General features: G+C 53.3%; 2 non-coding genes across 2 annotated transcripts; both read left to right on the forward strand.

Annotated features, from left to right (window-relative positions):
• Window positions 1-27,778: 27,778 nt before the first annotated feature.
• On the forward strand, window positions 27,779-27,968 carry LOC142583843 (U2 spliceosomal RNA). Its single transcript, XR_012828673.1, has one exon. It is a non-coding gene; the product is annotated as a U2 spliceosomal RNA (small nuclear RNA).
• A 24,193-nt stretch (window positions 27,969-52,161) lies between these two features.
• On the forward strand, window positions 52,162-52,351 carry LOC142583834 (U2 spliceosomal RNA). Its single transcript, XR_012828669.1, has one exon. It is a non-coding gene; the product is annotated as a U2 spliceosomal RNA (small nuclear RNA).
• Window positions 52,352-72,089: the final 19,738 nt, after the last annotated feature.

Raw genomic sequence — 72,089 nt, forward strand, 5'->3', positions numbered from 1 at the left:
AATGCACAGAACACGCGACGCACAGCACATGCAACATACGCACGCACACTCAACACACACGCAACACACACGCAATGCACAGCACACGCAACGTAGAGCACACGCAACGCACGTGCGCACAAGCAACACACACACGTAATGCAAAGCACACGCAATGCAGAACACACGTAACACACACGGCATGCAATGCACAGCACATGCAATGTATAGCACATACAATGCACTGCACACGCAACACGCGCGTGCACAGGCAACACACACACGCAATGAACAGCAAACGCAACACACACACGCAGCGCACCACACACGAAACGATGAGCACATGCAACACACAGCTCACGAAACACACAGCAAACATAACGCACAGCACACGCAATGGAGAGCACACACAATACACACACAAAAATGCACAGCACACGCAACACACAGCCGATGCAACTCACAGTACACGCAACACACACATGCAATGCACACACGCAATGCACAGCACAGGCAATGCACAGCACACGCAACGCAGATCACACGTAACGGACAGCACATGCAACGCACAGCAGATGCAATGCACAGCACACGCAATGCACGCGCGCACATGCACCACACTACACACGCGACGCACAGCTGATGTAACGCAGAGTACAGGAAACACATGCAACGCACAGCACACGCAACGCCCAGTACATGTAACACACAGTAGAGGCAACACACGCTCGCAACGAACAGCACATGCGATGCAACACAGACGCAATACACGCACAGCACATGCAACACAGAGCACACGAAACGCACGCGCGCACAGGCAACGCACACATGCAACGCAAAGCACACACACAATGCCCAGCACACGTAACGCAGAACACACACAACACACAGCACATGCAACACACAATACATGCAATGTACAGCACATGCAACGCCCTTGCACACGCAACATACGCGCGTACAAACAACACACACACGCAATGCACAGCACACACAAAACACACACGTAATGCACCGCACACGAAATGCAGAGCACACGCAACACACAGCTCAGGAAACGCAGAGCACACGAAATGCAGAGTACACGGAACGCACAGCACACGCAACACACACACAATGCACAGCACACGCAACACACAGCAGATGCAACGCACATAACATGCAGCACACACACCCAACGCACACACGCAATGCAGAGCACATGCAATGCACAGCACATAAAACGCACCACACACGCAACACACGCGCGCACGCAACAAACACGTATAACACATCACACGCAACGGAGAGCACACACAACGGAAAGCACACGCAACGCAGAGCACACGCAACGCACAGCACAGGCAAAGCACAGCACACGCAACGCATACAAACGCAACACACGCGCGCACATGCAACACACACAAACAATGCATAGCATATGAAACGCGCAGCACACGCAAAGCAAAGAGCACGCAACACACAGCACACGAAACGCAGAGCTCACGAAACGCACAGCACACGCAACGCACAGCACACGCAACACACCCACACACACGCAACGCCCAGCACATGCAATGCACAGCACACGCAACGCACACAAGCAATGCACTGCACATGCTATGCATAGCATACGCAATGCACAGCACATGCAATGCACTGCACACGCAACACGCGCGTGCACAGGCAACACACACACGCAATGAACAGCAAACGCAGCACACACACGCAGCGCACCGCACACGAAACGATGAGCACATGCAAAACACAGCTCACGAAACGCAGAGCAAACATAACGCACAGCACACGCAATGCAGAGCACACACAATACACACATAAAAATGCACAGCACACGCAACACACAGCCGATGGAACTCACAGCACACGCAACACACACATGCAATGCACACACGCAATGCACAGCACAGGCAACGCACAGCGCACGCAACGGACAGCACATGGAACGCACAGCAGATGCAACGCACAGCACACGCAACGCCCAGTACATGTAACGCACAGTAGAGGCAACACACACTAGCAACGAACAGCACATGCGACGCAACACAGACGCAATACGCGCACAGCACATGCAACACAGAGCACACGAAACGCACACGCGCACAGGCAACGCACACATGCAACGCAAAGCACACACGCAATGCCCAGCACACGCAACGCACAGCACACGCAACACACCCACACACACGCAACGCCCAGCACATGCAATGCACAGCACACGCAACGCACACAAGCAATGCACTGCACATGCTATGCATAGCATACGCAATGCACAGCACATGCAATGCACTGCACACGCAACACGCGCGTGCACAGGCAACACACACACGCAATGAACAGCAAACGCAGCACACACACGCAGCGCACCGCACACGAAACGATGAGCACATGCAAAACACAGCTCACGAAACGCAGAGCAAACATAACGCACAGCACACGCAATGCAGAGCACACACAATACACACATAAAAATGCACAGCACACGCAACACACAGCCGATGGAACTCACAGCACACGCAACACACACATGCAATGCACACACGCAATGCAGAGCACAGGCAACGCACAGCGCACGCAACGGACAGCACATGGAACGCACAGCAGATGCAACGCACAGCACACGCAACGCCCAGTACATGTAACGCACAGTAGAGGCAACACACACTAGCAACGAACAGCACATGCGACGCAACACAGACGCAATACGCGCACAGCACATGCAACACAGAGCACACGAAACGCACACGCGCACAGGCAACGCACACATGCAACGCAAAGCACACACGCAATGCCCAGCACACGCAACGCAGAACACACACAACACACAGCACATGCAACACACAACACATGCAATGTACAGCACATGCAACGCTTTTGCAGACGCAACATACGCGCGCACAAACAACACACACACGCAATGCACAGCACACACAAAACACACACGTAATGCACCGCACACGAAACGCAGACCACACGCAACACACAGCACACGAAACGCAGAGCTCACGAAACGCACAGCACACGCAACGCACAGCACACGCAACACACCCACACACACGCAACTCCCAGCACATGCAATGCACAGCACACGCAACGCACACAAGCAATGCACTGCACATGCTATGCACAGCAAATGCAATGTACAGCACACGCAACGCATGTGCGCACACGAAACACACACACGCAATACAGAAGACGCAACGCACAGCTAACGCAACACACGCGAACACACGCAATGCACAGCACGTGCAATGCACACCACACGCAACACACGCGCGCACATGCAACACACACAAGCAATGCATAGCACATGAAACGCGCAGCACAGGCAACGCACAGCAGACGCAACACACACACACGACACGCCAAGCACACGCAAAGCACATCAGATGCAATTCACGGCACACGCAATGCAGAGCATGCGCAACGCACAGCACATTCAATGCACAACGCACGCAACGGAAATCACAGGCAACGCACAGCACACGCAACGCACAGCACATACAATGCACAGCACAGGCAATGCATGCACGCAGACGCAACACACACACGCAACAAATCACACGCAACGCACAGCTAACGCGACACACACGCGAACACGCAACGCGGAGCACATGCAACGCACAGCGCACGCAACGCACAGCACACGGAACGCAGACATGCAACACACACACACACAATGCACAGCACACACAACACACACCCACAACTCACTGCACACGCAATCCAGAGCAAAAGCAACGGACAGCACAAGCAATGCACAGCACATGCAACGCACATCGCACGCAAGGCACAGTACATGTAACACACATTACAGGCAACACACACATGCAATGCACAGAACACGCGATGCGCAGCACATGCAACACGCACGCACACGCAACACACACGCAATGCACAACGCATGCAAGGCAGAGCACACCCAACGCACGTGGGCACAAGCAACACACACGTAATGCAAAGCACATGCAACGCAGAACATACGCAATGCACAGGACATGCAACGCACAGCACACGCAATATACAGCACATGCAATGCACTGCACACGCAACACACGCGTGCACACGCAACACACACACGCAATGAACAGCAAACGCAACATATGCATGCAACGCACCGCACACGAAACGCAAAGCACACGCAACACACCATACACATGCAATGCACAGCACACTCTATGCAGAGCCGATGCAAGCCACAGCACACGCAACGCAGAGCAAACGCAACGCACAGCAGATGCAATGCACAGCACATGCAACACAAGCATGCACATACAACACACACAAGCAACACATAGCAAATGAAACGCGCAGCACACGCAACGCAACGCACATGCAACACAAAGCACAAGAAACGCAGAGGACATGAAACGCACAGGCCATGCAACAGACGCACGTACACGCAGCACACACACACAACGCCCAGCACACGCAATGCACAGCACATGCAACGCATGCACGCACATGCAACACACATACTCAACACAGCACACGCAACTCACACACGCAATCCAGAACACACGTAACACACACACGCAATGCACATCACATGCACAGACAGCACATGCAATGCACAGCACACGCTACACACACGCAACGCACAGCACACGCAATGCAGAGCACACGTAACGCACACACGCAACGCACAGCACATGCAATACACGATACACGTGTGCACACACACGCAACACACACAACGCAGACCACACGCAATGTACCACACACGCAACGCAGAGCACACGCAACACACACAATGCAAAGCACACGTAACACAGAGCACATGCAATGCACAGCGCACGCAACACACAGCAGATGCAACGCACACACGCAAGGCATCGCACATGCAATGCACGTGTAACGCACAGCACACGCAACACAAAACACATGCAACGCACAGCACATGTAACGCACAGCACAGGCAACACATGCAACACACAGCACATGCAACACTGACGCAACACACATCACATACAACACACATGCAACACACAGCACATGCCACACACACGCAACAGACCGCACACGTAACAGATGCGCGCACACGCACATGCAATGCACAGCTAACGCAACACACACAACACGGAATGCATACATGCAACTCACACACGCACAATGTACAGCAAACAAAACACACACTCGCAACGCACCGCGCACGCAATGCAGAGCACACGCAACACACACACGCAATGCACAGTACACGTAACGCACAGCACATACAATGTACAGCACGTGCAACGCATGCGCGCAGACGCAACACACACATGCAACAAAACACACGCAACGCACAGCTAACACGACACCGCGCGCACACGCAATGCACCGCACATGCAATGCACAGTGCACACAGTGCACAGCAAATGGAACGCACATATGCAACACAAAGCACAGCACACACAACACACACCCGCAACACACCGAACACGCAATATAGAGCTCACGCAACACACACACGCAATTCACAGCACACGCAACACAGAGCCCACGCAACGAAAACACACGCAACGCACAGCACATGCAACGCGGAGCACATCCAATGCACGCAACACACAGCACACGCAACGAACAGCACATCCAATGCACGCAACATACAGCACACGCAACACACACGCAACGCACAGCACAGGCAACAGACGTGCGCACACGCAACACGCACACGCAACGCACAGCACATGCAACGCACAGCATATGCAACGCACAGCACACGCGTGCACACACACGCAACAGCACATGCACTACACGCAACGCAAAGCGCACGCAACGCACACACGCAACGCACAGCACACGCAATGCACAGCACATGCAACGCACAGTACAGGCAATGCAGAGCACACGCAATGCACAGCAGACGCAACTCACAGCACATAGAACAGTCAGCACACGTAACACACGCAACACGTGCAACACACACGGAACGCACAGCACACGCAATGCACAGCACACGTAACACACAGCACACGCAATGCACAGCACACGCAACACAAAGCACACGCTACGTATAGCACACGCAATACACAGCACATGCAACACACAACACACGCAATGCACAGCACATGTAACGCACAGTACAGGCAACACACGACACACACCACACGCAACATACAGGCATCACAGCACATGCAACACACACGCAACGGACGGCACAAGCAACAGATGCGCGCACACGCAACACGCACACGCAACGCACAGCACATGCGTGCACACACACGCAACACAAACGCAACACACAGCACATGCAACACACACGCAACGCAGAGCACACGGAACGCACGACACACGCAACGCACAGCACATGCAATGCACAGCACACGCAATACATACATGCAATGCACAGGACACGCAGTCCACAGCATATGCAACACACAGCATACGCGTGCACACACACGCAACGCAAACAACACGCATTGCAAACGACACGCAATGCACCATACACACAATGCACAGCACACCCAACACATACGCAACACAAAGCACACCCAACGCCGAGCACACGCAACGCACGCGAACACACGCAATGCACAGCACATGCAATGCACACCACACGCAACACACGCGCGCACATGCAACACACACAAGCAATGCATAGCACATGAAACGCGCAGCACAGGCAACGCACAGCACACGCAACACACACACACGACACGCAAAGCACACGCAAAGCACATCAGATGCAATTCACGGCACACGCAATGCAGAGCATGCGCAACGCACAGCACATTCAATGCACAACACACGCAACGGAAATCACAGGCAACGCACAGCACACGCAACGCACAGCACATACAATGCACAGCACAGGCAATGCATGCACGCAGACGCAACACACACACGCAACAAATCACACGCAACGCACAGCTAACGCGACACACACGCGAACACGCAACGTGGAGCACATGCAACGCACAGCACACGGAACGCAGACATGCAACACACACACACACAATGCACAGCACACACAACACACACCCACAACTCACTGCACACGCAATCCAGAGCAAAAGCAACGGACAGCACAAGCAATGCACAGCACATGCAATGCACATCGCACGCAAGGCACAGTACATGTAACACACATTACAGGCAACACACACATGCAATGCACAGAACACGCGATGCGCAGCACATGCAACACGCACGCACACGCAACACACACGCAATGCACAACGCATGCAAGGCAGAGCACACCCAACGCACGCGGGCACAAGCAACACACACGTAATGCAAAGCACATGCAATGCAGAACATACGCAACGCACAGGACATGCAACGCACAGCACACGCAATATACAGCACATGCAATGCACTGCACACGCAACACACGCGTGCACACGCAACACACACACGCAATGAACAGCAAACGCAATGAACAGCAAACGCAACATATGCATGCAACGCACCGCACACGAAACGCAAAGCACACGCAACACACCATACACATGCAATGCACAGCACACTCTATGCAGAGCCGATGCAACCCACAGCACACGCAACACAGAGCAAACGCAACGCACAGCAGATGCAATGCACAGCACATGCAACACAAGCATGCACATACAACACACACAAGCAACACATAGCAAATGAAACGCGCAGCACACGCAACGCAACGCACATGCAACACACAGCACAAGAAACGCAGAGGACATGAAACGCACAGGCCATGCAACAGACGCACGTACACGCAGCACACACACACAACGCCCAGCACACGCAATACACAGCGCATGCAACGCATGCACGCACATGCAACACACATACTCAACACAGCACACGCAACTCACACACGCAATGCAGAACACACGTAACACACACACGCAACGCACATCACATGCACAGACAGCACATGCAATGCACAGCACACGCTACACACACGCAACGCACAGCACACGCAATGCAGAGCACACGTAACGCACACACGCAACGCACAGCACATGCAACGCACGATACACGTGTGCACACACACGCAACACACACAACGCAGACCACACGCAATGTACCACACACGCAACGCAGAGCACACGCAACACACGCAATGCAAAGCACACGTAACACAGAGCACATGCAATGCACAGCGCACGCAACACACAGCAGATGCAACGCACACACGCAACGCATCGCACATGCAATGCACGTGTAACGAACAGCACACGCAACACAAAACACATGCAACGCACAGCACATGTAACGCACAGCACAGGCAACACATGCAACACACAGCACATGCAACACTGACGCAACACACATCACATACAACACACATGCAACACACAGCACATGCCACACACACGCAACAGACCGCACACGTAACAGATGCGCGCACACGCACATGCAGTGCACAGCTAACGCAACACACACAACACGGAATGCATACATGCAACACACACACGCACAAGGTACAGCAAACAAAACACACACTCGCAATGCACCGCGCACGGAATGCAGAGCACACGCAACACACACACGCAATGCACAGTACACGCAATGCACAGCAAATGCAATGGACATTACATGTAACACACAGTACAGGCAACACACACACGCAACCCACAGAACACGTGACGCACAGCACATGCAACATATGCACGCACACTCAACACACACTCGCAATGCAACGCGCACGTAACGCAGAATGCACGCAACACACAGGACATGCAATGCACAGCAAATGCAACGCACAGCAGATGCAATGCACAGCACACGCAACAAACACACGCAACGCACAGCACACGCAATGCACAGCACATGCAACGCACAGCACACGCAACGCAGAGCCCAGGCAATGCAGAGCACACGTAATGCACAGCACACGCAACACACACGCAATGCACAGCACACACAGTGCAAAACACACAACACTCAGCACATGCAATACACAGTACATGCAATGCACAGCACACGCAACGCATACGCGCACACGAAACACACACGCAATACAGAACACCCAACGCTCAGATAACGCAACACCCACGCACACAATCGCAACACACCGCACATGCAATGCACACCACATGCAACACGCGCGCGCACATGCAATCCATAGCACATGAAACGCGCAGCAGACGCAACGCACAGCACACGCAACACACACTCACACGCAACGCAAAGCACACGCAAAGCACAGCACACGTAACGCACAGCACATACAATGTACAGCACGTGCAACGCATGCGCGCAGACGCAACACACACATGCAACAAAACACACGCAACGCACAGCTAACACGACACCGCGCGCACACGCAATGCACCGCACATGCAATGCACAGTGCACACAGTGCACAGCAAATGGAACGCACATATGCAACACACACACACAACGCACAGCACACACAACACACACCCGCAACACACCGAACACGCAATATAGAGCTCACACAACACACACACGCAATTCACAGCACACGCAACACAGAGCCCACGCAACGAAAACACACGCAACGCACAGCACATGCAAGGCGGAGCACATCCAATGCACGCAACACACAGCACACGCAACGCACAGCACATCCAATGCACGCAACATACAGCACACGCAACACACACGCAACGCACAGCACAGGCAACAGACGTGCGCACACGCAACACGCACACGCAACGCACAGCACATGCAACGCACAGCATATGCAACGCACAGCACACGCGTGCACACACACGCAACAACAGCACATGCAAAACACGCAACGCAAAGCGCACGCAACGCACACACGCAACGCACAGCACACGCAATGCACAGCACATGCAACGCACAGTACAGGCAATGCAGAGCACACGCAATGCACAGCAGACGCAACTCACAGCACATAGAACAGTCAGCACACGTAACACACGCAACACGTGCAACACACACGGAACGCACAGCACACGCAATGCACAGCACACGTAACACACAGCACACGCAACGCATACCACACGCAATGCACAGCACACGCAACACAAAGCACACGCTACGTATAGCACACGCAATACACAGCACATGCAACACACAACACACGCAATGCACAGCACATGTAACGCACAGTACAGGCAACACACGACACACACCACACGCAACATACAGGCATCACAGCACATGCAACACACACGCAACGGACGGCACAAGCAACAGATGCGCGCACACGCAACACGCACACGCAACGCACAGCACATGCGTGCACACACGCGCAACTCAAACGCAACACACAGCACATGCAACACACACGCAACGCAGAGCACACGGAACGCACGACACACGCAACGCACAGCACATGCAATGCACAGCACATGCAATACATACATGCAATGCACAGGACACGCAGTGCACAGCATATGCAACACACAGCATACGCGTGCACACACACGCAACGCAAACAACACGCATTGCAAACGACGCGCAATGCACCATACACACAACGCACAGCACACCCAACACGTACGCAACACAAAGCACACCCAACGCAGAGCACACGCAACGCACGCACAGACACGCAAGACACAGACACAACGCACAGCGCACGCAATACACAGAACATACAACACACACGCGCAATGTACAGCACACACAACACACATGCAATGCATAGCACACGCAACGCAGAGCACTCGCAACGCACGCGCCCACAAGCACCACACACACGCAACGCACAGCACACACAATGCACAACACATGCAACACACTGCACACACAACACATACACGCAACACACGCGCCGACACGCAACATACACACGCAATGCACAGCACACGCAAAGCACCACATGGAACGCAGAGCACACGCAACACACAGCTAACGAAACGCGGAGCACAAGAAACGCACAGCATACGCAACACACGCACGCACATGCAACGCAGAGCCCAGGCAATGCAGAGCACACATAATGCACAGTACACGCAACGCACAACATATAGAACGGCAAGCACAGGCAACACACACGCAACGCACAGCACACGCTACGCAAAAGCACACGAAACGCACAGCACACGCAACGCACAGCATACGCAACACACAGCACACGCAACAGGCACATGCAACGCGGAGCACACGCAACGCACAGCACACGCTACGCAAAAGCACACGAAACGCACAGCACACGCAACGCACAGCATACGCAACACACAGCACACGCAACAGGCACATGCAACGCGGAGCACATGCAACGCACAGCACAAGCAATGCCCAGGACACGAAATGCAGAGCACAAGCAACGCACAGCACACGCAGCAAAGAGCACACGCAACGCACAACACATGCAATGCACACCACATGCAATGCATAGCACATCAAACGCGCAGCACACGCAACACACAGCTCCCGAAACGCAGGGCACAGGCAATGCACAGCACACGCAACACACGCGCGCACACGCAACACACAGCACCCCTAATGCAGAGACCACGAAATGCACAGCACATGCAATGCACAGCACGCGCAACACCGAGCACATGCAACGCACCTCACATGCAATGCACAGCACATGCAACACACCGACACAATGCAAGCATATGCAGTGCACAGCAGATGGAATGCACAGCACACACAACACACACACGCAACGCACCTCACCCCCAATGTACAGCACATGCAATGCACCCCCCACGCAACACACGCGCGCACGGAACACGCACACGCATAACAGAGCGTATGCAATGCAGAGCACAGGCAATGCACAGCACATATAACGCAGAGCACACGCAAACGCAGAGCACACGCAACGCACAGCATATGCAATGGTCAGCACATGCATCGCACAGCACATCCAACACACGCCCGCACATGCAACAAACACAAGCAAAGCAACACAAAACGCGCAGCACACGCAACGTAAAGAACACGCAACACACAGCACACAAAACGCAGAGCACACGAAACGCACATCACTCGCAAAGCACAGCGCACGCAACACATGCGCGCACACGCAACACACACGCAACGCACAGCATACGCAACACACACACACGCATAACACAGCACACGCAATGCAGAGCACAAGCAACGCACGGTACATGCAACGCACAGCTCACGCAACACGCGCGCGTCATGCAACACACACAAGCAATGCATAGCACATGAAGCGTGCAGCAGACGCAGCGCAAAGCATAGCATCACACAGCACACTAAACGCAGAGCATACGAAACGCACAGCACACGCACGCACACGCAACACACACACGCAATGCACAGCACATGCAATGCACAGCACACGCAACACACAGCACATGCAGCGCACGGTGCACACAACACACACACACGCAACGCACAGCACATGCAACACACAGCACATGCAACACACGCGCGCACATGCAACACACACAAGCAACGCATAGCACATGAAACGCGCAGCACACGCAAAGCAAAGGGCACGCAACACACAGCACACGAAACGCAGAGCTCACGAAATGCACAGCACACGCAACACACCTACACACATGCAACGCCCAGCACATGCAATGCACAGCACACGCAACGCTCACAAGCAATGCACTGCACATGCTATGCATAGCACACGCAATGCACAGCACATGCAATGCACAGCACACGCAACGCATGTGCGCACACGAAACACACACACGCAATACAGAACACGCAACGCACAGCTAACGCAACACACGCGAACACACGCAACGCACAGCACGTGCAATGCACACCACACGCAACACACGCACGCACATGCAACACACACAAGCAATGCATAGCACATGAAACGCGCAGCACATGCAACGCACAGCACACGCAACACACACACACGCAACGCAAAGCACAGCAGATGCAATTCGCAGCACACGCAATGCAGAGCATGCGCAACGCAAAGCACATTCGATGCACAACACACGCAACGGACATCACAGGCAACGCACAGCACATAAAATGCACAGCACAGGCAATGCATGCACGCAGACGCAACACACACATGCAACAAAACACACGCAACGCACAGCTAATGCGACACACACGCCCACACGCAACGCGGAGCACATGCAACGCACAGTGCATGCAACACACAGCACACGGAACGCAGACATGCAACATACACACACACACAATGCACAGCACACACAACACACACCCGCAACGCATTGCACACGCAATCCAGAGCAAAATCTGCAAACTCGCAACGCACGCGCGTACAAGCAACACACACACGCAACGCACAGCACACACAACGCAGAACACACGCAACACGCAGCACATGCAACGCACAGCACACGCAATGTACAGCACATGCAACGCACTGCACACGCAATGCGCAGCACATGGAACGCAGAGCCCAGGCAATGCAGAGTGGACATAATGCACAGTACACGCAACGCACAACATATAGAATGGCAAGCACAGGCAACACACACGCAACGCAGAGCACATGCACGCACATGCAACACACACGCAACGCACAGCATACGCAACACAAAGCACACGCAGCAGGCACATGCAACGCGGAGCAAATGCAACGCACAGCACACACAATGCCCAGGACACGAAATGCAGAGCACAAGCAACGCACAGCACACGCAGCAAAGAGCACACGCAACGCACAACACATGCAACACACACAACATGCAATGCATAGCACATCAAACGCACAGCACATGCAACGCAAAGCACACGCAATACACAGCTCCCGAAACGCAGGGCACAGGCAATGCACAGCACATGCAACACACGCGCGCACACGCAACACACAGCACCCGCAATGCAGAGAGCACGAAACGCACAGCACATGCAATGCACAGCACGCGCAACACAGAGCACATGCAACGCACCTCACATGCAATGCACAGCACATGCAACACACAGACGCAACGCACAGAATATGCAATGCACAGCACAAGCAACGCACAGCAGATGCAACGCACAGCACACACACAATGCACATCACCCCCAATGTACAGCACATGCAACGCACCCCCCACGCAACACACGCGCGCACGCAACACACACATGCATAACAGAGCTTATGCAATGCAGAGCACACACAATGCACAGCACATGTAACGCAGAGCACACGCAAACGCAGAGCACACGCAACGCACAGCATATGCAATGCTCAGCACATGCATCGCACAGCACATGCAACACACGCGCGCACATGCAACACACACAAGCAAAGCAACATAAAACGCGCAGCACACGCAACATAAAGAACACGCAACACACAGCACACGAAACGCAGAGCACACGAAACGCACAGCACTCGCAAAGCACAGCGCACGCAACACATGCACACACACGCAACACACACAAGCAAAGCAACATAAAACGCGCAGCACACGCAACGTAAAGAACACGCAACCCACAGCACACGAAACGCACAGCACTCGCAAAGTACAGCGCACGCAACACATGCACGCACATGCAACACACACGCAACGTACAGCATACGCAACACACAGCACATGCAATGCACGGCACATGCCACGCAGAGCACACGCAACGCACAGCACATGCAACGCACCACTCACGCAACACACGCGCGCTGCAACACACACACGCATAACACAGCACATGCAATGCAGAGCGCAAGCAACACACAGTACATGCAATGCACAGCACACGCAACACGCGCGCGGCATGCAACACACACAAGCAACGTATAGCACATGAAGCGTGCAGCAGACGCAGTGCAAAGCATAGCATCACACAGCACACTAAACGCAGAGCATACGAAACGCACAGCACATGCACGCACACGCAACACACACACGCAACGCACAGAACATGCAATGCACAGCACACGCAACGCACAGCACATGCAACGCACGGCGCACACAACACACACACACGCAACGCACAGCACATGCAACGCACGGCACACACAACACGCACACACGCAACGCACAGCACATGCAACACACAGCACATGCAACACACGCAGGCACACGCAACACACACGCAACACAGTGTACGTGTAACGCACAGCACAGGCAAAGCAAAGCACATGCAACGCATTGAAACGCAACACACGCGCGCACATGCAACACACACAAGCAACGCATAGCACATGAAACGCTCAGCACACGCAAAGCAAAGTGCACGCAACACACAGCACACGAAACGCAGAGCACACGAAACGCACAGCACACGCAACACACCCACGCACGCAACGCCCAGCACATGCAATGCACAGCGCACGCAATGCACACAAGCAATGCACTTCACATGCTATGCATAGCACACGCAATGCACAGCACATGCAATGCACAGCACACGCAACGCATGTGCGCACACGAAACACACACACTCAATACAGAACACGCAACACACAACTAACGCAACACACGCGAACACACGCAACGCACAGCACGTGCAATGCACACCTCACGCAACACACGCGCGCACATGCAGCACACACAAGCAATGCATAGCACATGAAACGCGCAGCACACGCAACGCACAGCACACGCAACACACACACATGCAACGCAAAGCACACGCAAAGCACAGCAGATGCAATTCACAGCACACGCAATGCACAGCACATTCAAAGCACAATACGCGCAACGGACATCACAGGCAATGCACAGCACACGCAATGCACAGCACATACAATGCACAGCACTGGCAATGCATGCACGCAGACGGAACACACACATGCAACAAAAGACACGCAACGCACAGCTAACGCGACACACACGCGCATACGCTACGCGGAGCACATGCAATGCACAGTGCACGCAACACACAGCACACGGAACACAGACATGCAACATACACACACACACACAATGCACAGCACACACAACACACACCCGCAACGCACAGCACATGCAGCGCACATCGCACGCAAGGCACAGTACATGTAACACACAGTACACGCAACACACACATGCAATGCACAGAATACGCGATGCGCAGCACATGCAACACGCACGCACACGCAACACACACGCAATGCACAGCACATGCAAGGCAGAGCACACGCAACGCACGCAGGCACAAGCAACACACACGTAATGCAAAGCACATGCAATGCAGAACATACGCAACACACAGGGCATGCAACGCACAACACAGGCAATGTACAGCACATGCAATGCACTGCCCACCCAACACACGTGTGCACACGCAACACACAGACGCAATGAACATCAAACGCAACATACGCATGCAACGCACCGCACACGAAACGCAAAGCACACACAACACACCATACACATGCAACGCACAGAACACGCAACGCAGAGCACAGGCAACGCACAACACACGCAATGCAGAGCAAATGGAACGGACAGCACATGCAACGCAGAGCAGATGCAATGCACAGCAAACGCAACACAAGCACGCACATACAACACACACAAGCAACGCATAACAAATGAAATGCGCAGCACACGCAATGCAACGCACATGCAACACACAGCACACGAAACGCAGAGGACATGAAACGCACAGCCCATGCAACAGACGCACTCACATGCAACACACACATAACGCCCAGCACACGCAATGCACAGCACATGCAACGCATAGCCCACGTAACGCACAGCATATGCAATGCACAGCACACGCAATGCATGCACGCACATGCAACACACATACTCAACACAGCACACGCAACTCACACATGCAATGCAGAGCACACGCAACACACGCACGCAAGGCACATCACATGCACAGACAGCACACGCAACACACACGCAATGCACAGCACATGCAACGCACAGTACACGTGTGCACACACACGCAACACAAACAACGCAGACCACACGCAATGTACCACACACGCAACGCAGAGCACACGCAACACACGCAACGCAGAGCACACGCAACGCACAGCACACTCAACACACGCCAGATGCAACACACACACAATGCGCCGCACATGCAATGCGCGTGTAACGCACAGCACACGCAACACACAACACATACAACGCACAGAACATGCTACGCACAGCAAAGGTAACACACGCAACACACAGCACATGCAACACTGACGCAACACACATCACATGCAACACACATGCAACACATAGCACATGCCACACACACGCAATGGACAGCACACGTAACAGATGCGCGCACACGCACACGCAATGCACAGCTAATGCAACACACACGACACGCAATTCATACATGCCACACACACACAATGCACAGCACACAAAACACACACCCGCAACGCACCGCGCACGCAATGCAGAGCACACGCAACGCACAGCACACGCAATGCACAGCAAACGCAACACAGAGCACCCGCAACGCATAACACACGCAACACACAGCACACGCAATGTACAGCAAACGCCACATGTAACACACAGTACAGGCAACACAGACACGCAACCCACCGAACACGTGACGCACAGCACATGCAACATACGCACGCACGCTCAACACACACACGCAATGCACAGTAACGGCAACGCAGAGCACACAGAACACACGCGTGCACAGTCAACACACACACAATGCAAAGCGCACGTAATGCAGAACGCACCTAACACACAGGACATGCAATGCACAGCAAACACAATGCACAGCAGATTTAATGCACAGCACATGCAACGCACAGCACACGCAACGCAGAGCCCAGGCAATGCAGAGCACACGTAATGCACAGCACACGCAACGCACAACACATAGAACGGCAAGCACACACAACACACACGCAATGTACAGCACACACAGTGCAGAACACACAACACACAGCACATGCAACGCACAGTACATGCAATGCACAGCACACGCAACGCATGCGCGCACACGAAACACACACACACACACAATACAGAACACGCAACGCTCAGATAACGCAACACCTGCGCACACAATCGCAATGCACAGCACATGCAATGCACACCACATGCAATCCATAGCACATGAAACGCGCAGCACACGCAACGCACAGCATACGAAACACACACACACGCAATGCAAAGCACATGCAAAGCTCAGCACATGCAATGCACATCACAGTCAACGCACAGCACACGCAACGCATGCGCGCAGACGCAACACACACATGCAACAAAACACACGCAATGCACACCTAACGCGACACACGCGCGCACACGCAACGAACAGCACATGCAATGCACAGCGCACGTGATGCCCAGCAAACGGAACGCACACATGCAACACACACACACAATGCACAGCACACACAACACACACCCGCAACACACCGAACACGCAATGTAGAGCACACGCAACATACACATGCAGTTCACAGCACACGCAACACAGAGCACACGCAACGAAAACACACGCAACACGCAGCACACGATACGCACAGCACATCCGATGCACGCAACACACAGAACATGCAACGCACAGCACATCCAATGCACGCAACACACAGCATACGCAACACACACGCAACGCACAGCACACGCAACAGACGCGCGCACACGCAACACGCACATGCAACGCACAGCATATGCAACGCACAGCAAACGCGTGCGCACATATGCAACAACAGCACATGCAAAACACGCAACGCAAAGCGCAAGCAACGCACAGCACACGCAACGTATAGCACACGCAACGCACAGCACACGCAACGCACAGTACACGCAACGCATTCCAGACGCTATGCACAGCACACGTAACGCATGCACGCACATGCAACACACATACTCAACACGGCACATGCAACTCACTCATGCAATGCAGAGCACACGCAACACACACACGCAAGGCACATCACATGCACAGACAGCACACATAACACACACGCAACGCACAGCACATGCAATACACAGCACACGCAAGCAGAGCACACGTAACGCAACGCACAGCACATGCAACGCACAGTACACGTGTGCACACACACGCAACACAAACCACGCAGACCACACGCAATATACCACACACGCAACGCAGAGCACATGCAACGCACAGCACACGCAACACACAACACATGCAACACACAGCACATGCAACACACATGCAACACACAGCACATGCCACACACACGCAACGGACAGCACACGTAACAGATGCGCGCACACGCACACGCAATGCACAGCTAATGCAACACACACGACACGGAATTCATACATGCAACACACACACACACCATGCACAGCACACAAAACACACACCCGCAACGCACCGCGCACGCAATGCAGAGCACACGCAACGCACAGCACACGCAATGCACAGCAAACGCAGCATAGAGCACACGCAACGCATAACACACGCAACGCACAGCACACGCAATGCACAGCGCACGCAATGGACATTACATGTAACACACAGTACAGGCAACACAGACACGCAACCCACCGAACACGTGACGCACAGCTCATGCAACATACGCATGCACACTCAACACACACACGCAATGCACAGTAACGGCAACGCAGAGCACATAGAACACAAGCGTGCACAGTCAACACACACACACAATGCAAAGCGTACGTAACGCAGAACGCAGCTAACACACAGGACATGCAATGCACAGCAAACGCAACGCACAGCAGATGCAATGCACAGCAGACACAACAAACACACACAACGCACTGCACATGCAACGCACAGCTTACGCAATGTACAGCACATGCAACGCACAGCACACGCAACATAGAGCCCAGGCAATGCAGTGCACACGTAATGCACAGCACACGCAATGCACAACACATAGAACGGCAAGCACACACAACACACACGCAATGCACAGCACACACAGCGCAGAACACACAACACACAGCACACGCAACGCACAGTACATGCAATCGCAATGCACAGCACATTCAATGCACACCACATGCAACACGCGCATGCACATGCAATCCTAGCACGTGAAACGCGCAGCACACGCAACGCACAGCACACGCAACACACACACGCAACGCAAAGCACAGCACATGCAATGCACATCACAGTCAATGTACAGCACACGCAACGCATGCGCGCAGATGCAACACACACATGCAACAAAACACACGCAATACACAGCTAACGTGACACACGCGCGCACACACAACGAACAGCACATGCAATGCACAGCGCATGCGATGCACAGCAAACGGAACGCACACATGCAACACACACACACAATGCACAGCACACACAACACACACCCGCAACACACCGAAAACGCAATGTAGAGTACACACAACACACACACGCAGTTCACAGCACACAATACGCACAGCACATCCGATGCACGCAACACACACCACACGCGACGCACAGCACATCCAATGCACGCAACACACAGCATACGCAACACACACGCAACGCACAGCACACGCAACAGACGTGCGCACGCGCAACACGCAGACGCAACGCACAACACATGCAACGCACAGCATATGCAAGGCACAGTACACGCGTGCACACACACGCAACAACAGCACATGCAAAACACGCAACGCAAAGCGCACGCAACGCATAGAACACGCAACGCACAGCACACGCAACGCACAGTACACGCAACGCATTCCACACGCAATGCACAGCACATGCAACACACAACACACGCAATGCACAGCAGATGTAATGCACGCAGGCACACGCAACACACACACAACGCAGAGTACGCGCAATGTACAGCACAGGCAAAGCACTGCACACGCAACGCATAGAAACGCAACACATGCGCGCACATGCAACACACACAAGCAATGCATAGCACATGAAACGCGCAGCACACGCAAAGCAAAGTGCAGGCAACACACAGCACACGCAACACACCCACACACACGCAACGCCCAGCACATGCAATGCACAGCACACGGAACGCACACAAGCAATGCACTGCACAAGCTATGCATAGCACACGCAATGCACAGCACATGCAATGCACAGCACACGCAACGCATGTGCGCACACGAAACACACGCACGCAATACAGAACACGCATTGCACAGCTAATGCAACACACGCGAATACACACAACGCACAGCACGTGAAATGCACACCACACGCCACACACGCGCGCACATGCAACACACACAAGCAATGCATAGCACATGAAACGCGCAGCACACGCTACACACACACGCAACGCAAAGCACACGCAAAGCACAGCAGATGCAATTCACAGCACACGCAATGAAGAGCATGCGCAACGCACAGCACATTCAATGCACAACACACGCAACGGACATCACAGGTAACACACAGCACACGCAACGCACAGCACATACAATGTACAGCACAGGCAATGCATGCACGCAGACGCAACACACATGCAACAAAACACACGCAACGCACAGCTAACGCGACACACACTCGCACACGCAACGCGGAGCACATGCAACGCACAGCACACGGAATGCAGACATGCAACATACACACACACACAACGCGCAGCACACACAACACACACCCGCAACGCATTGCACGTGCAACGCACATCGAACGCAAGGCACAGTACATGTAACACACAGTACAGGCAACACACACATGCAATGCACGGAACACGCGACGCGCAGCACTTGCAACACGCACGCACACGCAACACACACGAAACACACCCGCAATGCACAGCGGACGCAACACAGAGCACATGCAATGCACAGCACATGCAATGCACAGCATAGGCAACACACACACGAAACACTCACGCGCACATGGAACTCACATACATACAATGCACAGTCCCCGCACCGCACAGCACACGCAACACACTGCACACGCGACGCAGAGCACATGCAACGCTCAGTACACGTACACACGCACGCACATGCAACACACATACGCAACACACAGCACATGCAACATACACACGCAACGCACAGCACACACAACACAAAGTACACGTAACGCAGAACCCTCGCAATGCACTGCACATGCAACGCACAGCACAGGAAATGCACAGCACATGCAACACAGTGCATGCAAAGCACAGCACACGCAATGCACAGCACATGCAACACACGCGCGTACACGCGATGCAGAGCTCATGAAACGCACAGCACACGCAACACACACACGCACACGCAACATACACACGCAACGCACAGCACATGCAACGCACAGCACACGCAATTCACAGCACACGCAATGTACAGCACACGCCACGCACAGCACATGCAACACACACACGCAACACGCACGCAACACACAGTACACGAGATACATGCGCGTACACGCAACAGGCACACGCAACACACAGCAATCGTAACGCCCAGCACAGGCAATGTACAGCACACACAATGCATGCGTGCACACGCCACACACACACGCAACGTATACATGCAACGCACAGCGAACGCAATGCACAGACAACACACGCGCGCACACACAACACACGCACGCACACACAACACACACACGCAACAGAGGGCACACGCAACGCACAGCACACGCAACGCAGAGCACACACAATGCACAGCACATGCAACGCACAGCACAGTCAACACACACACGCAATGCACCGCAAACGCAACAGAGAGCACACGCAACACACACGCAACACACGCGTGCCCACGCAACACACACGCGCACATGCAACACACACACGCAATGCAGGGCACACGCACCGCACAACACACGCAACCCACTACACATGAAACGCACAGTACACGCAACACACGCGCGCACACGTAACGCACAGCATATGTAAAGCACAGCACAGGCAATGCACAGCACACACAATGCACACGCGCACACGCATCGTACACATGCGACACAAAGCACACGCAACGCACAGCACACACAACACACGCGTGCATATACAACACACACACACACACGCAACGCAGAGCACACGAACCGCACAACACACGCAACCCACAACACATGCAACGCACAGTACACGCAACACGCGCGTGCACACGCAACGCACAGCACACGTAATGCACAGCACAGGCAATGCACAGCACACACAATGCACGCACGCACACGCAACGTACACATGCGACACACAGCACACGCAACGCACAGCACATGAAACGCACAGCACACACAACACACACGCGCATACACTACACACGCACACACAAGCAATGCAGAGCACACTCAATGCAGAGCACTTGCAAGGCACAGCACAGGCAACACACACACGCAACGCACCGCACACGCAACACACAGCATAGGCAGCACACACATGCAATGCACTGCACACGCAACACAGATCACATGCAACACACACACGCAACGCACAGCTCAGGCAATGCGATGCACATGCAACACACACACGCAACACACACGCAACGTACAGCACATGCAACAGACACACGCAACGCACAGCACATGCATCACAGAGCGCATGCAACGCACAGCACACGCAAGGCACGACACACGCAACATACGCGCAATACAGAGCACACGCAACGCACAGCACATGCAATACACAGCACATGTACACACGCGGGCATATGAACACATATACGCTACGCACAGCACACGCAATGCACATCACACGCAATGCAGTGCACACGCTACGCACAGCACACGCAACGTAGAGAACATGCAATGCACAGTACACGCAACGCACAGGACACGCAACACACTGCACAGGGCAATGCACAGCACACACAATGCACGCGCGCACACGCAACACACTGCACACACACAATGCAGAGCAAAGGCAACGCACAGCACACGCAACGCAGAGCACAGCCAAGGCACAGCACACGCAACACACGCGCGCACATGCAACACACACATGCAACGCACAGCACACGCAATGCAGAGCACACACAATGCACAGCACACGCAACACACACACACAATGCACAGCACACGCAACACACGCGCGCACATGCAACACACACATGCAACGCACAGCACTAACAATGCAGAGCACACACAATACACAGCACACGCAACACACACACTCAATGCACCGCACACGCAACGCACGCGTTTACTCGCAACACAAACACGCAACGCACAGCACACGCAACACACACACCCAACGCACGGCTCAGGCAACGCACAGCACACGCAACGCACAGTGAATGCAACACACGCACACACACGAACCACACACACGCAACGAACAGCACACGGAACGCACAGCATACGCAATGCACAGCACACGCAATGCAGAGCACACACAATGCACAGCACATGCAATGCACAGCACAGGCAATAAAGAGCCCGCACAATGCATGCGCGCACACGCAACACTCACACTCAACGTATAGCACATGCAACGCACCGCACACATAATGCACAGCACAGGCAATTTACAGCACACACAATGCACGCGCGCACACAGAACATACACACGCAATGCACAGTGCACCCAACGCACAGGACATGAAACCCACAGCACACACAACACACGCGCGCACACACAACACACGCATGCACACGCAACACACACACGCAACGCAGTGCACACGCAACGCACAGCACACGACACGCAGAGCACTCACAATGCACAGCACATTCAACGCACAGCACAGGCAACACACACGCAACACACACACGCAATTCACAGCTCAGGTAACGCAACACACACGCAACGCACAGTACATGCAACACACACGCGCAATACACACACGCAACGCACAGCACACGCAATGCCGAGCACATGCAATGCACAGCACAGGCAACGCATAGAACACGGAACGCAGAGCACATGCAACGCAAAGCACTCGCAACACACCAGCGCACATGCAACACACACACGCAACGCACAGCCCACCCAACAAACGAGCCCACATGCAGCACACACACGCAATGTACAGCACATGCAATGCACAGTGCACGCAACACACACATGCAACGCACAGCCCACGCAACGCAGAGCACACGCAACACGCACACGCAATGCACAGCACATGCAACGCAGAGCACACATAACACACGTGCGCACACGCAACACACACACAACGCACAGTACACGTAACGCACAGCACAGGCAATGAACAGCACGCAGAATGCATGCGCGCACACGCAACACACACACGGAACGCGCAGCACACGCAATGCACAGCACACCTAATGCACGCGCGCTCAACACACACGCACACACACAACACACGCCCGCATACGCAACGCAGAACATACGCAACGTACAGCACAAGCACAAGCACACACAATGCACAGCACATACAATGCACAGCACAGGCAACACACAGCACATGCAACGCACAGCACTCGCAACACACGCGAGCACACGCAGCACATACATGCAACGCACAGCACATACAACGCACTGCACACAGAACACACGCGTGCACATGCAATACATACACACGCAACCCACAACACAGGCAATGCACAGCACACGCAGCGGACAACACACGCAACAAACCCGCTCACACGCAATGTAAAGCACATGCAATGCACAGCACACGGAACACACGCAACAGACACACGCAACACACACACAGGCAATGCACAGCACAGGCAACGCACAGCACACGCAACATGCCGCACGCACACGCAACGCACAGCACATGCACCGCACAGCACAGGCAACGCACAGCACATGCAATGCACAGTATAGGCAACAGCGCGCACACGCAACACACATGCAACGCACAGTACACGCAACGCAGAGCACACTCAATGCACTGCACAGACAACGCACATCACACACAACGTAGAGCACATGCAATGCCCAGCACAGGCAACACACGCGCGCACTTGGAACACACACGCGCACCGCACAGCACACGCAACGCACAGCCCATTCAACGCACAGCACACGCAACACACGCGCGCACACGCAACACACACGCAACGCATAGTACACGCTACGCACAGCACACGCAACATACAGCCCACGCAACACACGCACGCACACGCAACGCATAGCACATGCAACACACAGCACACGCAACACACGCCGGCGCATGCAACACACACATGCAACACACATGACACGCACAACATAGGCAATGCACAGCACATGCAGCTGTGTGCAGCTGTGCGAAGCAAGTGTACACATTTTCTCTCTCTCTCTGCATTTGAGGCAACTGTAATTTTAATTTAAATGCAATTGGAGGCGGGAGCAATCTGATGAGTGTAGGTGGACTTCGGCACACCTTGTAGTTTACAAATCGTTTTCAAGCTTTGAGGACAAACACCTTCGCGCCATCTGCTTTCCCCGTCTCTTTGGCACTATATTTTGTGTGCTGCATGCTCTGCATTCCAAAGAAACACGCGTTTCTGTCCTTCTCTAACGTTCTTCTTCTTTTTGTTCCTGCTCTTGTAGAAGCTGCTGCGCTCTTTACTCGCTGTAAAATAGCTTGCGAGAGCCAACAACCTTTGCGTGGGTTTTTTCACGCTTCCCAAGGCGTTTCTGCCATTATTCACTGGCTCTCGTTCTCAGTATGCAATGGAGCGTTAGCTCGCACCATCTACCTTTCTTTCTGTATGGCGAAGTCCGTAGCTTTTCCTAGTTCTGTACACAGATGGTGCAAACGTGTTTTCGCGCCAGTTTCGAACGACCTCGCTGTACTCATGTGCCTCATTGAAATGTCTGAAAGGGGTTTACAAAAGGGGGTGGTCCTTTTTTCTTGTGCAAGACTGAGCTTACCAGCTGTGTTTAAGGTGTGCTAGCATGTGTGCGTGTAGATATATATATATATATATATATATATATATTTACACACACACTTGGCAGTGGTACAGATGATGCGGTAGCAATTTTTTTAAAACACCTGTGCTTCACCTGGTGGTCTTCCTCCCCTCTATGTTTCCATAGGAAGGAGTGCGCAGCCTTTTCTATAATTATTTTTTCATTCACTTCTATTTTGCTCGTCTTTGTACTGGGGCACCCTACCAAATTCTACCGGTCGATTCGACACACTGCGATGCGTCCCGGCCTGTATCAAAATTTTCACTAGGCCTAGCGGTAAATAAAAAGAAATGAAGGAAATGCGCACGGGCTTGAAACGAAGGCCTCAGGCAAGGTCACATTGAGCGGTGGCATTCAGACAGAAGTAAGCATTCCCCTTGCACGTGTTTTCCGCTCGCCTGTTCCGTTTTCTAGGATGTTGCCTTCGTTAGTTTTGCCTTACAAACAAGCTGACTCTGGCACTCTGGTCTCGTTTCTGCGCGACAGCGTTTCGTTAACAGTGAAAGACTGAGGCGTCGCGAGTTTATTCGTGAGCTAGAGAGCATAGAGTCTCTAGACAGGCTGAAATTTATAAAATTGCCCACGCTGTTGCTGAGGTTACCAATGTCGGCAGGGCACCCACAAGGCAGTAGTACAATGGAGTGAAGTGAAGGACGTCGCTTCTCAGCCTATTGGCTAAGTTCAAAGTGTCCTCCTCCTCAATGCCACAAGAGTCCAGGCACCCGCAGCCGACAAAAGATGCAGGCTCTGCGGGTACGGGGAGGAGACACTGCCGCATGTACTATGCCATTGCATGCGGCAGGGCAGGGCCATGACGGAGCGTCATGACACCATCGTCGCCAGACTAAAAAAGGTTGCCTTGGGGAGCTTCACAGTCATCACAGAGAACCAGGTCGTGGACACTACATCACTCAAGCCGGACCTGGTACTTGCCCGTGGAGAGGAGGCACTGATCGTGGACGTCTGCTGCCCTTTCGAGAACAGGCTTCAGGCGTTTCAGAACGCCCGGAAGGCTAAGGAGGAGAAGTACGCCCCTGTACACCGTCAACTCCTCCGGAGGTTCCAACGCGTGACGGTAGACGCGGTTGTCGTCGGCTGCCTTGGCACCTGAGATCAGGGGAACGATCGCGTAATGCGCAGGGTATGTAATAGGCAATACCTACAGACTATGGAACGCCTCTGCATCAGCGACACCATCAACGCCTCCACAAAGACTGTTAGAGCCCACATAGGCACGTCTTAAATGATCTTATGTGTTTAGAGAAGCGCTTTTCGCCAAATTTTACACCTTTACAGTTTCTAACTTCTTAAATAACACCACTAACTAGCTTTTTTAGACATTTGTTTGTCTATTTAGATTATACACCTTTTATACGTTTTTGCTTGGTCCTGTAACACATATTTTTGATGTATTGTACATAGCATAATAAACAACTCTGTACTTATCAACTTAATATCTGATGTGGGTTCTATATGGACCCACGATATTAAACATATTTTTGGAAGTCGGTAGATTGCTCGAAGCCTGCTTCACCTCCGCCGCAGGTCGGACCGGTATTTCACTACCGCCGGGATCGGCCCCCGCTCACTTAGGTGAGGCTTCATTCAATCAAAATGAAGAACACAAGCTCGAAGCGAGCACTCACTCGACACGCACCATCCTACACTGTGCGCAACGATGCCGGTTCGCGGACCATGAGAGTAATTAAACTGGCACTCCATCTGAGTGTAGCGTCGCACTTGTTGCGTCGCAAATTTGTCAGCCGCACCAGCAAATTTCTCATTACGGCCCTCGAGAAAAATAAATGAAAGCAAAAGAAAGAACCAGGAGGGAGAATTGGCAATTGATATGTCTAGGAAATGGAATTCTTATTTATCCGATGTTTCTGAACGATTGTCTGCTGTAATGGCACACTCGGGAGGGGGGTGATTAGCCGTGGGGAGCTGTGGGCTTCACTGCCCTGCAGAACACGCCTGCTGGGCAGTGAAGCCGCATTGAAAGGGCAAAGAGTAGCCCAGTGAAGCGCATGCTCGGGCGAAAACGCAAATATTAGCCAAAAATACAACCAAATCGCCAAATACAAATTAGAATTATTGTAATATTCGAGTTCAGTTTGCGCATTGCGTTCGCCTGAGGTAAAGAAGATAAATGCGAGCGCCACAGCAGCCAAGTCTAAGCTTAGGATCGCGTACCATTTTTTTTCTTGCCGTTTACTCCTGGCCTGCGTGGCCCCAGCACACATGCGCACGAATGTAATGGAATAGTGAAAACACGAAATAATGCGGTGCGGCTGTATGATGTCTACTTAGTTTGCTTTGTTATTTGTGGACTACAGCGGTGGTGTGCGTTATGAGAAAGTTTCAGTGGCCTTCTACTGTGACCAGTAAAGCTATATTTAATACCACATTGATGTGTACGGTTATTGCTACAAACTGTGTGTGGGTGTTTTTTTGTTTTTTTCGCTACCAACGATGAATTATCGGAACCGCGATCGGTTGTGCTGCTACGCGTTCTTGCCAAAGTTTGATCTATACGCGACCCGTGATGCGTTGTCGGCACACTCAAGCAGTCAATTGCAAACGGTTCCAAGAAAGATGCACTCCATGTGACGCCGGGAGTGCGCGTTCTACGATATCACTTTTAGTCCCTCGAGGAAGCGCCACCATCCCACGTTTTCTATAATACGCTAAGATTCAGAGCGACCGCGATGTATTACTCAAAACAACTAAAAAATCAGCACGCAATTCGTGCTACAATGAGAATACTAAGAATAGTGAAAAAGATGAAATCTAAACATGCTGCAAGCGGCCAACAAATGCAAAGGAACCAACGAACTGAACTGAAATAATTTCATCAAGACATGCCCCGAAAAACGTGGCCCCTATCAATGCTCATTTCAAATGTTTTCTTTTTTATGCTGATAATAATTATCTTCCCAACGGCGGATGCGAAAATTTGAGAGCACGGCATTTTCGAAATCTCAAGGCCCCGGATGCTTTCTCTCGTTAAGAATTTTGGTGGTGGCAGATGGAGAAAATTTTCGCGCACATATTTTATAAACCTGTAGTTGGTTTTCTTGAAGAACACGACGTGCTGACAAACGACCAACCAGGGCACAATTAAATTGGTATTACGCACGTTGCTTTCGCAGGCGTAGTAACAAAAGGGTAACAAGCAGACGTTCATTTCATGGTGTGTATTTCACGTCTCTCAGAAAAACAAAACTACTGCATAAATTAAGTTTTCGCAGACTGGATGGTTTCGATCAGCTTTTGAACAGCTCTTCCTTAAATTGAGTTGGCGTTGATTGAGTGGGTGAGGGCCTCTGTTTAGTCTTTTTGTAAATGGCATCATTACTGGATAGATGCAGATGTGATGTATGAAACAGTCTGTTCACTTGAGGATCAAGAGAGAACCGAAAAAAAAATTATATCGTGGTGAGAGAAGTGGCAGGTGAGTATTATTATAGGGAGAAAAAAAAGAAAACCGCTCCACACTAAAGAGCCACTCCTCTTACATGTGAAGCTCCAAACAAATTGTTTTTCTTGAGACTCTCTATAAAGCTCCTTAAATGCAGCACCTGTAGACGAAGACAAAAGTCCGAACTGGAAAAAAAGCATGAAATTCGCGGCGCCTGTTTGCTCTGAAACAACGGCCAACATTACGCGGTCCGCAACCACGTCAGCCGCGGCGCGGGAAAAAAAACAGCCCCCTTGTTTTAGTGGGTGCAAAGTGGCAGTCAACGCAGGCCTCACTCTTATAGCCCCAGAGCACACGCAAAGCAGAGCACACACAATGCACAGCACATTCTACGCACAGCACAGGCAACACACACAATATCGCACCGCAAATGCAACAGAGAGCTCACGCAACACACGCGCAACACACACACGCAACGCACAGCTCAGGTAACGCACAGCACACGCAACGCAGAGTACACGCGCGCACACGCAACAGGGACACGGAATACACACGCAACGCACAGTACACGCAGCACACGCAGACACACGCAACACACACACGCAATGCACAGCACACGCAACGCAGAGCACACGTACACATGCAACACACAGCAACGCACAGCCCACGCAACAACACACGCAACGTATAGCACACACAACGCACAGCACACGCAACGCAGAGCACACGCACTGCACAGCACAGGCAACACACACACGCAACGCACAGCTCAGGCAATCCACAGCACACGCAATGCACAGTGCACGCAACACACGCGCACACACAAACCACACACGCGCACACATGCAACACACACGCAAAGCACAGCACACGCAATGCAGAGCACACGCAACGCACAGCACGTGCAACGCACAACACATGCAACGCGCTGTACATGCAACACACGCGCACACACGCAACACACACACGCAACGCACAGAACAAGTAACGCACCACACACGTAATGCACAGCACAGATAATGCACAGCACACACAATGCACGCACGCACACGCAACGTACACACGCAACGCACAGCGCACGCAACGCACAGCCCATGAAACGCGCGGCAGACAACACACGCGTGCACACACAAAACGCGCATCCACACGCAACACACACTCGCAACGCAGAGCACACGAAACGCAAAGCACACGCAACGCAGAGCCCACACAATGCACAGCACAATCAATGCACAGCACAGTCAACACACACACGCAATGCACCGCAAATGCAAAAGAGAGCACACGCAACACGAACGCAACACACACACGCAATGCACAGCTCAGGTAACGGACAGCACACGCAACATACAGTGCGCGCGACACACGTGCCCACACGCAACGCACAGCACACGCAACGCAGAGCACATGCAACGTACAGCACACGTACACACGGGCTCACGCAACACAGAGCACATGCAACATACACATGCAACGTACAGCACACACAACGCACAGCGCACACAACGCAGAGCACACGCAACACACACACGCGACGACCGCACACGCAACGCACAGCACACGTGCACATGCGCGCACACACAACACACATACGAAGCGCACAACACACGCAACATACACATGCAACGCACAGCGCACGCAATGCAGAGCACACTCAAAGCAGAGCACATGCAACGCAGAGCATAGGAAATGCACAGCACATGCAACACAGCACACGCAACGCACAGCACACGCAATGCACACCACGTGCAACGCACAGCACACGCAACACACGCGCGCACTCGCAACACACATGCGCAATGCATGTGTGTTGCGCAACACATATGCACGCAACGTAAAGCTCTGGCAATGCACAGCACAAGCAATGCACAGCACACGTGCACACGCGCGCACACGCAACACACATATGCAACGCACAGCACACGCAACATAAAGACGCAACGCACAGCACACGCAACATACACACGCAACGCACAGCACAGGAAATGCACAGCACATGCAACGCACAGCACGTGCAACGCAAAGCACAGGCAACACACACACGCAACACACGCGCACACTCGCTACACACACACGCAACACACAGCACATGCAACACACACATGCAACGCACAGCTCAGGCAATGCACAGCACACGCAAGGCATAGTGCATGCAACACACGCGCGCACATGAACCACACACACACACACACAACGAATAGCACACGCAATGCACAGCACACGCAACACACCATGCAAAGCAGAGCACGGCCAATGCACAGCACAAGCAATGCACAGCACAGGCAACACACGCGCACACATGCAACACACACACGCAATGCACAGCACATGCAATGAAGAGCACAAGCAATGCACAGCACATGCAACGCACAGTAGTTGCAACACACGTGCGCACACACAACACACACATTCAACGCACAGCACACACAATGCACGAGCGCACGCGCAACGTCCACATACAACACACAGTGCACGCAACGCACAGCACAGACAACACACGCAACACACACATGCAACCCAGAGCACACGCAATGCACAGCACATGCAATGCAGAACACACACAATGCACAGTACATTCAACGCACAGCACAGGCAACACAGACACGCAACGCACCGCAAACGCAACAGAAAGCAGACGCAACAATCGCGCAACACACACGTAACGCACTGCTCAGGTAACGCACAGCACACGCAACGAACAGTACACGCGACACACGCGCGCACACGCGACAGGCACACGCAACCCACATGCAATGCCCAGCACAGGCAACACACGCGCGCAATTGCAACACAGACGCACCACACAGCACACGCAACGCATAGCACACGCAACACACGCGCGCACCCGCAACACACACACAACGCATAGCACACTCAACACAGAGCACACGCTATGCACAGCGCTGCAACGCTCAGCACATGCAACACACACATGCAATGCACAGTATGCGCAATGCAGGGCACACGCAATACACAGCACATGCAACACAAAGCACACGCAACACACGCGCGCACACGCAACACACACACGCAACGCACAGCACACGAAAAATACGCGCGCACACGCTACAAACATGCAAGGCACAGCACACGTCATGCAGAGCACACACAACGGACAGTACATGCAACACACAGTACACGCAACACACACACGCATGCACACCAAACGTAGCACACACACGCAATGCACCGCCTACACAACGCAGAGCACAGGCGAAGCACAGAACACGCAAAATATAAACGCAACACACACACGCAACGCACAGCTCATGCAAGGCACAACACACAACATACACACGCAACGCACAGCTTATGCATCGCACAACACACGCAACACACGCGCGCACACGCAACACACAGACGCAATGCAATGCACATGCAATACAGACCACACGCAATGCTGAGCACATGCAATGCACAGCACACGCTACACACACACGCAACACAGAGCATACGCAACGCACAGCCCACGCAACACACGCGCGCACACGCAACACACACACGCAACGAACAGCACATGCAACGCACAACACACGCAGCACACGCGCGCACACACAACACATATACGCAACGCACAGCACATGCAATGCAAGGCACACGCAACGCACAGCACATGCAACGCAAATCCCATGCAATGCACAGCACATACACCGCACCACACCGGCAACGCACAGCACACGCAATGCACAGCACTCGCAACGCGCACTATATGCCATGCACAGCACACGCAACACATGTACGCACACACAACAAACACGCGCAACACACACGCAATACACAGCACACGCAACATACGCGGGCGCACGCAACATACACATGCAACGCACAGCACACATATCCAACAAACACGGAACGCACACCTGCAACACACTCACACGCAATGTACAGAACATGCAATGCACAGCGCACGCAACACTCGCGTGCACACGCAACACACACATGCAATGCACAGCACACGCAACACACACACCCAATGCACAGCACATGCAATGCAGAGCACATTCTACACACGCTCGCACACACAACACACACACGGAACACACGCAACAGACACACGCAACACACACACAGGGAACGCACAGCACATGCGATGCACAGCCCACGCAACACACAGCACATCCAACGCACAGCACTCGCAACACACGCGCGCACATGCAACACACACCACAAGCAAAATAGAAACGGAACACACGCGCGCGATGCATAACACACGCAGCATATACACGCAACGCACAGCACATGCGTCGCACAACAGAGGCAACACACGGGCGCATACGCAACACACAGACGCAATGCAATACTCACGCAATGCACACCACGCGCAATGCTGAGCACATGCAATGCACAGCACACGCTACAAAGACACGCAACACACAGCATACGCAACACACGCACGCACGCGCCACATATGCAAGCAACGAACAGCACATGCAACGCCCAACACCCGCAACACACGCGCGCACAGGCAACAAATATACGCAACGCACAGCACACGCAATGCAAAGCGCATGCCACGCACAGTACATGCCACACACGCGCGCACACGACAAAAACAAACGCAACGTGCAGTACACGCAACGCAAAGCATATGCAACACACACGCAACACACAAACCCAACGCACAGCTCAGGCAACGCACAGCACACGGAACGCACGGTGCACGCAACACATGAAAAACACACGCAACACACAGAACACGCAACGCACAACACACGCAACTCAGAGCACAGGCACACGCAATGCACATGCAACACACGCGCACACATACAACACACACACTCGCAACGCGCAACACACGCAATGCAGAGCACACGAAACGCACAGTACATATAACGCACAGTGCACTCAACACACGCGCGCACACGAAACACACACACGCAACACACACGCAACGAACAGCACACGCAACACACACGTGCACATGCAACACACACACGCAATGCACAGCACACGTAACGCACAGCACAGGCAGTACACAGCACGGACAATACATGCGCGCACATGCAATACACACACGTAACACACAGCACACGCAATGCGCAGCACACGTAACGCACAGCACACGAAATGCACAGCACACACAATGCACACGCAACAAACACACGCAACGGAGAGCACATGCAACGCACAGCTCACGGAACACACACACAATGCACAGTCCCTGCACCGCACAGCACATGCAATGCAGTGCACACGCAACGCAGAGCACATGCAACGCACAACACACGTACACACGCACGCACACGAGACACACATACGCAACGCACAGCACATGCAACATATACACACAACGCACAGCACATGCAACATACACACGCAACGCACAGCACAAGCAACACACAGTACACGCAACGCAGAACCCACGCAATGCACAGCACATGCAACACACAGCACATGCAACACAGTACATGGAAACACAGCACACGCAATGCACAGCACATGCAACACACGCGCGTACACGCAACGCGCAGCACATCAAACGCATAGCACACGCAACACACGCACGCACACGCAACATACACACGCAACGCACAGCACATGCAATGCACAGCACACGCAATGCACACACACAATGCAGAGCACACGCCACGCACAGCAAATGCAACACACAGCACATGCAATGCACACACGCAACACACACTCAATGCACAGCACACGTAATGCACAGCACACGCAACGCACAGTACACGACACACACGCGCGTACAACGCAACACACACGCAATGCAGAGCACATGCAATGTAGAGCACACATACACACGCACAAACAAGCAACACACATACGCAACGCACAGCACACACAACACACAGCACAGTCAATGCACAGCACATACAATACTCGCGCGCACACGCAACGTACACATGCAACGCACAGCACATGAAACGCACAGTACAGACAACACACGCGTGCACACACAACACGCGCATCCACACGAAACAGACACACGCAACGTAGAGCACACGCAACGCACAGCACATTCAACGTGCAGCACATGCAACACACACAGGCAACGCACCGCAAACGCAACAGAGCGCACACGCAACACACGCTCAACACACACACACAACGCACTGCTCAGGTAACGCACAGTACACGCGACACTCGCGCGCACACGCAAAAGGCACACACAACACACATGCAATGCACAGTACACGCAACGCAGAGCTCATGCAACGCACAACACACGTACACACGCACACCCACGCAACACACATAGCAACGCACAGTACACGCAACATACAGCACATGCAATGCACAGCACATGCAACGCAGAGCCCATGCAATGCACAGCACACACAACGCACAGCACAGGAAATACACAGCACATGCAACACAGCACACGCAACGCACAGCTCATACAATGCATACCACACGCAATGCACACCACGTGCAACGCACAGCACAGGCGACACACACACGCAACACACGCGTGCACATGGAATCCACACACACAATGCACAGCACACACAACACACACACACGCGCACTCGCAACACACACACGCAACGCACATGGAACGCACAACACACGCCACGCAGAGCACACGCAATGCACAGCACAAGCAATGCACTGCACACGCAACACATGTGCGCACATGGAACACACACGCAACGCACAGCACACGCAATGTAGAGCACACGGAACACACAACACATGAAATGCACAGCAAATGCAATGCGCAGTACACACGCAACACACGCGCGCACACGCAACACACACACGCCACGCGCAGCAACCGTGACACACAGCACAGGCAATTTACAGCACGCACAATGCATGCGCGCACACGCCACACACACACGCAACGCACAGCACATGTAATGCACATGCGCACACGCCACGTACACATGCAATGCACAGCGAACGCAATGCACAGCACATGAAACACACAGCACACACAACACACATGCGCACAAACAACACACGCACGCAAACGCAACACACACACGCAACACACACACGCAATGCAGAGCACATGCAACGCAGAGCACACACAATGCACAGCACATGCAATGCACAGCACAGGCAACACACACATGCAATGCACCGCAAACGCAACAGAGAGCACACGCAACACATACACACGCAATGCACAGCTGAGGCAATGCAATGCACACGCAACACAGGCGTGCACACCCAACACTCACTCAATGCACAGTGCACGCAACAAACGCCCACACCCGCAACACACACACAACACACAGCACTCGCAACACATAGCACATGCAACGCACTGCACACGCAACGCACAACACACGCAACACACACGCAATGCACAGTACACGCAGCACATGCAACACACAGCAATGCACAGCCCACGCAGCATACACACACAACGTATAGCACACGCAACGCACAGCACACGCAACGCAGAGCACACGCAATGGAAAGCACATGGAATGTATAACACAGGCAACACACACGCAACACATGCGCGCACACAGAACACACACACACAACGCACAGTCCACGTAACGCACAGTACACGCAACACACACACGCAACGACCGCACACGCAATGCACAGCACAGTACACACACGCGCACACGCAACACACATACGCAATGCACAGCACACGCAACATACACACGCAACGTGCAGCACACACAACGCACAGCATAGGAAATGCACAGCACATGCTACACACCATACGCAACGCACAGCACACGCAATGCACAGCACGTGCAACGCACAGAACAGGCAATACACAAACTCAACACACGAACGCACTCGCAACACACACACGCAACACACACACACGCAAAGCACAGTGCACGCAACACACGCGCGCACACAAACCACACCCATGCAACACAGGCAATGCAGACCACAGCCAATGCACAGCACAAGCAATGCACAGCACACGCAACCCACACACGCAATGCACAGCACACGCAATGCAGAGCACACGCAACGTACAGCACGCGCAACGCACAACACATGCAACGCACTGTACACGCAACACACGCGCGCACACGCAACACACACACGCAACCCACAGCACACGTAACGCAGAGCCCAGGCAATGCACAGCACGCACAATGCATGCACGCACACGCAACACACACGCGCAACGCACAGCACACGCAACGCACCACACACGTAATGCACAACACAGATAATGCACAGCACATACAAGGCACGCACGCACACGCAACGTACACACGCAACGCACAGCGCACGCAACACACAGCACATGAAACGCACAGCACAGACAACACACGCGCGCACGCAGAAAACGCGCATCCACACGCAACGCAGATCACACGAAAGGCACAGCACACACAACGCAGAGCACACACAATGCACGGCACATTCAACGCACAGCACAGGCAAAACACATACGCAACGCACCACAAACGCAAAAGAGAGCACACACAACACACGCGCAACACTCAAACGCAATGCACAGCATAGGAAATGAACAGCACATGCAACACAGCACACGCAACGCACAGCACACGCAATGCACAGCCCGTGCAACGCACAGCACAGACAACACGCACACGCAACGCACGTGCGCACTCGCAACACACATACGCAACGCATGCAACGCACAGCTCAGGCAATGCACAGCACAAGCAGTGCACAGCACACGTGTACAAGCGCGCACACGCAACACACATACGCAACGCACAGCACACGCAACATACACAGGCAATGCACAGCACAGGAAATGCACAGCACATGCAACACAGCACACGCAACGCACAGCACAGGCAACACACACAGGCAACTCGCAACACACATGCAATGCACAGCACATGCAACACACACACGCAACGCACAGCTCAGGCAAAGCACAGCACATGCAACGCACAGGGCACGCAACACACGCGCGCACACGAACCACACACACGCAACGAACAGCACACGCAATGCACAGCACACGCAACACACATGCAAAGCAGAGCACGGCCAACGCACAGCACAAGCAATACACAGCACAGGCAACACACGCGTGCACATGCAACACACACACGCAATGCACAGCACATGCAATGAAGAGCACACACGCGCACACACACAATACACACTCGCAACACACACACGCAACGCAGAGCACATGCAACACACGCACACACACGCAACACACAGCAACGCACAGCACATGCTACATACACACGCAAGCAAAGCACACACAATTCACAGCACACGGAACGCAGAGACCATGCAATGCACAGCACATGCAACGCACAGCACAGGCAACACACACACGCAACACACACGTGCACATGGAACCCACACACACAACGCACAGCACACGCAACACACACACACAACGCTGAGCACATGCAACACACGCGCGCACATGCAACATACACACGCTACGCACAGCACACGCAACGCACAGCAAATGCAACGCGCAGTACACACGCAACACACGTGCACACACCCAACAAAGACACGCAACGCCCAGCACACGTACTGCACAGCACAGGCAATGTACAGCATGCAGAATGCATGCGCGCACATGCAACACACACACGCAATGCACAGCACACGTAATGCACGTGCGCACAACACACGCACGCACACCCAACACACACACGCAACGCGGAGCACACGTAACACACAGTAGAAGCAATGCAAAGCACACACAAAGCACAGTACATGCAACTCACAGCACAGGCAACACACGCACACGCAACACATGCGCGCACACGCAACACACGCTCGCAAACGCAACACGCACACGCAACACACTCGCAACGCACTGCACACGCACGCGCAACACACACCACAGGCAATGCAGAGCACACGCAATGCAGAGCACATGCAATGTACAGCACAGGCAATGCAATGTACACGCAACGCAGAGCACACGCAACGGAAAGCCCACACAACACACCCGCGCACATGCAACACACACACGCAACACACAGCACACGCAACACACGCGCACACAACAAACACAAACACGCAACATATACATGCAATGCACAGCACATGCAATGCAGAGCACACGCAATCGCAACGCACAGCACATGCAAGGCAGAGCACACGGAACACACGCGCGCACACACAACACGCACACACGCAACGCAATACACAGGCAATGCACAGCACACGCAACGCACAGCACACGCAACACACCCGCGCACACGCAACACACTCATGCCATACAAAGCACATGCAATGCACAGCACACAGAACACACGCAACAGACACACGCAACACACACACAGACAATGCATACCACCGGCAACGCACAGCACACGCAACACGCGTGCGCACACGCAACACACAGTACAGGCAACAGCGTGCACACGCACCTCACACGCAACGCACAGAACACGCAATGCAGAGCACACTCAATGCAACGCAAGGGCAACGCACATCACACACAACGTAGAGTACAAGCAATGCCCAGCACAGGCAACACACACACGCAACGCACCGCAAACGCAACAGAAAGCAGACGCAACACTCGCGCAACACACACGTAACGCACAGCTCGGTAACGCACAGCATACGCAACGCACAGTACACGCGACACACGCGCGCACACGCGACAGGCACACGCAACCCACATGAAGTACACACAACACACACGCACACACGCAATACACACTCGCAACACACACTCGCAACGCAGAGCACACGCAACGGTGAGCACATGCAACGAACAGCACACTTACACACGCGCACACACGCAACACACAGCATCGCACAGCACACGCTACATACTCACGCAAGTAAAGCACACACAACGCACAGCACACGCAATGCAGAGACCACGCAGTGCACAGCACGCAATGCACAGCACATGCAACGCACAGCACAGGCAACACACACACGCAACACACACGTGCACATGGAACCCACACACACAACGAACAGCACACGCAACACACACAGACAACGCAGAGCACACGGAACACACGCGCGCACATGCAACATACACACGCTACGCACAGCACACGCAACGCACAACACACAGCAAATGCAACGCGCAGTACACACGGAACACACGTGCACACATGCAACACACACACGCAACGCCCAGCACACGTAATGCACAGGCAATGTACAGCACGCAGAATGCATGCGCGCACACGCAACACACACACGCAACGCACAGCACACGTAATGCACGCGCGCACAACACACGCACGCAACACATACATGCAACGCACAGCACACGCAATGCAGAGCACACGCAATCGCAATGCACAGCACATGCAAGGCAGAGCACACGCAACACACGCGCGTACACACAACACACACACGCAATGCACTACACAGGCAATGCATACCACCGGCGACGCACAGCACATGTAACACGCGCGCGCACACGCAACGCACACCATATGCAACGCACAGTACAGGCAACAGCGTGCACACGCAACTCACACGCAAGGCACAGAACACGCAATGCAGAGCACACTCAATGCAACGCAAGGGCAATGCACATCTCACACAATGTAGAGCACATGCAATACCCAGCACAGGAAACAAACCTATGCAATTGGAACACACACGCACCGCAAAGCACACGCAACGCACAGCCCATTCAACGCATGGACGACCGCACGCCAAGTTTCATCCCAGACGCCAGCACTCGTTTCTCCCCTGGTGGAACGATTTCACCTCCAACGGGTGTAGGTTTCCGCCGCCGCTTCCCTTCACGATCGCGCCCGCGTTCAGTTCGCGCTGCGCGCGAGACGTCTCTTGTTTTCGACGGCGCCTCTTCGGATGACCGGAAATTATTATTGTGTTGTTAACTGTCGCGATAGCAATGTAAACATGAAAGAGTTGATGCCACCAGTGAAATTCTGCCGATTCACAAGAAAATGGTACGGGAAAAGCAGACGACATACATGGATTACTGCGGTGCGCCGAGCGAAGTAAACAACTGGCAAACGAAGCGAGCTCGTTCATTGATCACTCCTGAGTGTATGACGGTTTTTATATGTAACCTACATGAATTTAAGAATTACTCGGTACATAAACCTTTTATTCATATAAAAACTTTAAGTTGTTCGACGAGCGCTTGTCCTGTCTTCTTTCTCGTGTTTCGTTTGTGTGTGTGCTGCTCAAGAATGGAAACCACTTTTGTTGTATGCGCTAGCAGTGGCCGAAGTTCACGTGTGCTGCGGAATTGAAGGTGTGCACGATGCATTGAACATGACCGGAGTTCATTCCCGCTTCACCACTGCACCGGTCGATCGAGTTACTGGGCGATACACGCCCGCGTCTTGGCCGCGCCGGCATTGCTGAAGCAGGAATGATTACTAGTACTTTCAACTTCCGCCTCTTGAGCACTGTTAAAATATGGCCAAGCTGTCTACACTGCTGTCTCTATTCCATATTGTAGGGGACGTACTAGTCCAAGTTGTGTGCGCATGTCGTGCTTGTGCTATGCAGCGATATATTTTGTTTATTTCCGCACAGTGGCGATGGAAGTCCGTTGTCGCTATCAGAGACAACACGGATTTGTAGCAAACATATTGTTAGAAACTGCAAAAATGACTTTAGCTCGTATGTGCCGTATGCATGTGCCGCATCGTATGTGCTGACGATTTTTCCGGCGCACATACGATGTCGTTTCCAATTACCTGCTCAGCGACACTTACATGGTTAAGCAGACGCTGCCCTTTCGCCGCATTGCAGCCATAAAAATAATCGTCAAGCGTACCGATCTTCTTAAAGGCAAATAGAAGAGTCTACAGTCTGTTTCACACTTAGGGGAAAACTCGGAACGTATTGCATCGCGATGCAGCAAGCAATGAAGTCGTCCGGCGGCAGCAGCTCGAGAAGGCGCAGACGCTCGAGGGGCGGAGTCGTGATCTGCGTCTGCTACGGCGGCGCGCGCTGGCCGCATTGTCGGGAAGCGTGAGGGGCAATGTACCGATTTCATCGGTACTGCGGGAACTGAGTTGATATTCTTTACTAAACGTTGTAGGGCGCCGAACTCTGAGCCTTCATTAGCGATAATGGAGTTCCACAAACTTCTTTTGACAGCATGCTTCGTTTTTTTCTTTCGAAAGGGTGGGGTACTGAGCGCATGCACGTTTATTTCTTCACTGTGTGTGCTACCATAATAAGCAGCGACAAGATGCACCAAGATGTGCGCGCAACGTGCTGAGTCTTTGTTTGACTTGAAAGAAAAACAAAGCACTCAAAAATGATAACTATGGGGGTCGAACGCGATGAAACAATTGGATACTATTAAAGGAACGTTTAGGTTAAGACAATGAGCTGGATGTGATTTTTCTCTACAATCATTCACTACACCAGACAGACCCTGCCCGCCGGCGGGGAATCGGACACTTCACGCTCGGAACTTCACTTAGTATCTCGTCATGTCCCCAGCGACAGCGATGACAGCGCTCATCCTGGAAGGCAGTGAAGTGAAGAATGACTTGATCAGAGATGTGTTCTTTCGCAGCACGTCTCAGTCGCTGACGATGGTGGATTGAAGCCTATCCTCGGGCGACTGATAGAGGGGTGGTACTGCAGCGATACTTTCAACGAGCCCCAGGCATTTTAAATGTTGCCGCCCGGGGATTGAGACGACCACTCCAAGAGAGTGACTGCGCGCTCTTCGAGCAGTTCTTGCACAACACGAGCAGTGTGGATCGGCGACCTATCGCGTTAGGATATATAGTCGCCTTCCAGAAACGGGCCGTCAAGAATGTATGGAATGAGTACGTCGTCTATGACTGCCCTGCAGCGATGAACTTACCTTCGAGGCGTATCAGTGGGCGTCGCACAACGCTGAGTAAAAAATACCGGCTCATTTCACGCGGTAACGATGAGATCGGCGCCCTGCAACTGACAGTAGACGGTTTCCCGACAATGCAGCCAGCGCGCGCCGCCATAGCAGACGCCGCCGTTCAAGATCCCGCCCCTCGAGCACCTGCGCGAGCTACTGCCGCTGCCTGACTCAAGCGCTCGCCGCATCGCGATGCAATGTGCTCCGAGTTTCCCCCTAAATGTGAAACAGACTGTACATCGCCCTTCGAATCAAATGTCCACGCGCACACACGCAGGCACACACCGCGCGCGGCACGAAACGTGCCCAAACACGCGCGGTGCAGGAGGCAATCAAGGCCACAGTCAAGGCGACGCGAACGAGAGATGGGAGAGGGGTACCACCCACTAATAGAATTTTGCTTCGCGTGCGGCGCTCTCAACGCCGGCGCAGCCGCGCCGCTCTCGGTGTCATTCTTGTCCATAGCAAACGCAACACACGCGCGCACACGCAACACACACGTAACCCATAGCACACCCAACACAGAGCACACGCTACGCACAGCACTACAACGCACAGCCCACGCAACACACACATGCAACACACACGACACGCACAGCTCAGGCAATGCAGAGCACACGCAACGCTCAGCACACGCAACACACGTGCGCACATGCAACACACACATGCAACGCACAGTACGCGCAACGCAGAGCACACGCAATGTACAGCACATCCAACACACATACACGCAACACACACACGTATGCACACCACATGTAGCACACACACGCAATGCACCGCCTACGCAACGCAGAGCACACGCAACGCACAGCACACGCAAAGCACAGCACACGCAAAATATAAACGCAACACACACACGCAACACACAGCACATGCAAGGCACAACAAACACAACATACACACGCTACGCACAACACACGCAACAGAAGCAATGCAATGCACATGCAATACAGACCACACGCAATGCTGAGCACATGCAATGCGCAGCACACGCTACACACACACGCAACACAAAGCATACGCAATGCAGAGCACACACAATGTACAGCACACGCAATGCAAAGCACACGCCACGCACAGTACATGCCACACACGCGCGCACACGACACAAACAAACGCAACGCGCAGTACACGCAACGCAAAGCATATGCAACACACACACGCAACACACGCACGCACACGAAACGCACGCGCAACAGAGACGCAACGCAGAGCACACGCAATGCAGAACACGCGCATCGCACAACACACGCAACGCAGAGCACACGCACACGCAATGCACATGCAATACACGCGCACACATACAACACACACAGGCAACGCGCAGCACAAGCAATACAGAGCACACGAAACGCACAGCACATGCAACGCACAGTGCACTCAACACACGTGCACGCGTGTGTTGAGTGCACAACATACACACGCAATGCACAGCACACGTAACGCACAGCACGGACAACACATTCGCGCACATGCAACACACAGCACACGTAACGCGCAGCACAGGAAATTCACAGCACACACAATGCATGCACGCACATGCAACACATACACGCAACACACGGCACATGCAACGCACAGCACACGCAACGCACAGCACATGAAACGCACGACACACGCACATGCAACAAACACACGCAACGCAGAGGACACGCAACGTACAGCACACGCAACACACACACGCAATGCACCGCAGAAGCAACGCAGAGCACACGTAATGCACAGCACATGCAATGCACAGCACAGGCAACACACACACGCAACACTCGCGCGCACATGGAACACACACACACAACGCACAGTCCTCGCACTGCACAGCACACCCAATGCACTGCACACGCTACGCACAGCACATGCAACATACACACGCAACGCACAGCACACGCAACGCACAGCACATGCAACATACACACGCAACGCACAGCACACACAACGTACAATACACGTAACGCTGAGCCCACGCAATGCACAGCGCATGCAACGCACAGCACAGGAAATGCACAGCACATGCAACACAGTTTATGCAAAGCACAGCACACGCAATGCACAGAACATGCAACACACGTGCATACACGCAATGGAGAGCACATGAAACGCACAACACACGCAACACGCGCACGCACGCGCAACGCAAAGCACATGCAACGCACATCGCACGCAAAGCACAGCACACGCAACGCACACACACAACGAAGAGCACACGCAACGCACAGCAAATGCAATGCACAGCACATGCAACGCACACACGAAACACACACTCAACGCAATGCACACGTAACACACAGCACACGCAACGCACAGTACACGAGACACACGCGCGCACATGCAACAGGCACACGCAATGCAGAGCACATGCAATGTACAGCACACATACAATGCAGAGCACATGAACGTACAGCACACATACACACGAGCACACAAGCAAAACACACGCAACGCACAGCACACGCAACACACAGCACATGAAACGCACAGTACAGACAACACACGCGCGCACACACAACACGCGCATCCACGCGGAACAGACACACGCAATGCAGAGCACACGCAACACACAGCACACGCAACGCAGAGCGCACACAATGCATAGCACATTCAATGCACAGCACAGGCAATGCACCGCAAACGCAACAGAGAGCACACGCAACACACGCTCAACACACACACGCAACGCACTGCTCAGGTAACACACAGTACACGCAACGCACAGCACACGCGACACTCGCGCGCACACGCAACAGGCACACACAACACACATGCAATGCACAGTACACGCAACAAACGCACACACACGCAACACACACGCAGCACATGCAACACACATAGCAACGCACAGTACACGGAACATACAGCACACACAATGCACAGCACATGCAACGCACAGCACAGGAAATGCACAACACATGCAACACAGCACACGCAACACACAGCACATGCAATGCATAGCACAGGCAATGCACACCACGTGCAACGCACACCACAGGCAGCACACACACGCAACACACGCAACGCATACGGAACGCACAACACACGCAACGCAGAGCATGCGCAATGCATATCACAAGCAATGCACAGCACACGCAACACGCGCGCACATGGAACACACACACGCAATGCAGAGCACACGCAACACACGCAATGCACAGCAAATGCAACACGCAGTACACACGCAACACACGCGACGCACAGCAACCGTAACGCACAGCACAGGCAATTTACAGCACGCACAATGCATGCGTGCACACGCCACACACACACGCAACGCACAGCACACGTCATGCACACGCGCACACGCCACGTACACATGCAACGCACAGCGAACACAATGCACAGTGCATGAAACGCACAGCACACACAACACACGCGCGCACATGCAACACACACACGCAATGCACAGCACACGCAACGCAGAGCACACACAATGCATAGCACATACAACGCACTGCACAGACAACACACACACGCTATGCACCGCAAACACTACAGAGAGCACACGCAACGCACAGCTGAAGCAATGCAATGCACACGCAACACATGCGTGCACACGCAACACACACTCAACGCACAGCACACGCAACAAACGCGCACACCCGCAAAACACACACAACGCACAGCACACACAACATAGTGCATATGCAACGCACTTTGTTGCATATGCACTGTCACACATATACACACACACACCCAACGCACGGCTCAGGCAATGCACAGCACACGCAACGCACAGTGAATGCAACACACGCACGCACACGAACCACACACATGCAACGAACAGCACACGGAACGCACAGCATATGCAACGCACAACACACGCAACGCAGAGCATAGCCAATGCCCAGCACACGCAATGCAGAGCACACACAATGCACAGCACATGCAATGCACAGCACAGGCAATACAGAGCCCGCACAATTCATGCGCGCACATGCAACATTCACACTCAATGCATAGCACGTGTAACGCACCACACACATAATGCACAGCACAGGCAATTTACAGCACACACAATGCACGCGCGCACACGCAACGTACACACGCAACGCACTGCGCACGCAATGCACAGCACATGAAACCCACAGCACATACAACACATGCATGCACACGCAACGCAGTGCACACGCAACGCATAGCACACGACACGCAGAGCACTCACAATGCACAGCACATTCAATGCACAGCACAGGCAACACACACGCAACACACACGAGCAATTCACAGCTCAGGTAACGCAACGCAAGCGCACATATGCAACACACACGCGCAATACACAGACGCAAGGCACAGCACACGCAACGCCAAGCACATGCAACGCACAGCGCAGACAACGCATAGCACACGGAACGCAGAGCACATGCAACGCAAAGCACACGCAACACACGCGCGCACACGCAACAAATATACGCAATGCACAGCACACGGCACGGACAGTACACGCCACACACGCGCACACACGACACAAACAAATGCAACGCGCAGTACACGCAACGCAAAGCATATGCAACACACACATGCAACACACAAATGCAACGTACAGCTCAGGCAATGCACAACACACGCAAAGCACGGTGCATGCAACACATGCACGCACACGAAACACACACGCAACACAGACGCAACGCAGAGCACACGCAACGCAGAACACACGCGTCGCACAGCACACGCAACGCACAACACACGCAACGCAGAGCACACGCACAGGCAATGCACATACAACACACGCGCACACATACAACACACACACTCAATGCGCAGCACACGCAATGCAGAGCACACGAAACGCACAGCACACGAAACGCACAGTACATGCATCGCACAGCGCACTCAACACACGCGCGCGCACGAAACACACACATGCAACACACACGCAACGAACAGCACACGCAATGCACAGCGCACGCAACGCACAACGCACGCAACACACACGCAACGCACAGAACAAGCAATACACAGCACACGCAACACGTGCGCGCACATGCAACACAGACACGCACTGCACAGCACACGTAACGCACAGCACAGGCAATGCATAGCACGGACAATACATGCGCGCACACGCAACACACACACGCAAAACACAGCACATGCAACGCACAGCACACGTAACGCACAGCACAGGAAATACACAGCACACACAATGCATGCACGCACATGCAACGCACACACGCAACACACGGCACATGCAACGCACAGCACACGCAACGCACAGCACACGCAACACACCCGCGCACATGCAACACACACACGCTACGCACAGCACACCCAACACACGAGCCCACATGCAACACACACAAGCAATGTACAGCACATGCAATGCACAGTGCACGCAACACACACATACAACGCACAGCACACGCAACGCAGAGCACACGCAACACACACACGCAACGCACAGTACACGTAACGCACAGCACAGGCAATGAACAGCATGCAGAATGCATGCGCGCACACGCAACACACACACGGAACGCACAGCAGACGCAATGCACAGCACACGTAATGCATGCGTGCACAACACATGCGCGCACACACAACACACGCACACATACGCAACTCAGAACACACGCAACGCACAGCACTAGCAATGCAAAGCACACACAATGCATAGCACAAACAACACACAGCACATGGAACGCACAGCACTCGCAAAACACGCGCGCACACGCAGCACATACATGCAACGCATAGCACAAGCAACGCACAGCACACGGAACACACGCGTGCACATGCAACACATACACACGCAACCCACAGCACAGGCAATGCACAGCACACGCGGCGCGCAACACACGCAACAAACCCGAGCACACGCAATACAAAGCACATGCAATGCACAGCACACGGAACACACGGAACAGACCCACGCAACACACACACAGGCAATGCACAGCACAGGCAACGCACAGCGCATGCAACGCACAGCACACGCAACACACACGCGCACACGCAACGCACAGCACATGCAACGCAAAGAACACACAATGCACAGCACATGCAACGCATAGCACAGGCAACACACAGCACATGCAACGCACAGCACTCGTAACACACGCGCGCACAAGCAACACATACATGCAACGCACAGCACATACAATGCACAGCACACGGAACACACGCGTGCACATGTAATACATACACACGCAACCCACAACACAGGCAATACACAGCACACGCAGCGCACAACACACGCAACAAGCCCGCTCACACGCAATGCAAAGCACATGCAATGAACAGTACACGGAACACACGCAACACACACACAGGCAATGCCCAGCACAGGCAACACACGCGCGCACTTGGAACACACACGCACACCGCACAGCACACGCAACACACGCGCGCACACGCAACACACACGCAACGCATAGTACACACTACGCACAGCACACGCAACACACAGCCCACGCAACACACGCACGCACACGCAACGAACAGCACATGCAACGCACAGCACACGCAACAAACGCCGGCACATGCAACACACATGACACGCATAGCACAGGCAATGCACAGCACACGCAGCTGCGTGCAGCTGCGCGAAGCAAGTGTACACATTTTCTCTCTCTCTCTCTCTGCATTTGAGGCAACTGTAATTTTAATTTAAATGCAATTGGAGGCGGGAGCAACCTGATGAGAGTAGGTGAACTTCGGCACACCTTGTAGTTTACAAATCGTTTTCAAGCTTTGAGGACAAACACCTTCGCGCCATCTGCTTTCCCCGTCTCTTTGGCACTATATTTTGTGTGCGGCATGCTCTGCATTCCAAAGAAACACGCGTTTCTGTCCTTCTCTTACGTTCGTCTTTTTGTTCCTGCTCATGTAGAAGCTGCTGTGCTCTTTACTCGCTGTAAAATAGAATGCTTGCGCAAGCCAACAAGGTGTGCGTGGGTTTTTTACGCCTCCCAAGACGTTTCTGCCATTATTCACTGGCTCTCGTTCACAGTATGCAATGGAGCGTTAGCTCGCACCATCTACCTTTCTTTCTGTATGGCGAAGTCCGTAGCTTTTCCTAGTTCTGAACACAGATGGTGCAAACGCGTTTTCGCGCCAGTTTCGAACGACCTCGCTGTACTCATGTGCCTCATTTAAATGTTTGAAAGTGGTTTACAAAAGGGGGTGGTCCTTTTTTCTTGTGCAAGACTGAGCTTACCAGCTGTGTTTAAGGTGTGCTAGCATGTGTGCGTATATATATATATATATATATATATATATATATATATATATATATATATATATATATATATATATATATATATATATACATATACACACACACTCGGCAGTGGCAAAGATGATGAGGTAGCAATTTTTTAAAAATATGTGTGCTTCACCTGGTGGTCTTCCTCCCCTCTATGTTTCCTATAGGAAGGAGTGCGCAGCCTTTTCTATAATGATTTTTTCATTCACTTCTATTTTGCTCGTCTTTGTACTGGGGCACGTTACCAAATTCTACCGGTCGATTCGACACGCTGCAATGCGTCCCGGCCTGTATCAAAATTTTCACTAGGCCTAGCGGTAAATAAAAAGAAATGAAGGAAATGCGCACGGGCTTGAAACGAAGGCCTCAGGCAAGGTCACCTTGAGCGGTCGCATTCAGACAGAATTAAGCATTCCCCTTGCACGTGTTTTCCGCTCGACTGTTCCGTTTTCTACGAGGTTGCCTTCGTTAGTTTTGCCTTACAAACAAGGTGACTCTGGCACTCTGGTCTCGTTTCTACGGGACAGCGTTTCCTTAACAGTGAAAGACTGAGGCGTCGCGAGTTCATTCGTGAGCTAGAGAGCATAGAGTCTCTAGACAGGCTGAAATTTATAAAATTGCCCACGCTGTTGCTGAGGTTACCAATGTCGGCAGCCCACCCACAAGGCAGTAGTACAATGGAGTGAGGTGAAGGACATCGCTTCTCAGCCTTTTGGCTAAGATCAAAGTGTCCTCCCCCTCAATGCCACAAGAGTCCAGGCACCCGCAGCCGACAAAAGATGCAGGCTCTGCGGGTATGGGGAGGAGACACTGCCGCATGTACTATGCCATTGCATGCGGCAGGGCAGGGCCATGACGGAGCGTCATGACACCATCGTCGCCAGACTAAAAAAGGTTGCCTTGGGGAGCTTCACAGTCATCACAGAGAACCAGGTCGTGGACACTACATCACTCAAGCCGGACCTGGTACTTGCCCGTGGAGAGGAGGCACTGATCGTGGACGTCTGCTGCCCTTTCGAGAACAGGCTTCAGGCGTTTCAGAACGCCCGGAAGGCTAAGGAGGAGAAGTACTCCCCTGTACACCGTCAACTCCTCCGGTGGTTCCAACGCGTGACGGTAGACGCGGTTGTCGTCGGCTGCCTTGGCACCTGAGATCAGGGAAACGATCGCGTAATGCGCAGGGTATGTAGTAGGCAATACCTACAGACTATGGAACGCCTCTGCATCAGCGACACCATCAACGCCTCCACAAAGACTTTTAGAGCCCACATAGGCACGTCTTAAATGATCTTATGTGTTTAGAGAAGCGCTTTTCGCCAAATTTTACACCTTTACAGTTTCTAACTTTTTAAATAACACCACTAACTAGCTTTTTTAGACATTTGTTTGTCTTTTTAGATTATACACCTTTTATCCGTTTTTCCTTGGTTCTGTAACACATATTTTTGATGTATTGTACATAGCATAATAAACAACTCTGTACTTATCAACATAATATCTGATGCGGGTTCTATATGGACCCACGATATTAAACATATTTTTGGAAGTCGGTAGAGTGCTCGAAGCCTGCTTCACCTCCGCCGCAGGTCGGACCGGTATTGCACTACCTCCGGGATCGGCCCTCGCTCACTTAGGTGAAGCTTCATTCAATCAAATTGAAGAACACAAGCTCGAAGCGAGCACTGACTCGACACGCACCATTCCTAGACTATACAGAACGATGCCGGTTCGCGGACCAAGAGTGCAATTAAACTGCCACTCCATCTGCGTGTAGCGTCGCACTTGTTGCATAGCAAATTTGTCAGCCGCCCCAGCAAATTTCTCATTAAGGCCTTCGAGAAAAATAAATGAAAGCAAAAGAAAGAACCAGGAGAGAGAATCGGCAATTTATATGTCTAGCAGATGGAATTCTTATTTATCCGATTTTTCTGAATGATTGTCTGTTGTAATTAGCCACTCGGGGGGGGGGGGTGATTAGCCGTGGGTGTGATTGGTCGTGGGTAGGTCGTGGGCTTCACTGTCCTGCAGAACACGCCTGCTGGGCAGTGAAGCCGCATTGAAGGGGCAAAGAGTAGCGCAGTGAAGCCCATGCTCGGGTGAAAAACGCAAATTTAATTTCATTTCATTTCATTTTATTACCTTAAAAGCCCCATAGGGGCATTACATAAGGGGTGGGCATACATATATTTATTATACATCATTTGAAGAATAACAGAGCATAAGTTACAACACACGTGTAAATTAAGTACATAATTCCATTTAGTACACACAAAATAGCATATCCTGTTCATTTTTTTTTATTCTAAAGAATGGTCTGTCAGTCTTTGCATGAATGTAGGTGCACAGGTTATGGCGGCAATTTGGTGGGGCAGGTTGTTCCAATCTGTTGCTGCGCGAAAGAAGAATGAACCTGAAAAGTGATAGTATGAGTGCGAGGGCGGCCAACTTGGTACACGTGCCGAGTGCGATGTGATAACGGGCAGCGGGAATAATGTATGGTGGTTGATTAAGTGAAGTATGATAAAACAGGAAACAGAGAGAGACTTGAGATGCGACGGCGATCAGCGAGTGTAACCAGTCCGGATTCTTTTTTCAGTCATGACACGCTGACATCATATGAATACGTTGCATCGTTGGACCATTATAGCCAAAAACACAACCAAATCGCCAAATAGTAATTTCCATTACTGTAAATTTGAGTTCAGTTTGCGCATTGCGTTCGCTGAGGTAAAGAAGATAAATGCGAGTGCCACGGCAGCCGAGTCAAAGCTTAGGATCACATACCATTTTTTTTCTTGCCTTGTACTCGTTGCCTGCGTGGCCCTAGTGCACATGCACACGAAAGTAATGGAATAGTGAAAACACGAAATAATTCGGTGCGGCTGTATCGTGTCTGTTTTGTGCGCTTTGTTCTTTGTGGAATACAGCGGTGGTGTGCGTTCTGAGAAAGTTTCAGTGCCTCTCTACTGTGACCAGCGAAGCTATATTTAAAACCACATTGATGTACGGTTATTGCTAGAAACTGCATCTGGGTGTTTTTTTGTTTTTTTTTCGCTACCACTGTTGGATTATCACAACCGCGATTCGTTGTGCTGCTACGCGTTCTTGCCAAAGTTTAGCTCTATACGCGACATGTGATGCGTGGTCGGCACATTCAAGCAGTCAATCGCAAACCGTTCCAAGAAGAAGGTTGCACTCCACGTGCCGCCGGGAGCGCGAGTTCGACGATCCTACTTTTCGACCCTCGAGGAAACGCCGCCATCCGACGTTTTCTATAATACGCGAAGATTCAGTGACCGCGACCGCTTGTCTTTGTCAATATCTCGGACACATTTTTTTCCTTTATTCCAGATCCTCAGACGAGCCCGTGTTCACGCGCACTTGCTCTCTCCGATAAGCAGGGAAGCTCGGTTGGGGTGGTGTCGGGCCTTGCGCATGCACTGCTGAGCTCGTCGCTTCACCGGCCAGTCGACGCTGGCGCGGTACTGGTAATAAATTTCGATGTGCATGGTGAAACGTCACTTTGTATTGCCACTGTAGACTAGCAATGCAATGTCTTTGCGAGCAAGCGTAGAAATGAGAGCCCTTGTAGAGTAATGTAAATGTTCCTCCAAGTATTAGGTTTGTAATTTCCGCCTACGAACATGAACTAGACAAAGAAAATGGTCTGTAGCCGCCTTCACTACTTAAAATCCCCGTACGAAGAAATTTGCGTGGGCTAATGACAGCTCAAAAGAGAGACGCCATGTAAAGAAGAATGGCTGCCTTTTACGTGATCTCCCGCGTGAAACCAGACGATAGATTAATTTTAGCCGTTCATTTTAATTTGCCGAATGTAAACCGGAACATTTTCTATACGCGGTCTTGAGATTTGAATGGCAATCAATGACACCCTTTTTTTCTGTTTGTTCTATCTGGAACCAAAAGAATTTTGAACGCCATATCAATCTTAGATTCGAAGAGATACCGTGGCTGGTATGCTGAAAAATAACGCCTTGCGCTACGTCACCCCTGATGAACATGCTGTGGCGTTCACCTTCATGATCACGGCATTAAAAATCGGCAGTTCCCGAATTTTCATCGCAGCGATGATGAACCGAAATGCTGGATTCTTATCGTAAAGATATTATAGAAAGCACTAGTTCTGTGGCTAGCTTTAAGGAAAAGAAAAACATCATTCAGGAATGTATAACTCAAAACAACTAAAAAATCAGCACGCAATTCGTACTACAATGAGAATACTAAGAATACTGAAAAAGTTGAAATCTAAACATACTGCAAGCGGCCAACAAATGCAAAGGAACCAACGAACTGAACTGAAATTATTTCATCCAGACATGCCCCGAAAAACGTGGCCACTATCAATGCTCATTTCAAATGTTTTCTTTTTTTATGCGGATAATAATTATCTTCCCAATGGCGGATGTGAAAATTTCAGAGCACGGCATTTTCGAAATCTCAAGGCCCCGGATGCTTTCTCTAAGCATTTTGCTTGTGGCAGATGGAGAAAATTTTCGCGCACATAATTTATAATACTCTAGTTGGTTTTCTTGAAGAACACGAAGTGCTGACAAAGGACCAACCAGGACACAAATTAATCGGTATTACGCACGATGATTTCGCAGCTGCAATAACAAAAGGGTAACAAACAGACGTTCATTTCATGGTGTGTCTTTCACGCCTCTCACAATAATAATAAAAAAGAAACTACTGCGTAAATTAGGTTTTCCCAAATCGGATGGTTTCGATCAGCTTTTGAACAGCTCTTCCTTAAATTGTGTTCTTTTTGATTGAGTTGGTGCGGGCCTCTGTTGTTTAAGATTTTTGTAAATGGCATCATTACTGGATAGGTGCGGACGTCTGCGTGATGTATGAAACAGTCTGTTCACTTGAGGATCAATGGAGAACCCCAAAAGAAAAATCCTATTGTGGTGAGAGAAGTGGCAGATGAGTACTATTATCGGGAGAAAAAAGAGAAAAACCGCCTGGTGTGAAGCTCCAAACAAATTGTTTTTCTTGAGATGATCTATAAAGCACCTTAAACGCAGCACCCGTAGACGAAGACAAATGTCCAAACTCGAAAGAAAGTATGAAATTCGTGGCGCCCGTTTGCTGTGAAACAACGGGCAACATTACGAAGGCGGCTACCACGTCAGCCGGGGCGGCCACACCCCGCCCGCGCTTAAGCCATATATGGGGACTGAAAATGCTCGCCGCCCAAGCTGCACGCGCAGTCCGCTACCACGTCAGCCGGGGCGGCCGCGCTTAAGCCTGAAAATGCTCGGCGCTTAAGCCCGGTAGCGAGCAAAAATGCTCGGCGCTTAAGGCACGGGATTGTTGCTGAAATTGTACGTAGTCCGGCAGGAGTCTGTCGGCGCCCGCGCGCGGCAGTCCGTTACCACGTCAGCCGGGGCGGCCAGAAAAAAAGCAGTTTCCTTATTTTAGTGTGCGCGCGAGCCGGCAGTCAATGCCTGCCTCCCTGTTATAGCCCCAGGAGCGTCATCGAACCGGGAAGCGCGGCAGCCCGCCGCGCTCGACCCGGCGCTAATCGTACCCGCTTTCGTCGCAAATGCACACGATGTTGTTGCGGTCCTTAGAGGGAATTCTGACTTCAGGCGCTCAGGCATAATCCGACAGATGGTAGCTCTGCACCACTGCCATCCTAGTATCAAAAGTTGATAAGTCAAACAGTTCAAAGGAACGCCGCCGGCTCGTGGCCGTGCGATTAGCACAAAATCCTGAGTCACCACACAATACGGGCCGAAACCCAATCGATCTTGGTCTAATAAAAGCACCCTTCGCCAGGTATTGACTCGTATTTAGTATTTGACTCGTCCGAGGACGATGCGAAACACCACGATATCGTGGAGAAAGAGTCGTCCGACAACCAGCCCCTAACGCATCAATCGGAAGAGGCTGCAGACTTTAGATGTGGGATCCACGGGAGTGATACCGGGGACACGCTTGACGGGCACAAAGCCCGGGCATATCAAACTCCCACGTCGCTTTGGGATCGACTGCTCTCTGGGACCCCCATGTAATAGCACCGATAAGTACCCAGATCTCCATGGGGCCGTACTCCGGCCACTTTTGACGAAAGTTTGGCGAAAATCGTGCCGCCTCGTGATGCCGCGAGCAAGATTGAAAGCTTACGTCGGCAGCTCAATGCCGAACTCGTGAAAGCGCAGCACGTTGACCGAATTTGCGAACGGCAATCTCTCGCCAATGGACAGCACGGTTTCCTGAACAATCGCCTTTCTGTGACTCTACGGGGACCCGGCCGATCGACGCGGCGGCGTACTCTGCCGAGCCAAGCGCCAATATTTGCTCTCGCGATCGCCGTGGTACAGCCGATCACCGATTCAAGGCACGCTAGTGCGGCCCCTTCGCTATTTTCGAGCCGGAGTGCGACCAGCGCGGGCGGCGTGCAAGACGCCCCGGCTGACGTCGTTTCGGACTTTGTCTTTTCGCGTGCTCGCGGCAACGTCGCGGCCAACGACGACGTCTGCGCGGTTCTTTCCCGGTTCCGGGAGTGCTATAGTACAGCCCCCTGCAGGGTGAGACCAACTCCGTCGTGGCCATGCGGCGGCTTGTACACCGAAGTTGCGTGAAAGGCGTCGAGCTCCTGCCGCCCCGGTTCACGTGGTTTCGGACTTTTTCTCTTCGAGCGCTCGCGTCGTCGTGGGGCCGATTCTCGACTGCGGACACCGAAGTTGCGTGAAAGGCGTCGAGCTCCTGCCGCCCCGGTTCACGTGGTTTCGGACTTTTTCTCTTCGAGCGCTCGCGTCGTCGTGGGGCCGATTCTCGACTGCGGAGCAGTGCGCCGACACCACCACGAACACGCGCAAGCCGAAAATCGCGCTACGGTACAATGTCGGCCGGGGCCGTAGGGCCCCTTATAATAGCAGCGATAAGTGCCCAGACCTCCATGGGGCCGTACTCGTGCGACGCGGCGGCGTACTGTGCCGAGCCAAGCGCCAATATTTGGCTTTCGCACGGCCGATTCGAGCTCTCTCGATCGCCGCGGTACAGCCGATCACCGATTCAAGGCTGGCTAGTGCGGCCCCTTCGCCATTTCCGAGCCCGAGTGCGACCAGCGCGGGCGGCGTGCTTGACGCCCCGGCTGACGTCGTTTCGGACTTTGTCTCTTCGCGTGCTCGCGGCAACTTCGCGGCCAATGACGACGTCTGCGCGGTTCTTTTCCTGGTTCCGGGTGTGCTATAGTACAGGCCCCTGCAGGGTGACACCGACTCCGTCGTGGCCATGCGGCGGCTTGTACGGAAAATCTGCGTGAAAGGCGTCGCGCTCGCACCGCCCGGCTCACGTGGCTTCGGACTCTGAGCACTCGCAGGCATGTCGTGGCCGACGCCGATCGTCTGCGTGGTGTTTCGACGATTCCCGGCGCGACACAATGCAGCTGCGTGGGGGGTGCCAGCGGCTCCGTCGTGGCCATGCGGCGGTGTATACGCTGAGGTTTTGTGAAGGGTATCCAGCTCCCACCGCCCCGGCGGACGTGGTTTCGGCTTTCGTCACTTCGAGCGCTCGCAGCGATGTTCAGGCGATCGCTGACGTCTGCGCGGTTTCCGGTGTGCTACAATACAGCAATCTGCCGCACGATACCTATTGGTTGCCGAGGCCAGCACGGCAATTTACGGAAGCGAGTACATTCCGCCCAGGCGGATGCGGCAGCCGACTGTGCTTGCGGGAGTACTCTTGCTGTAAAATTTGAGCAGCTGCGCGAAGCCAGTCTACAGATTTTCTCTCTCTCTCTCTGCCTTTGAGGCGACTGTAATTTTCATTTATATGCAATTGGAGGCCTGAGCAACCTGATGAGAGTAGGTGGACTTCGGCACACCTTGTAGTTTAGAAATTGTTTTCAAGCTTTGAGGACACACACCTTCGCGCCATCTGCTTCCCCGTCTCTTTTTCACTTTATAGTGTGTGCTGCATGCTCTGCATTCCAAAGACACACGCCTGTTTCTCTCCTTCTCTCACGTTCTTCTTTTTGTTCCTTTTCTTGTAGAAGCTGCTATGCTGTTTGCTCGCTGTAAAGTAGAATGCTTGCGCAAGCAAACAACCATTGCGTGTGTTGCAATGGATGTACAGCACACACGCAACGCACTGCAAACGCAACAGAGAGCACACGCAACACTCGCGTAACACACACGCAATGCACAGCTCAGGTAACGCACAGCACATGCAACTCACAGTACACGCGACACACGCGCGCACACGTGACAGGCACACGCAACCCACATGCAATGCACAGCACACGTAATACACCGCACACACGCAATACACACTCGCAACACACACACGCAACGCAGAGCACACGCAACGTAGAGCACACGCGCACACACCAACACACAGCAATGCACAGCACACGCAACATACACACGCAACGTAAAGCACACACAACGCACAGCACACGCAACGCAGAGCCCACGCAATGCACAGCACACGCAACGCACAGCACGTGCAACGCGCAGCACAGGCAACACACACACGCAACACACAAGTGCACATGGAACCCTCACACACAATGCACAGCACACGCAACACACACACGCAACACACAGCACACGCAACGGACAGCTCAGGCAACGCTAAGAACACGCAACGCGCAGTGCACGCAATACACGCGCGCACACGAAACATACACACGCAACACACACGCAACGAACAGCATACGCAATGCACAGTACACGCAACGCACAACACACGCAACACAGAGCACACGCAAGGCACAGCACAAGCAATGCACAGTACACGCAACACACGTGTGCACATGCAACACACACACGCAACGCACAATACACGCAATGCACAGCAAATGCAACGCGCAATACACACGTAACACACGTGCACACACACACACACGCAATGCCCAGCACACGTAACGCACAGCACAAGCAATGTACAGCACGCAGAATGCATGTGCGCACACGCAACACTCACACAACACACACCACACGCAACGCACAGCACACGTAATGCACGCGCACACAACACACGCATGCAATGCAGAGCACACGCAACGCACAGCACAGGCAACACACACACGCAATGCACCGCAAACGCAACAGAGAGCTCACGCAACACACACACGCAACGCAGAGCTGAGGCAATGCAATGCTCACAGAACACACGCGCGCACACGCAGCATGCACACGCAACACACACGCAACGCACAGCCCACGCAACACACGCACACACCCGCAACACACTTGCAAGGCACAGCACACGCAACACATGTGCGCACAAGCAACACACACGCGCAATGCACAGCACACACAATGCACAGCATACGCAACAAATACATGCAACGCACAGCACACGCAATGCAGAGCACACGCAATCGCAATGCACAGCACATGCAAGGCAGAGCACACGCAACACACGCGCGCACACACAACACACACACACGCAATGCACAACACAGGCAATGCACAGCACACGCAACGCACAGCACAAGGAACACACACGCGCAGACGCAACACACACATGCAATGCAAAGCACATGCAATGCACAGCACACGGAACACACGCAAAAGACACACGCAACACACACAGAGGCAACGCACAGCACATGCAATGCACAGCCCATGCAACACACAGCACATGCACCGCACAGAACTCGCAACACACACGCGCACACGCAACATATACATGCAATGCACAGCACACGGAACACACGCGCGCACACGCAACACATACACACGCAACGCACAGCACAGGCAACGCAAAGCACATGCAGCGCACAACACACGCAACAAACCCGCGCACATGCAATGCAAAGCACATGCAATGCACAGCACACGAAACACACGCAACCGACACACGCAACACACGCACAGGCAATGCATACCACCGGCAACGCACAGCCCATGCCACGCACAGCATACGCAACACGCGCGCGCACACGCAACGCACAGCACATGCAACGCACAGCGCACGCAACGTGCAGCACACGCAACACAGAGCACATGCAACGCACAGTACAGGCAACAGCGCGCACACACAACGCACAGAACACGCAATGCAGAGCACACTCAATGCAATGCAAGGGCAACTCACATCACACACAACGTACAGCACATGCAATGCCCAGCACAGGCAACACACGCGCGCAATTGGAACACAGACGCACCGCACAGCACACGCAACGTACAGCCCATTCAACGCATAGCACACGCAACACACGCGCGCACACGCAACACACACGCAACGCATAGCACACTCAACACAGAGCACACGCTACGCACAGCACTGCAACGCTCAGCACCTGCAACACACGCGCGCAAATGCAACACACATGCAACGCACAGTACGCGCCACGCAGAGCACACGCAATACACAGTACATGCAACACAAAGCACACGCAACACACACACGCAACGCACAGCACACGAAACATACGCGCGCACACGCAACAAACATGCAAGGCACAGTACACGCCACGCAGAGCACACGCAACGGACAGCACATGCAACACACAGTACACGCAACACACACACGCATGCACACCACACGTAGTACACACACGCAATGCACCGTCTACGCAACGCAGACCACACGCAAAGCACAGCACACGCAAAATATAAACGCAACACACACACGCAACGCACAGCACATGCAAGGCACAACACACAACATACAAACGCAATGCACAGCACATGCATCGCACAACACACGCAACACACGTGCGCACACGCAACACACAGACGCAATGCAATGCACATGCAATACAGACCACACACAATGCTGAGCACTTGCAATGGACAGTACACGCTACACACACATGCAACACACAGCATACGCAAAGCAGAGCACACACAAGGCACAGCACACGCAACACACGCGTGCACACGCAACACACACACACGCAACGAACAGCACATGCAACGCACAACACACGCAGCACACGCGCGCACACGCGACACATATACGCAACGCACAGCACACGCAATGCAAGGCACACGCAACGCACAGCACACGCAACGCAAATCACACGCAATGCACAGCACATGCACCACACCACCCCGGCAACGCCCAGCACACGTAACGCACAGCACACGCAATGCACAGCACTCGCAACGCGCACCACACGCCACGCACAGCACACGCAACACAAGTACGCACACACAACAAACACACGCAAAACACACGCAATACGCAGCACACGCAATACACAGCACATGCAACATACGCGGGCGCACGCAACACACACATGCAACGCACAGCACACGCAACACACACATCCAGCACACACGGAACGCACAGCACACGCAACGCACAGCACATGCAACACACAACACATGCAACACACGCGCGCACACGCAACACACAGCACAGGCAACGCAGAGCACACGCAACACAGAGCACATGCAACGCACAGCACAGCTAACGCAGAGCACATGCAACACACCCGCGCACAAGCAACACACACGCAACACACGCGCACACCTGCAACACACACACACGCAATGCACAGAACATACAATGCACAGCGCACGCAACACACGCGTGCACACGCAACACACATACGCAACACACACATGCAATGCACAGCACACGCAACGCAGAGACACACAACACACACACCCAATGCACAGCAAATGCAATGCAGAGCACACGCTACACACGCTAGCACACACAAAGCACAGACACGCAACGCACAACACAGGCAATGCACAGCACACGGAACACAAACACAGGCAACGCACAGCAGATGCCATGCACAGCCCACGCAACACACAGCACACCGAACGCACAGCACTCGCAACACACAAGACACGCAAAATAGAAACGCAACACACGTGCGCAACGCATAGCACATGCAAGGCATAACACACGCAACACACACACGTAACATATACACGCAACACACAGCACATGTTTCGCAAAACAGACGCAACACACGCGCGCACACGCCACACAGACGCAATGCAATACTCACGCAACGCAGACCACACGCAATGCTGAGCACATGCAATGCACAGCACACGCTACACAGACATGCAACACACAGCATACGCAACAAAGAGCACACGCAACACACACACGCAATGCACAGCGCATGTAACGCAGAGCACACGCAATGCACAGCACATGCAATGCACAGTACAGGCAACACACACACGCGCGCACACGGAACACACGATGCACAGTCCCTGCACCGCACAGCACACGCAACGCACTGCACACGCAACGCAGAGCACATGCAACGCACAGCACAGGTACACAGGCACTCACACGCAACACACATATGCAACGCACAGCACATGCAACATACACACGCAATGCACAGCACACTCAACGCACAGCACACACAACGCACAGTACACGCAACGCAGAGCCCACGCAATACACAGCACACGCAACGCACAGCACAGGAAATGCACAGCACATGCAACACAGTACATGGAAACACAGCACACGCAATGCACTGCACATGCAACGCACGCGCGTACACGCAACGCACAGCACATGAAACACACATCACACGCAACACACGCACGCACACGCAACATACAGACGCAACGCACAGCACATGCAATGCACAGCACACGCAACGCACACACACAATGCAGAGCACTCGCCACGCACAGCACATGCAACGCACACACGCAACACACACTCAAACCACAGCACACGTAACGCACAGCACACGCAACGGACAGTATACGAGACACACGCGTGCACACGCAAACAGGCACACGCAACACGCACCAATGAAGAGCACATGCAACGTACAGCACACGTACACACGCGCACACAAGCAACACACGTACGCAATGCACAGCACACGCAACACACAGCACAGTCAATGCACAGCACACACAATGCTCGCGCGCACACGCAACGTACACATGCAACGCACAGTACAGACAACACACGCGCACACACACAACAAGCGTATTCACACGAAACAGACACACACAACGCAGAGCACACGCATCACACAGCACAAGCAACGCAGAGCGCACACAATGTACAGCACATTCAATGCACAGCACAGCCAACACACACAGGCAACAAACCGCAAACGCAACAGAGAGCACACGCAACACACGCTCAACGCACACATGCAACGCACTGCTCAGGTAACGCACAGTACACGCGACACTCGCGCGCACACGCAACAGGCACACACAACACACATGCAATGCACAGTACACGCAACACACGCGCACACACGCAACACACACGCAGCGCACAGCACACGCAACGCAGAGCTCATACAACGTACAACACACGTACACACGCGCACACACGCAACACACATAGCAACGCACAGTACACGCAACATACAGCACACGCAATGCACAGCACATACAACGCAGAGCCCACGCAATGCACAGCACAGGAAATGCACAGCACATGCAACACAGCACATGCAGCAACGCACGCACAGCACAGGCGACACACACACGCGTGCACATGGAATCCACACACACAACGCACAGCACATGCAACACACACGCGCGCACTCGCAACACACACATGCAACGCACACGGAACGCACAACACACTCAACGCAGAGCATACGCAACGCACAGCACAAGCAATGCACTGCACACGCAACACATGTGCGCACATGGAACACACACACGCAACGCAAAGCACGTGCAATGTAGAGCACACGCAACACACAACACATGCAACGCACAGCAAATGCAACGCGCAGTACACACGCAACACACGCGCGCACGCGCAACAGACACATGCGACGCACAGCAACCGTGACGCACAGCACAAGCAATGTACAGCACACGTAATGCACACGCGCACACGCCACGTACACATGCAACGCACAGCGAATGCAATGCACAGCACATGAAACGCACAGCACACACAACACACACGCACACACACAACACACGCACGCACACGCAACACACACACGCAATGCAGAGCACACGCAACGCAGAGCACACACAATGCACAGTACATGCAATGCACAGCACAGGCAACACACACACACACAATGCACCGCAAACGCAACAGAGAGCACATGCAACACACACGCAACGCACAGCTGAGGCAATGCAATTCACACGCAACACACGCGTGCACACCCAACACTCACTCAACGCACAGCACACGCAACAAACGCGCACACCCGCAACGCACACACAACACACAGCACACGCAGCACAGAGCACATCCAATGCACAGCACACGCAACACACACGCAACGCACAGTACATGCAGCACATGCAACACACAGCAACGCACAGCCCACGGAACATACACACACAACGTATAGCACACACAATGCACAGCACACGCAACGCAGAGCACACGCAATGGAAAGCACATGCAATGCATAGCACAGGCAACACACACATGCAACACATGCGCGCACACTGAACACACACACACAACGCACAGACCACATAACGCACAGCACACGCAACGACCGCACACGCAACGCGCAGCACACACAACGCACAGCATAGGAAATGCACAGCACATGCTACACAGCTCACGCAACACACAGCACACCCAAAGCACAGCACGCGCAATGCACAGAACAGGCAATACACAAACGCAACACATGCATGCACTCGCAACACACACACGCAACACACAGCTCAGGCAACGAACAGCACACGCAGCGCACAGTGCACGCAACACACGCGCGCACACAAACCACACACACGCAACGAACAGCACACGCAACACAGGCAATGCAGAGCACAGCCAATGCACAGCACAAGCAATGCACAGCACACGCAAGACACGCGCGCACATGCAACACACACACGCAATGCACAGCACACGCAATGCAGAGCACACGCAAGATACAGTACGCGCAACGCACAACACATGCAACGCACTGTACCCGCAACACACGCGCACACGCAACTCACACACGCAACGCACAGCACACGTAACGCAGAGCACAGGCAATGCACAGCACGCACAATGCATGCGCACACACGCAACGCACACGCGCAACGCACAGCACACGCAACGTACTACACACGTAATGCACAGCACATACAATGCACGCGCACACACGCAACGTACACACGCAACGCACAGCGCACGCAACGCGCAGCACATAAAACGCACAGCACAGACAACACACGCGTGCACACACAAAACGCGCATCAACACGCAACACACACACGCAACGCAGAGCACACGAAACGCACAGCACACGCAACGCAGAGTACACACAATGCACGGCACATTCAACGCACAGCACAGGCAACACACATACGCAACGCACCGCTAACGCAAAAGAGAGCACACACAACACACGCGCAACAAACGCAATGCACAGCTCAGGTAACGAACAGCACACACAACGCACAGTACACGCGACACACGCGTGCTCACGCAACAGGCACACGTAAACAACACGCAACATACGCGCACACACGCAACGCACAGCACACGCAACGCAGAGCACTAGCAACACACAGCACACGTACACACGTGCTCACACAGCACACAGCAATGCACAGCACATGCAACATACACACGCAACGTACAGCACACACAACGCACAGCACACGCAACGCAGCGCACACGCAATGGAAAGCACGTACAATGCACAGCACAGGCAACACACACGCAACACATGCGTGCGCACGGAACACAAACACACAACGCACAGTCCATGTAACGCACAGCACACGCAACGCAGAGCACACGCAATGGAAAGCACATACAATGCACAGCACAGGCAACACACACGCAACACATGCGCGCGCATGGAACAGAAACACACAACGCACAGTCCATGTAACGCACAGCACACGCAACACACACATGCAACGACCGCACACGTGCATACGCGCGCACACGCAACACAAATACGCAGCACATAGCACACGCAACATGCACACGCAACGCACAGCACACACAATGCAGAGCACACGAAATGCACAGCATAGGAAATGCACAGCACATGCAACACAGCACACTCAACGCACAGCACACGCAATGCACAGCCCGTGCAACGCATACCACAGACAACACACACGCAACACACGTGCGCACTCGCAACACACATACGCAATGCATGCAACGCACAGCTCAGGCAACGCACAGCACATGCAACACAGCACACGCCACGCACAGCATAAGCAAGTCACAGCACATGCAACGCAAAGCAGGCAACACACACACACGCACACTCGCAACACACACGCAATGCACAGCACATGCAACACACCATGCAAAGCAGAGCACGGTAGCACGGCAGAGCACGCACTGCTCAGGTAACGCACAGTACACGCGACAGGTACACGCGACAGGCACACGCAACCCACATGTAATGCCCAGCACACGCAACACACACGCACACACGCAATACACACTCGCAACACACACACGCAACGCAGAGCACACGAAACGCAGAGCACATGCAATGCACAGCACACTTACACATGCAACACACAGCAACGCACAGCACACGCTGTATACACACGCAACGTAAAGCACACACAACGCACAGCACACGCAATGCAGAGCCCACGCAATGCACAGCCCACGCAATGCACAGCACGTGCAACGCACAGCACAGGCAACACACACACGCAACACACATGTGCACATGGAACCCACACACAACGCAGAGCACACGCAACACACGCGCGCACATTCAACGCACACACGCTACGCACAGCACACGCAACGCACTGCAAATGCAACGCGCAGTACGCACGCGACACACGTGCACACACGCAACGCCCAGCACACGTAATGCACAGCACAGGCAATGTACAGCACGCAGAATGCATGCGCGCACACAAACACACACACGCAACGCACAGCAGAAGCAATGCAAAGCACACACAAAGCACAGCACATGCAATGCACAGCACAGGCAACACACACACGCAACACACGCGCACACACGCAACACACACACGCAATGCACAGCTGAGGCAATGTAATGCTCACGCAACACACGCGCACACACGCAACACACTCGCAACGCACAGCACACGCCACACACACGTGCAACGCACACCATAGGCGACGCAGAGCACACGCAACGCAGAGCACACGCAACGCACAGCACATGCAATGCACAGCACAGGCAACGCACTGCACACGCAACGCAGAGCACACGGAACGCAAAGCAGATGCAACACATTCACGCAACACACAGCACACGCAACACACGCGCACACAACAAACACACACACGCAACACATACATGCAACGCACAGCACACGCAATGCAGAGCACACGCAATCGCAATGCACAGCATATGCAAGGCAGAGCACACGCAACACACGCGCGCAGACACAACACACACACACGCAACGCACTACACAGGCAATGCACAGCACACGCAACACACCCGCGCACGCGCAACACACTCATGCAATGCAAAGCACATGCAATTCACAGCACACAGAACACACGCAACAGACACACGCAACACACACACAGGCAATGCATACCACCAGCAACGCACAGCCCATGCAACGCACGGCACACGCAACACGCGCGCGCACACGCACAGCATATGCAACGCACAGTACAGGCAACAACGTGCACACGCACCTCACACGCAACGCGCAGAACACGCATTTCAGAGCACACTCAATGCAATGCAAGGGCAACGCACATCACACACAACGTAGAGCACATGCAATGCCCAGCACAGGCAACACACGCACGCAATTGTAACACACACGCACCGCACAGCACACGCAACGCAGAGCCCATTCAACGCATAGCACACGCAAACACGCGCGCACACGCAACACACACGCAACGCATAGCACACCCAACACAGAGCACACGCTACGCACAGCACTGCAACGCACAGCCCACGAAACACATGTGCACACATGCAACACACACATGCAACACACACGACACGCACAGCTCAGGCAATGCAGAGCACACGCAACACACGCGCGCACATGCAATACATGCATGCAACGCACAGTACGCGCAACGCAGAGCACACACAATGCACAGCACATGCAACACAAAGCACACGCAACACACCCGCGCTAAGGCAACACACTCATGCAATTCAAAGCACATGCACTACACAGTAAACAGAACACACGCAACAGACACACGCAACACACACACAGGCAATGCATACCACCGGCAACGCACAGCCCATGCAACGCACGGCACACGCAACACGCGCGCGCACACGCAACGCACAGCATATGCAACGCACAGTACAGGCAACAGCGTGCACACGCAACTCACACGCAACGCACAGAACACGCAATGCAGAGCACACTCAATGCAACGCAAGGGCAACGCACATCACACACAACGTAGAGCACATGCAATGCCCAGCACAGGCAACACACGCACGCAATTGTAACACACACGCACCGCACAGCACACGCAACGCACAGCCCATTCAACGCATAGCACACGCAACACACATGCAATGCATAGCACACCCAACACAGAGCACACGCTACGCTCAGCACTGCAATGCACATCCCACGAAACACACGCGCGCACATGCAACACACACGACACGCACAGCTCAGGCAATGCAGAGCACACGCAACACACGCGCGCACATGCAACACACACATGCAACGCACAGTACGCGCAACGCAGAGCACACGCAATGCACAGCACATGCAACACAAAGCATACGCAACACACGCGCGCACACGCAACACACACACGCAACACACAGCACACGAAAAATACGCGCGCACACGCAACAAACACGCAAGGCACAGCCGACGCCACGCAGAGCACACGCAATGCACAGCACATGCAACACACATACACGCAACACACACACGTATGCGCACCACACGTAGCACACACACGCAATGCACCGCCTACGCAATGCAGAGCACATGCAACGCACAGCACGCGCAAAGCACAGCACACTCAAAATATAAACGCGACACACACACGCAACGTACAGCACATGCAAGGCACAACACACACAACATACACACGCTATGCACAACACACGCGCGCACACACAACAGACAGACGCAATGCAATGCACATGCAATACAGACCACATGCAATGCTGAACACATGCAATGCGCAGCACACGCTACAGACACACGCAACACAAAGCATACGCAACGCAGAGCAGACACAACGCACAGCACACGCAACACACACACGCAACACACGCGCACACCTGCAAAACACACACGCAATGCACAGAACATGCAATGCACAGTGCACGCAACACACGCCTGCACACGCAACACACACACGCAACACACACATGCAACGCACAGCACACACAACGCAGAGCACACGCAACACACACACACCCAATGCACAGCACATGCAACACAGAGCACATGCTATGCACGCGCGCACACACAACACACACACGCCATGCACAACACAGGCAATGCACAGCACACGGAACACACGCAACAGACACACACAATACACACACAGGCAACGCACAGCACATGCAATGCACAGCCCACGCAACACACAGCACATCCAACGCCAAGCACTCGCAACACACGCGCGCACACGCAACACACACATGCAACACACAGCACATGCAAAATAGAAACGCAACATACACGTGCAACGCATAGCACATGCAAGGCACAACACACGCAACACACACACACAACGCACATCACATGCATCGCACAACACACGCAACACACGCGCGCACACGCAACACACGGACGCAATGCAATACTCATGCAACGCAGACCACACGCAATGTTGAGCACATGCAATGCACAGCGCACGCTACACGCAGCATATGCAACAAAGAGCACACACAACGCACAGCACACGCAACACACGTGCGCACGCGCAACATACGCACGCAACGAACAGCACATGCAACGCACAACACACGCGCGCACACGCAACAAATATACGCAACGCACACCACACGCAATACCAAGCACACGCCACGCACAGTACACGCCACACACGCGTGCACACGACACAAACAAACGCAACGCGCAGTACACGCAACGCAAAGCATATGCAACACACACACAAACGCAATGCACAGCTCAGGCAATACACAGCACACGCAACGCACGGTGCACGCAACACACGCACGCACACGAAACACACACGCAACACAGACGCAACACAGAGCACATGCAACACAGAACACACGCATCGCACAGCACACGCAACGCACAACACACGCAACGCAGAGCACACGCACACGCAATGCAGACGCAATACACGCGCACACATACAACACACACACGCAATGCGCAGCACAAGCAATATAGAGCACAAGAAACGCACAACACACGAAACGCACAGCACATGCAACGCTCAGTGCACTCAACACACGCGCGCACACGAAACACACACACAAAACACACATGCAACGAACAGCACATGCGACGCACAGTGCACGCAATGCACAATGCACGCAACACACACGCAACACAGAGCATACGCAACGTACAGCACACGCAATGCACAGCACACGTAACGCACAGCACAGGCAATGCACAGCACGGACAATACATGCGCGCACACGCAACACACACACGCAACACACAGCACACGCAATGCACAGCACACGTAACGCGCAGCACAGGAAATGCACAGCACACACAATGCATGCACACACATGGAACTAATACACGCAACACACGGCACATGCAACGCACAGCACACGCAATGCACAGCACATGAAATGCACAACACACGCACGCACATGCAACAAACACACGCGACGCAGAGGACACGCAATGCACACACACGCAATGCACAGCGGACGCAACGCAGAGCACACACAATGCACAGCACATGCAATGCACAGCACAGGCAACAGACACACGCAACACTCGCGCGCACATGGAACACACACACACACAACGCAGTCCGCGCACTGCACAGCACACGCAACGCACAGCACATGCAATGCTCAGTACATGTATACACGCAGGCACATGCAACACACATACGCAATGCACAGCACATGCAACATACACACGCAATGCACAGCACATGCAACGCACAGGAAATGCACAGCACATGCAACACAGTTTATGCAAAGGACAGCACACGCAATGCACAGCACATTCAGCACACGCACGCACACGCAACATACACACGCCATGCACAGCAAATGCAACGCACAGCACACGCAATGCACAGCACACACCACGCACAGCACATGCAACGCACACACGCAACACACACAACGCACAGCACACGTAACGCACAGCACACGCAACGCATTGTACACGAGACACACGCGCGCACACGCAACAGGCACACGCAACACACATGCAATGCAGAGCACATGCAACGTACAGCACACGTACACGCGCGCATACAAGCAACAGACATACGCAACGCACAGCACAGTGAATGCACAGCACACACAATGCTCATGAAACGCACACGTACAGCGCATGAAACGCAC

Source organism: Dermacentor variabilis, chromosome 5 (assembly GCF_050947875.1).
Source record: "Dermacentor variabilis isolate Ectoservices chromosome 5, ASM5094787v1, whole genome shotgun sequence".
NCBI lineage: Eukaryota > Metazoa > Arthropoda > Arachnida > Ixodida > Ixodidae > Dermacentor > Dermacentor variabilis.